General features: G+C 46.8%; 3 protein-coding genes across 5 annotated transcripts; all 3 read left to right on the top strand.

Annotated features, from left to right (window-relative positions):
- The first annotated feature begins 5,920 nt into the window (after positions 1–5,920).
- Positions 5,921–13,976, top strand: LOC120053643 (leucine-rich repeat-containing protein 15-like). Its single transcript, XM_039000801.1, has 2 exons — positions 5,921–6,179; positions 11,768–13,976. Exon 2 carries the CDS (start codon positions 11,776–11,778, stop codon positions 13,489–13,491), a length of 1,716 nt encoding a protein of 571 aa, XP_038856729.1. The 5' UTR covers positions 5,921–6,179; positions 11,768–11,775; the 3' UTR covers positions 13,492–13,976.
- A 2,600-nt stretch (positions 13,977–16,576) lies between these two features.
- LOC120053642 (carboxypeptidase N subunit 2) lies at positions 16,577–19,653 on the top strand. 2 transcript variants are annotated; one of them, XM_039000800.1, is made up of 2 exons: positions 16,577–16,670; positions 16,946–19,653. In XM_039000800.1, the coding sequence occupies exon 2, from the start codon at positions 16,952–16,954 to the stop codon at positions 19,514–19,516; it is 2,565 nt and encodes an 854-aa protein (XP_038856728.1). In that variant the 5' UTR covers positions 16,577–16,670; positions 16,946–16,951; the 3' UTR covers positions 19,517–19,653. The 2 variants fall into 2 exon arrangements, with proteins under 2 accessions (XP_038856728.1, XP_038856727.1); XM_039000799.1 differs by lacking the exon at positions 16,577–16,670 and adding an exon at positions 16,779–16,825.
- Positions 19,654–34,798: 15,145 nt separating this feature from the next.
- On the top strand, positions 34,799–36,838 carry LOC120053641 (leucine-rich repeat-containing protein 15-like). Of its 2 annotated transcripts, XM_039000797.1 has the most exons (3): positions 34,799–34,937; positions 35,049–35,092; positions 35,213–36,838. In XM_039000797.1, the coding sequence occupies exons 2-3, from the start codon at positions 35,084–35,086 to the stop codon at positions 36,629–36,631; spliced, it is 1,428 nt and encodes a 475-aa protein (XP_038856725.1). In that variant the 5' UTR covers positions 34,799–34,937; positions 35,049–35,083; the 3' UTR covers positions 36,632–36,838. The 2 variants fall into 2 exon arrangements, with proteins under 2 accessions (XP_038856725.1, XP_038856726.1); XM_039000798.1 differs by lacking the exon at positions 35,049–35,092.
- The last annotated feature ends 19,406 nt before the right edge of the window (positions 36,839–56,244 follow it).

Raw genomic sequence — 56,244 nt, 5'->3', positions numbered from 1 at the left:
GACAGGATCAGCCAGAGCCTTCCGCCAGACATGACCAGCCAGAGCCGTCAGCGAGCCATGACCAGCCAGAGCCGTCAGCGAGCCATGACCAGCCAGAGCCGTCAGCGAGCCATGACCAGCCAGAGCCGTCAGCGAGCCATGACCAGCCAGAGCCGTCAGCGAGCCATGACCAGCCAGAGCCGTCAGCGAGCCATGACCAGCCAGAGCCGTCATCCAGCCATGACCAGCCAGAGCCGTCATCCAGCCATGACCAGCCAGAGCCGTCATCCAGCCATGACCAGCCAGAGCCGTCATCCAGCCATGACCAGCCAGAGCCGTCATCCAGCCATGACCAGCCAGAGCCGTCATCCAGCCAGGATCCGCCAGAGCCGTCATCCAGCCAGGATCCGCCGGAGCCAGCCAGCCAGGATCCGCCGGAGCCAGCCAGCCAGGATCCGCCGGAGCCAGCCAGCCAGCCAGGATCCGCCGGAGCCAGCCAGCCAGGATCCGCCATCCAGTCCGGAGCTGCCGTCCCTCAGTCCGGAGCTGCCGTCCCTCAGTCCGGAGCTGCCGTCCCTCAGTCCGGAGCTGCCGTCCCTCAGTCCGGAGCTGCCGTCCCTCAGTCCGGAGCTGCCCCTTATCCCGGTGCTGCTCCTTATCTTGGTGATGCCCCTTAGTCTGGTGATGCCCCTTAGTCCGGAGCTGCCCCTTATCACGGTGCTGCCCCTTATCACGGTGCTGCCCCTTATCCCGGTAATGCCCCTTAATTTAGGTGGGTTTATTTGGAGGGTGGTCATTGAGAGGGGGATACGAAAGTGGGGATTGACTATGGTGGGATGGGGACCACGCCCAGAGCCTGAGCCGCCACCGTGGACAGATGCCCACCCAGACCCTCCCCTAGACTTTTGGTGGTGCGTCCGGAGTTCGCACCTTGAGGGTCACGTTCTGTCACGTTCCTGACCTGTTTTCTGTTAATTTTGTATGTGTTTAGTTGGTCAGGGCGTGAGTTGGGGTGGGCATTCTATGTTTTGTGTTTCTATGTTTAGGTCAGGTGTAATTAGCCTTATATGGTTCTCAATCAGGGACAGGTGTTTGACGTTTCCTCTGATTGAGAACCATATAAAGGTAGGCTGTTCACACTGTTTGTTTGTGGGTGATTGTCTTCCGTGTCTGTGTCTGTGCACCACACGGGACTGTTTCGTTTGTTCGTTCGTTTGTGTAGTCTGTACCTGTTCATGCGTTCTTCGTGTATATGTAAGTTCTCTCGTTCAGGTCTGTCTACATCGTTCATTTGTTTTGGAGTTTGTTTAAGTATTTTCGTTCGTTTCGTTTCGTTTTTACTTTAATAAATTTCATTATGTCATATCACAACGCTGCGCTTTGGTCCAATCCCTACTCCTCCTCTTCGGACGAAGAGGAGGAGGACAACCGTTACAAAATCACCCACCAAACAAGGATCAAGCAGCGTGAGAGGAACCAGCAACAGCGGCCAAAAAAACAGGACTCGTGGACTTGGGAGGAGATATTGGACGGAAAGGGACCCTGGGCTCAACCAGGAGAATATCGCCGCCCCAAAGAAGAGCTGTAGGCAGCTAAAGCTGAGAGGCGGCGATATGAGGAGGCAGCACGGAAACAAGGCTGGAAGCCCGTAAGTCAAACCCAAAAATGTCTTGGGGGGGGGGGGCTCTCGGGGAATGTAGTTGGGTCAGTCAGGAGACTTGAGCCAACTCCTCCTGCTTTACATAAGGAGCCGGTGAGGTCGGATTTGGAGGTGAGTGACGCAGAGACAGTAGAGGAGTTAATGGAGAAATTGGAGGAGAAAGCTTTGAGGGATGTACTGGTTTGGTGCATGAGGCACGGCATCCGTCCGAATGAACGTGTTGGTGAGTTAATGTCACTGGGAACAGCTCTCCATACTCGTCCTGAGGTGCGTGCTAGCCGTCTGGTTAAGACAGTGCCTACACCACGCACTAAGCCTCCTGTGCGTCTCCAGAGTCCTGTGCGTCCTGTTACTGCTCCCCGCACTAGCCCTGAGATACGTGTCTCCAGCCCAGTACCACCAGTGCTGGCATCACGCACCAAGCCTCCTGTGCGTCACCAGAGCCCTGTACGCACTGATCATTCTCCCCGCACTCGCCCTGAGGTGCGTGCCCTCAGCCCGGTACCACCAGTCCCGGTACCACGCACCAGTTCTATAGTGCGCCTCGAGAACTCAGTGTGCCCTGTTCCTGCTCCCCGCACTAGCATTGAGGTGCGTGTCTCCAGTCCGGTACCACCAGTTCCGGCACCACGCACCAAGCCTCATGTGCGTCTCCAGAGCCCTGTACGCACTGTTCCTTCTCCCCGTACTCGCCCTGATGTGCGTGCCCTCAGCCCGGTAACACCAGTGCCGGTACCACGCACCAGGCCTATAGTACGCCTTGAGAGTCCAGTGTGCCCTGTTGTTGTTCCCCGCACTAGCCTGAAGGTGCGTGTCCTTAGCCCAGTACCTCCAGTTCCGGTACCACGCACCAGGCCTACAGTGCGTCTCAGCCGGCCAGAGTCTGCCGTCTGCCAAGCGGCGCCTGAACTGCCCGTCTGCCCAACGGCGCCTGAACTGCCCGTCTGCCCAACGGCGCCTGAACTGCCCGTCTGCCCAACGGCGCCTGAACTGCCCGTCTGCCCAACGCCGTCTGAACTGTCCGTCTGCTAAGCGCCGCATGATCTGCCCGTCGGTACTGAGCCTTCAAAGCCGCCCGTCTGCCATGAGCCTGCAAAGCCGCCCGTCTGCCATGAGCCTTCAGAGCCGTCCGCCAGACAGGAGCCGCTAGAGCCTTCCGCCAGACAGGAGCCGCCAGAGCCTTCCGCCAGACAGGAGCAGCCAAAGCCTTCCGCCAGACAGGATCAGCCAGAGCCTTCTGCCAGACAGGATCAGCCAGAGCCTTCTGCCAGACAGGATCAGCCAGAGCCTTCCGCCAGACAGGATCAGCCAGAGCCTTCCGCCAGACAGGATCAGCCAGAGCCTTCCGCCAGACATGACCAGCCAGAGCCGTCAGCGAGCCATGACCAGCCAGAGCCGTCAGCGAGCCATGACCAGCCAGAGCCGTCAGCAAGCCATGACCAGCCAGAGCCGTCATCCAGCCATGACCAGCCAGAGCCGTCATCCAGCCATGACCAGCCAGAGCCGTCATCCAGCCATGACCAGCCAGAGCCGTCATCCAGCCATGACCAGCCAGAGCCGTCATCCAGCCATGACCAGCCAGAGCCGTCATCCAGCCAGGATCCGCCAGAGCCGTCATCCAGCCAGGATCCGCCAGAGCCAGCCAGCCAGGATCCGCCGGAGCCAGCCAGCCAGGATCCGCCGGAGCCAGCCAGCCAGGATCCGCCGGAGCCAGCCAGCCAGGATCCGCCGGAGCCAGCCAGCCAGGATCCGCCGGAGCCAGCCAGCCAGGATCCGCCATCCAGTCCGGAGCTGCCGTCCCTCAGTCCGGAGCTGCCGTCCCTCAGTCCGGAGCTGCCGTCCCTCAGTCCGGAGCTGCCGTCCCTCAGTCCGGAGCTGCCCCTTATCCCGGTGCTGCTCCTTATCTTGGTGATGCCCCTTAGTCTGGTGATGCCCCTTAGTCCGGAGCTGCCCCTTATCACGGTGCTGCCCCTTATCCCGGTAATGCCCCTTAATTTAGGTGGGTTTATTTGGAGGGTGGTCATTGAGAGGGTGATACGAAAGCGGGGATTGACTATGGTGGGATGGGGACCACGCCCAGAGCCTGAGCCGCCACCGTGGACAGATGCCCACCCAGACCCTCCGCTAGACTTTTGGTGGTGCGTCCGGAGTTCGCACCTTGAGGGGGGGGGTTCTGTCACGTTCCTGACCTGTTTTCTGTTAATTTTGTATGTGTTTAGTTGGTCAGGGCGTGAGTTGGGGTGGGCATTCTATGTTTTGTGTTTCTATGTTTAGGTCAGGTGTAATTAGCCTTATATGGTTCTCAATCAGGGACAGGTGTTTGACGTTTCCTCTGATTGAGAACCATATAAAGGTAGGCTGTTCACACTGTTTGTTTGTGGGTGATTGTCTTCCGTGTCTGTCTGTGCACCACACGGGACTGTTTCGTTTGTTCGTTCGTTTGTGTAGTCTGTACCTGTTCATGCGTTCTTCTTGTATATGTAAGTTCTCTCGTTCAGGTCTGTCTACATCGTTCATTTGTTTTGGAGTTTGTTTAAGTATTTTCGTGTTTCGTTTTTACTTTAATAAATTTCATTATGTCATATCACAACGCTGCGCTTTGGTCCAATCCCTACTCCTCCTCTTCGGACGAAGAGGAGGAGGACAACCGTTACAATTATTTACAAAAGATACATTTGTGTTTAATGAGTCCGCCAGACCATAGACAGTAGGGATGACCGTGTATTCTCTTTATAAGTGCATAAATTTCTAAATGTTCCTGTTTTGCTAAGCATTCAAAATGTAACAAGTACTTTGGGTTGTCAGGGAAAATGTATGGTTCTATGTCTTTGTTGTAAATGTTTTGCAGCCAAACTGGTGGCAGTTGGTAAAAAGACAATAGTTGGAAGAGTTGCGGAGTTCATTGAAAATAATGCCATTGTTGATTAGATGCTTTTTTTTCATTAATCAGGCTATTTTCTCTTGAACCACATGGTTTATCCACTAAAAACGTATGGACAATATGGACACAGACATAAGACATTTATTCTATAGTTTATATGATAAGTTATTGGAGTATATATCACCAAAATTACCACAGATTGCCATAGATTAGCTGTTAATTACCTACATTTCTGAAGATTCGCAACCCTAAACTGCACCGGAAAATAAAACACCCAAAGCATTTGCAAAGGGTTAGTTAAGTGTTCCTTAGTGGTAATCACTTACATCTGTATTTTGACAATGCTGGTCACGTAAAGTAGGCTAAATGTCTTGGGTGCTGCTGGGACACTCTGAGATATATGTTAACTCCACCCTTGCTATCTTGTTTCAGGGGGAAGTGGGGGTATCCGTGCCCTTGCTCTGCGTCTGTGTCGTAAAACAAATGGATTTCCCTTTTACAGCAACAGTCAGCGGAATGTTAACGAGAATAGTATGTGAATATAAACCCACCTTTCTCTACAGTGCCTTCAGAATGTTGTTTTTACCATCTACAGTACACACAAAAAGTGAAAACATGTTTTTAAACATTTTTGCAAATTTATTAAAAATGAAATACTGGAACATCTCATTTACATAAGTAAAAAGTAAACCCCTGAGTCAGTACTTTGTAGAAACACCTTTGGTGGCGAGTAAAGCTTTGTTTTGTCTTGGGTATGTCTGTATCAGCGTGCACATCTGGATTTTTATCCCATTCTTCCTTACAGATTTCCTCAAGCTCTGTTAAGTTAGATGGTTGAGCGGTGGTGAACAGCAATCTTCAAGTCTTTCCACAGATTTTCAATGGGATTCAAGTCTGGGCTTTGGCTGGGCCACTCAAGGACTATGACATTTTTGTTCTAAAGTCATTCCAGTTACAGTGGTTATCTGTTGGGATTGATCACTAGGCTAGTATTTCTGTATGCCTCTGAGCTATGCATGAGAAGAACCCCTGGGCCCGCCCCTCTTATGTGGGGAACATGATCAGGCTTTTGGTCATCAGTAAATTGGGCAGCCCCTCCAACCCATTCCGAAAGCTCAATGTCAGTGTCTAACACACATGCAAACTTATGCTTGTGCAGACACACAACAATAAAGTCCCATACACACACACATCCCCCTTCCCTACATTCTTAACAGTCCTGAATTATACTGTATATACATTCATATTGCATGCAACAATTCCACACTTGTAGACACACAAACACGCTCCATGGAACACACATTCATGCAAATAATCCCAAGCACACACTCAGACAAATACAAACCCAGCCCTTTTACAGAAAGGGTGGGGCTTTCCCCTCCACCACACTTCCCAAAAATGTGTGAGAGAGGGTATGACAGAGAGAGAGAGCACAGGGCGTTGCAAGCAAGGGGGGAAATATTGATGAGGATGATGGACCTGATGACGAAGAGTAGAACAATGTGATGATGTGTGGTTCTGGACGAGACTGGAATCTCTAATTAAATCATATCAGACAGTCGGAAGAGAAGAGGCATAGTGACGAGAGAGTATAAAAGATAACAGACGGCCCCCACCAACTAATTTCCCAGTTCACTCCACTGCCAAGTACTGTACAAGGTAAGCTCTCCTTTACCACGTAGACTACAGCATCTTGTTTTACAATAGTTAGCAGGACACTACTTAATACTCGTCAAGTGTTTTCTAAACTTTATTGTGAAGTTTTAATTGTCCAAGCAAAACCAAAGCTATCATTGTGATTATAAAGTAGACGACTGTTAAGTCTGGTTTTCTGTAACCATCAATAAATCATTGGGCTGCGACCCAACTTGAATAACTTAAAATGAGCTCCCAAGTGGCGCAGCGGTCTAAGGCACTGCATCTCAGAGCAAGAGGCTTCACTACAGTCCCAGTTTCGTATCCAGGCTGTATCACATCCGGCCGTGATTGGGAGTCTCACAGGGCGGCGCACAATTGGCCCAGCGTTGTCCGGGGTAGGCCGTCATTGTAAATAACAAACTTGCCTAGTTGAATAAAAAAACGCTACTATTTTGGGGTCTTACTGTTTGCAAATGATGTGGGAATCTGAATAGAAATGTGTTTTTGAAGAGAACTGAAACTCCACTTTCAGCACATAACAGATTTTGTTCACGAACTTTTGTAAAAAAATCATCATTCATGTCACTCTCTATTACCTTTGTGATATTGTTAGTCTGTGTAACTTTCCACATATGCTCACCCTCCTGTTTGCTGGACGGATCTTTCGTGACAGGCAAATTGATGATAATTCAGTCCTGGAAATCGGGGGGAAAAAATCTCAGCAATTAATGGTGAACTGGAAATGTTTTAGCCATTATACTGTAGAAAGTTCCAGCCCACTCCAGACTGTGGTTTGTTGAAACTGGGACAGATTATATCAGAGAGGAGTCATGGTTTTAAATGTCAGCGCTCTTTCAAATAGGGACCTTAAGAATTGAATATTGCTGAGGAGTCAGAAGAGGCATACAAAATAGACACCATTTTCAGATTATTCTGTGTGTTACTGCAATATGGCAGTGATTGTACCTTATTTATGGCATACTATCGAATGGCAAAATAGTGCTTGTGTTGCGATTCATAACCTCAGAATGACCTCTGCTGGCCAATGGTGCTGTTAAATCATGTCTGTCATGTCTTTCCTCCCGACACTTAAAGGGGAACTGCGATAGGATAATGTTCAACTACAGTTTCTTCAGATGAAACATCTGCCTAAGAGTCAGAGATAAAGCCAGGGAACGATTATGTCATTATACCACTGCTATAGTCAATACTGACCAAGTTCCAGTGGTTGTCATTATGTCCCATGGGGAGCAGCATGTTACATACACACCCACACAGGCTGCTATGTTTTTGATGAGGACAAAAGTTATCAAAATCTAGTCGCAGTCATATGATATGACACCGATATTTTGATAATAAACTATAACTATGTTATTATAGTCTAAGCAAATAGGCTACATACTAACTGAACTGAAAATGTATTGAAATGGGTAACATCTGGGGAAACACCAGGAACGATTTTATGTTCTTTATTTAAAAATAATAATACATGGCCTGAATAAAAACAATTCCTCTGTGGCTGTGTTCAATGGAAGGACAAACATGCTGCCTTGGAAATACATTTCCTCGGAAAGACTCTGTTTGCATCTTAAAAAGGAGCAGCCCCTTTTTTTCAATTCTTGCCTAAAATGACATACCCAAATCTAACTGCCTGTAGCTCAGGACCTGAAGCAAGAATATGCATATTCTTGATACCATTTGAAAGGAAACACTTTGAAGTTTGTGGAAATGTGAAATGAATGTAGGAGAATATAACACATTAGATCTGGTAAAAGATAATACAAAGAAAAAAACATGTTTTTTTTGTTTTGTTTTTTACCATCTTCTATGAAACACAATGTATTATTCCAGACGCAATTTAGATTTTGGCCACTAGATGGCAGCAGTGTATGTGCAACGTTTTAGACTGATCCAATGAACCATTGCATTCAATGACCCATTGTATTTCTGTTCAACTGTCCAAATGTGCCTAATTGGTTTATTAATAACTTTTCAAGTTCATAACTGTGCACTCTCCTCAAACAATAGCATGGTATTATTTCACTGTAATAGCTACTGTAAATTGGATTAACAAGAATTTAAGCTTTCTGCCAATATCGGATATGTCTATGTCCTGGGAAATGTTCTTGTTACTAATCGCATTAGCCAACATTAGCTGGGGGACACACCGATCCTGTAGAGGTTTTAATACATCCTAGCCACACAGAAAATAGCATTCTGCTGCCATTTGACTTTAATAACGAACCAGGGTCCTTATGGAGAGAGCCCGAAACCAAACGGACTATAATATTGGTAGAGCTTTTCCACTGGGCACACACTGGTTGAATCAACATTGTTTCTATGTAATGGCAAAGAAATTACGTTGAACCAACGTGGAATAGACGTTGAATTGACGTCTGTGTGCAGTGGGTTGTAAAAGCTGCCTCCTCTGTCATTATAAACAATTGAAACAGTCCACAGCCCCAGACAGCTGCAGTCAACCAGTCTGCTAAGGCTTTGGCGTGGCCATCCTCCAACTACAGCACTTGGTGGTGAACTAAGTCACACTTAAATGTTTTATATTTTTTGTTGAATTTTGCAATTCTTTTACTGGTACTTTGCAACTTTTCACCTTTCATTCAATTACTAACATGTTAGTAGTGCACTTATTTTTGACGTTTTTCCTAACAATATTTGCTGTGGTTTCATTTTCCTTACTTGAAGCACTTACTCGAATGGCTCTAGATATGAGTGTCTGCTAACTAGGGTTGCAAAGCTACCGGTGATTTATCAAAGTTACCGGAATCTTCTGTAATTTTGATAATTAACAGGCAATTTATGGTAATTTAGCTAATTCATACTTGAAAAACGTTTAAAAAATGTATTCGTACAAAGTATTATTTTTTTAATTTTTATATCTGTGTCTATATTATCCATGAGTTTCTAGTAGATAGACCATATGGTTCAAGAGGAAATAGCCTGATTAATGAAAAAAAAGCATCTAATCAACAATGGCATTATTTTCAATGAACTCTTCCAACTATTGTCTTTTCCCCAACTGCCACCAGTTTGGCTGCAAAACATATACAACAAAAACCTATTGACATAGTAAAACATATAAAAAAATATAGAAAGGATATTTCATGCTGAAAACTTCATATTAAATACCAACCACATAGATCAACACTACATATTCCCTTTTTTCCCTGGAAACAACAGCCATTTTGGATCCAATCAAAGATAGAGAAACATGAAAACCAAAACATCCCATTCTTATGTAGCCTATCTCACACAGTTTCTTGTAAACTATGAATGTATGGTCGTACTTTTGGTTTACCCTCGTTTGAATAGAAAGGTGTGATACTTATATTAGGTCCAACGATGAAGTACTATTAAATGGGGACTAAGCAGTTGAAACAATAACCAAGCGGATCCCCTCCCCTGTTTCGATAAAATGCTGAGGAGCGGGGCTGGAGAAATTTAACCACTCTCAAATTAATGGACAGATGCAAGGATTGATCATCTATGATATCAACATTATAGTTTTATTCATTTTTTGAGACTATTATTTGTTTACATTTACTTTGTTTACAAACATTGGAGTAAAAAAAGCTTATATTTTGTGACAAAGTTGATCTAAGCTCATGAGGCATTTATAAGTTATATTCTTCAAGAATCAATGGTTACATACAATATTGTAACGACCCGGTATTGTGTTCTGTGTTTGTGGGTGTGTTATGGTTCTCATGGCTACTAGCAGGGGTTAAATATGTCAGGACAGATGGAAAGGTTGGGGGGGTATGATGGGTAATCCCGCGGGGTTTGGAAATGCATAAATAGGGATTACTGTCTCATCTCTCTCTCTTCTGTTCGGGGCCTTGATCTGTTCCTATGAGAGTGACCCTTAACTCGACATGGTATAATTGTGTACGTTCGGCATTTGGCGGCGTGGGCTGTGGCCTGAACAATAGCCCAGTTTAGGAATAAACCTGTGTTCTGACCTGCACACCTAGAGTCCGTCTCTTTTCTCTTTATGACCCAGCCGGGTCATTACAATATATATACAAAAGTATGTGGACACCCCTTCACATCAGTGGATTCGGCTATTTCAGACACACCCGTTGCTTGTAGGTGTATATAATCGAGCACACAGCCATGCGATCTCGATAGACAGACATTGGCAGTAGAATGGCCTTACTGAAGAGCTAAGTGATTTTCAATGTGGCACCGTCATAGGATGTCACCTTTTCAACAAGTTAATTAGTCAAATTTCTGCCCATCTAGAGCTTCCATGGTCAACTGTAAGTGCTGTTGTTGTGAAGTGGAAACGTCTAGGAGCAACAACAGCTCAGCCGGGAAGTGGTAAGCCACACAAGCTCACAGAACGGGACTGCCGAGTGCTGAAGCGCGTGGCGCATAATAATTGTCTGTCTTCGGTTGCAACACTCACTGAGTTCCAAACTGCCTCTGTAAGCAACATCAGCACAATAAGTGTTCTTCAGGAGTTTCATGAAATGGGTTTCCATGGCCGAGCAGCAGCACACAAGCCTAAGATCACAATGTGCAATGCCAACCGTTGGTTGGAGAGGTGTTAAGCTCGCCGCCATTGGACTCTGCAAGAGGTGGAACCGCGTTCTCTGGAGTGATGAATCATGCTTCACCATCTGCTAGTCTGACGGACGAATCTGGGTTTGGTGGATGCCAGGAGAACGCAGCCTACCCCAATGCATAGTGACAACTGTAAAGTTTGGTGGAGGAGGAATAATGGTCTGGGGCTGTTTGTCATGGAATGGGGTAGGCCCCTTAGTTCCAGTGAGGGAAAATCTTAACACTACAGTATACAATGACATTCTAGATGATTATGTGCCACCAACTTTGTGGGAACAGTTTGGGGAAGGCCCTTTCTTGATTCAGCAGGACAATTCCCCCGTGCACAAAGTGAGGTCCATACAGAAATGGTCTGTCGAGATTGATGTGGAAGAACTTGACTGCACAGAGCCCTGACCTCAACCCCATCGAATGCCTTTTGGATGAATTGGAACGCTGACTGCGAGGCATGCCTAATCGCCCAACATCAGTGCCCGACCTCACTAATGGTCTTGTGGCTGAATGGAAGCAAGTCCCCGCAGCAATGTTCCAACATCTAGTGGAAAGCCTTCTCAGAACAGTGGAGGCTGTTATAGCAGCAATGGGGGGAACAACCCCATATTAACGCCCATGATTTTGGAATGAGATGTTCGATGAGCAGGTGTCCACATACTTTTGGTTATGTAGTGTATCATCAATTAATAAGTACAAAAAATGGATATAGCAACTGCCGATTGCCCCTAAGTCAACAGAGATTTAAGATTCTAGTACTAGACGATAGGGTAGTCTCTTTGGCCTGCACCCTCCCATGGTCTTATATCCACATAAAACCAATTTTACAAAACACTATTTCAAGAAATTATGATGCAGATTTATTTGTCTGGCGCATTTTTCACTTCACTCATTTTATTTATTACATCGTATTTTACTTTGTGTATTTTTTGTTTAGTGTCACGTGCAAACACATACTGCTTCATAAACTTGACATTTTGTTTGTGTGTGCATGACATCAAACAAAGCTAACCCCTCTTCCTCTTTTCTAGGAGCATCAATGGACCTGTCAATCAACCTCCACCCCTTTCTCCTCCTCTTTTCCATCAGTGGAGTTCTTGGAGTGTGCCCAGATGGATGCCAGTGCAGAGACAGCAAAATCCTCTGCCAAGGCAGGTCAATCACAGAGTTCCCGTCCTCAGTGCCTGGCTCTACCACCACCTTCTACATCTCCAACACCAACATTACCGCTCTCAAACCCCATGACTTGGCTGCTTTTGCCGAGGCCCTTGGCATCTTTGTGGTCAAAGACACTGGGATCAGAGAGGTGTTCCCTGGCACCTTTGACCTCAGTCATAACCTGGGTGCCCTGGGCTTCACCGGCACTGAGCTGAATGACCTACCTGAGGCCCTGTTTCTAAACCTGGTGAAGCTGGAATCTCTGACTCTGAGCGGCAACAAGCTCCTGGTGCTCCGCCCTGCCTGGCTCAACTCCCTCACTGCTCTTAGGACCCTGGACATAGGCAAGAACCTCATCACGTCTGTACCTGAGGAGGCCTTTCGCTCCGTCACTGAGCTGCAGCATCTCTCCCTAGCCAGGAATAACATCAGTCAGTTCTCAAGGGACACCTTCAGGGGCCTGAGAAATCTCAAATCCCTGCGTCTGAACCGTAACGCTCTCAGGGAGATCCCTGCCGGAGCGTTGGATGACCTGGTGAGCCTGGAGGAGATTTCTCTGCAGGATAATGCCATCACTCATCTCCCCGCTAACCTGTTCTCCCAGCTGCAGAGCCTGCAGAAGCTTTATCTCTCCAGCAACCGTCTGACTTCCCTCCCACAGGGGATTTTCCTCAACCTCCCAAACTTGGCCCAGATTTCCCTGTATGAGAATGAGCTCCAGAGTCTGTCCCCAGGGGTTTTTGGGCCCATGGCCCTGAAGGAGCTGTGGCTGTATGACAACCGGCTGACACGCCTGGAGGGCAAAACTTTCAGCAACCTGACCCAGCTACGTCTGCTGGTGCTGAGCCGGAACCAGATCAGCTCTGTGTCCCCCAGGGCCTTCAGTGGGCTGGCCGAGCTGGGGGAAGTGTCCCTGCACACCAACCTCCTCACCAGCCTGCGGGAAGCGACCTTCCAGGGGCTGCCCAAGCTGGTCAACATCTCCCTCAAGCACAATTACATCAGCTCCCTCCCCGCAGGGCTTCTCCAGGGCCAGACCCAACTTGGCCAGCTGGTCCTCCACAACAACTCCCTACCCAACCTGCCCTCAGAGCTCCTCAGCACCCTAACGGTGGCCAAGGAGGTGTTGCTGGCTGACAACCCCTGGAGGTGCGACCAGGACATTGTGCCACTGCGAGACTGGCTGACACGGCACCCCACCAAGACCAACCTCAGTGCTGTGGTGTGCCTCACGCCCTCTGCCCTGAGCGGTTACAGCATAGCCAACCTGACCAACGACGAGCTGATGCAGGATACTACGTCAGCCGTCCCTGATATCGCCCCCACAGAGAAGAGGAGGAAACCCCACACCCCCCCTCCCAAGACGAGCACCCCCTCTCCTGCTGCAGAGGCCACACCCACCCAGGAGCAGGGGGAGGACACCGGCAGTAGGCGGGGGAACGGAGAGGGCGTGTCCAGGAACACGCAGATCATTATCACCGCGGTGGTCTGCACCGCCATCATCATCAGTCTCATCGTCTGCTGCGTCTGTTGGAGGAGGAACAAGAGAGGCAGCCGCAACCTTGGCCGCAGGAACAAAAACAACTCAGTCATCTAGACTGGCCCAGAGGCCTGAGCACCACATAGGAGGTGTACTGTACAGTAATGCTGAACACGCCAGAGCAAACAACCTTCTGATGTGGTTTTTCCGAAACATGTTAGCACAGGAACCCATCATGTCGCTATTAAGAACCCTTGACCAAGGACAGACGAGCTTGGCCCCGACTTTTGGGAAACTCCACTCTGATGGAATAAGTGGCTCTGATTGGGATTCCATAATATGATTACTAAGTCCCTCTTGAAGCTCTTTAGCAAGCTTGCTGTGGTCTGATGTTTTGCACAACAAAAAATAAAGATACCATAAACTGTAACAATAATCACATGAAAATGGCATGGATGGTATGCACAAAATGCCATGCATGTTTTTCTTTTCAATACTGGACAAATACTTCATACTGAACAAATCTAATGTTCAACATATATCTAATCACATAGCTGTTGATTTCCAAGTAAAGCTTTCTTTCTATGATTTACTAACTGAAACTAGGCTCGTTATTGTGTCATTTTTATATCAAGACTTATTGCAGTAATTAATAGATATACAGTGCATTCGGAAAATATTCAGACCCCTTCACGTTCTCCACATTGTGTTACGTTACAACCTTGTTCTAAAATTGATTAAATTGTTGTTGTTTTTTCTCACCAATCTACACACAATACCCTATAATGACAAAGCAAAAACAGGTTTTTAGAAAATGTCTTAAATATCACATGTATGTAAGTAGCTCTCCGAATGCACTGTAGGCTGGTTTCATCTCATTGCAAATGGTTATGCTTCACACACACACATCAAGTCAAATGACTGTTATATTTAATAAATACGCTACATATTAGTGATATTATGAAATGCTTAAGTGACAAGGGTTCATTGTGTGGCACAGTGTGTTAAAAATTACATTTTAACAACAACAATGTGTTCAATTGATGTGAGGGCATTCAACTTCTCTTCTTCAGTACTTGATCAAGTTGCACATCACAAACACTTGTTCTTCAGGAAAAGTGAAGCCTGGCTATTGGAGTGAGAAGTCAACACACAAATCAAATTTGGATTGCATTCTGAGTAGGCTACAACAGAGATTCATGATCAGATGGGTTTATGCCAAGGTTTCATGTTGAGGTTGGCTGGGGTTCACATTAAGAGCTCTGCAATGACCTTGGAACCCACTGATTGTGTGTGGGTGAGATTCTGACTTTATCCTTGTACATTCCATGTGTCTAATGCTCGCTGATGGTATTTAGCAACGGAATGTAAACCTTATCTCAACTGTATGCTGCAGTGGGTCACAAATCAACCAATGGTTTTACACTTCATTAGAGTAGACTATAAAACACTCCCATCTAGTAGACATATAATAAGTAATATATATGATTTGTCATGCTCAACAAAATTTCACAAACCATAAAATCCAGAGGCTAAAGCAAGGTTAGTTGACTAGCTAACTAGGCTAAAATAGTAGGATTAAATAGCATTAGGCTAGTTATTTGTCACACAGCTACTGTACCTAGAAAATAAACACATTACGATGAGAAAACACACATTAACTTAGACAATAGCTATACTTATCAGGAAAAACGGAGTATTAGCTGACTAGCTAGTCAGACTGACCAAATGTAGCTAGCTAGCTAGGTAGCTGAACAGAAAAAAGTTAACCTCAAACTCTCATAAAGAATAGGCCTTAATCACTTGTGTTCATTATGGAAAAAGATATTAGGCCTTGTCCCGGTCATTTCATTTCTGACAGCATTGGCCTCTTGAAGACAATTTCTCTTCAAAATAACTGATGAATTGAACAATAACAATATAATATTGTATATAAGTCACAATGCATTTGAATATTGAATATAGTGATTCGCATTGTATTAGCAGTAATATTTTACAATATATTTCCGTTGCATAAGCATCAATCCCTCTCCTCTGGGGAAAACTGTGAAACTGCCTGTTTGACACAAGGCCAGCGTTATGGGCAGGCCAGGCCCCTCTAAGGCCCTCCCGTAATGCCGGTCCTGTGTTAAATAGTGGCCCTGTGTCAAACATGCAGTGTCACAGTGTCTACCATACCTCCTTGCTCAGCCAAATAAAATATTGGGATGGGCAATATTTGACCGTGACGTGCGCCGACACAAAGTTGCATCAATTTCAGATAAGGCATCCGAGCGAGCGAAACAGCACCCCTCTGTCTCAGTATGTGTAGCCCATGTATCTGATGCTGTCTGGACAGAAATATGATGGCATGTCATACTCTTTTTGGCCAGAAAGCATCGAATACATGGGCAACATGAGAGGGGCGCTGTTTTGCTTGCTCTGACGCTTTCTCCGGTGAGATATTTTCGCCACTTTCGGATTGGCGGGTGCACAATGCACTGTTCAGATGCTGGAATTGTTTGGATGAATGTGAGAAGGTAACTGGGATTGTCAAACCAATCAGATGAAAACATAATGTCTGGTTGTGGTCATGCCACATTAACCCATAACAGTCTAAAGGGGGGGTTGAATTATCGCAAAAAAAATACTATTCTAAATGTTTTACTATTTTCTACATTGTAGAATAATAGTGAAGACATCAACACTATGAAATGAAACATATGGAATCATGTAGCAACCAAAAAAGTGATACAAATAAAAATATATTTTAGATTTTAGATTCTTCAAAGTAGCCGCCCTTTGCTTTGATGACAGCTTTGCACACTCTTGGCATTCATTTAGGTGGCAATGTCTTCATTTACCTGCCGAAAGTTGGCGGAAAGCCTACATGCTGCATTATTCAAGATAGCCTATGAAGCCCTAAACCAGCTCTCTTGCAGTTGTGTATAATTGTGTGTTTAGTTGTTTACTTCTTGTTTCCTGTCTGTTTTAATTTAGCCTCATGTGTCCTCCACCACATTCATTTCCTAAATGAATGACAGAAACTCTTCTACCTACTACTTTATGAACCTGCTAGTTTATGAATACGTACATTCACCTCCCCAATGTGTGTTCTATGGGCTCAGGCCTCTGTTCCTTCTTGTCTCTGGAAGCAGAGGGTTCTCTATTCACGCCCCATGATAGCACACTAGAAGCCTGCTGTGGGACTTAGATAAGCTGATTAACAGGAGTAAACTGTGTTTGCCTGACTCTCTCTATAACTGTCTTACTCGCCTCTGTCCATTATAAGCCTCAAGACGAGAGGAAATCATCAGGTATGGCTGTTTCCTTTTGTGTCAGACGTCACTTAGCATTACATGAATTATTTGACTAGCATGTACAGTATACCGTCATTGCTCTGCTTAGCATTTATCGTTTTGTTGCAGGTATCACTTCAGGGCTTTATAGGCTATCTTGAATAATGCAGCATGTAAGCTTTCTGTTAACTTTGAAACTATTCTCTTTGAATCAGTACTATAAAGGTGAATATATCAAGTTAATTGCAATATCAAAACAAAATCTTTACATGAAAAGTTTGATATATTTTCAGGAAAAAATGACTAGAGGACACACCTTCATCTGTCTTCTGCCTTTACTGATTGGGTATTCATCTCAGTCCTGTGAGAAGGAGACCGACTGCCCCAAAGACAACCAGGATGTTTACGGCAAGGAAGTGACACAGATCCCAGTAAGTCTGAAAGCAGGTGTCACAGAGGTCTTCTTTGTGGAAAGTAACATCAGTGTCATCCCAAAGGGGGCCTTCGCCACCAACCCGAGTCTGGAAAAGGTAGAGTTCATCACCACCCCCACCGTGTCCATAGAGAACGGTGCTTTCGAGGGATTGGTCGACCTCAAGCATATTGAGATCTCCAGTACCCCACTAACATCCTTGTCTGTAGACGTCTTCCAAGACCTGCACAACCTGGAAAAACTTCTGCTGAAACTCAACAAGATCCATAGTCTGGAGAAAGGATTGTTTGATGGCCTTAAGAAACTGAGAGAACTCCAATTACACATAAACAAGATTGACACCATCGAGGAGGGGACATTTGATGACCTAGAAAACCTTCGGACCCTCCATCTGGCCAAAAACCACCTCAGTTCTGTGTCCTCCGCCCTGTTCTCAAAGCTGCACAAACTGGAGGTACTGAGGCTCTATGAGAACCAACTTACCGCCATTCCTGACGATATATTAGAAAATCTTTCCAATTTAAAGGAGATCGCTCTACAGGGTAACAAAATCACTTCAATATCAGCCAATTTGTTCCCACATAAAGACAAATTAAACAAGATACTTTTGGACAATAACATGTTGACTGAATTGCCTCCAGAAATATTTGTGGGCTTTCCTCTGCTTAAAACATTGACACTAAATGGAAATAAACTTGCAAGTCTACCCCCTGTCCTCTTTGGAGAGATGCCCAAACTGACTGAGTTGAGTCTCAGTCGAAACATGATTACCAGCCTTCCTCAGGGAGTATTTAGTCCTCTAAAGAAACTCAGGAAGTTGGATCTGTCTAACAACCAATTGTTCACCGTGTCTGAAGAGTCTTTTGAGGGCCTTGAGAAGCTAACAGAACTCAATCTTCAATACAACCACATCAAATCATTGAAAGCAAACACCTTTGAAAAGCTGACATCACTAACCACCCTTAGACTGGCTCATAATAGCCTGTGGAGACTTCCAGAGGATATATTTGACCCCTTACCAAAACTCAGCAAAGTCTATTTAAACAACAACACTTGGGATTGTGACTGCAGGATGGTCCCCCTCTTCAATTGGATGAAGGCAAACCCTGGCAAGATCAAGTCTATGTCTCCTGAGATCTGTAACCAGCCGGAGGAGTTAAAGGGACAAGAAATCATGTCTCTCAAAGAGGACCAGCTCATATGTCCTATAACTCCTCTGACCACCATCCCTTCACTCACCACAACCACCACCACCACCACAACCCAAACAAACACACCACTTGTAACCACCATGCCCACTACTAGAGTTACAACTACATTGACAACCCCTCAGCCACCTACAACCACTCAGCCAACTACTCTACCCACTACGACACCAACAACCACAGAACCTACGACTACTCAGCCACCTACAACTACTCTGCCAACTACAACAACTTTGCCAACCACAATGGCCACCACAACTGAAGCCACCACCCCAACTACAACCACCATTGTGACCACCTCACTAATAACCACAACTCTGATACCCACCACGAAAGGGACAACCACAGCACTGACTACAACCACATTACCCACATCTGCAAAAATCACCACTTTAGCCCCTTCAACAACCACCACTTTAGCCCCTACCACAACCACCACCTTGGCCCCCACCACAACCACAGCTCCTACAACAACCACCACCTTCGCTCCTACTACAACCACAGCTCCTACCACAACCACCACTTTAGCCCCTACCACAACCACCACTTTAGCCCCTACCACAACCACCACCTTGGCCCCCACCACAACCACAGCTCCTACAACAACCACCACCTTCGCTCCTACTACAACCACAGCTCCTACCACAACTACCACTTTAGCCCCTTCCACAACCACAGCACCTACCACAACCACCACCTTAGCCCCTAACACAACCACAGTTCCTACCACAACCACCACCTTAGCCCCTAACACAACCACAGCTCCTACCACAACCACAACCACCTTAGCCACAACCACAACCACTGTCACAACCTCAATACCCACCACCACACTTTTTACCACTTTCCCAACAACCACCATCACAAGAACCACCCGGAGAACCACCATCACAAGAACCACCTGGAGAGACTCAACACAGCCACTGACCACGTCAAGGATCTTCAGCTGTCCCAACATAGCACCTTCTCGTCACCCGTCCCCCTCCTACTACACCCGTCAGGCCTGGAGCAAGACCTCGCAGTGCAGGGCCCAGATGATATCCTACACAGCCATGCTGGTGGTGGAGATAGGCTGCACCCTGGTGCTGGCTAAGTTCACCCTGTCTCTGTACAGCTTGCTCCAGTGCAGGGAGAGGCTGTACACCCGGGTCAACCTGACTCACTTTTCCTACAGAAAGGAGGTCACGCTGAGGCCAGTCAAGGTGACAGAGACTGTGGGTCTGTGATCAGGGGGGGGGGGGGGGGCACATGATTGTGCAAATCACAAGGCCCTAGTGATGCGGTAAGGCAGAAGAAAATAGGGAATGTTTGTCATCTTTTCTGAAAAATAAATAAACACAAACATATGAATCATTCAAACATATTAATGAATCTCTTTATACATCAGCCGATGTCTTTGGGGTGCCACAGCCCAGGAGTAGTTCAATACAGTAACACTGCCACAGCCCAGGAGTAGTTCAATACAGTAACACTGCCACGGCCCAGGAGTAGTTCAATACAGTAACACTGCCACGGCCCAGGAGTAGTTCAATACAGTAACACTGCCACGGCCCAGGAGTAGTTCAATACAGTAACACTGCCACGGCCCAGGAGTAGTTCAATACAGTAACACTGCCACGGCCCAGGAGTAGTTCAATACAGTAACACTGCCACAGCCCAGGAGTAGTTCAATACAGTAACACTGCCACGGCCCAGGAGTAGTTCAATACAGTAACACTGCCACGGCCCAGGAGTAGTTCAATACAGTAACACTGCCACAGCCCAGGAGTAGTTCAATACAGTAACACTGCCACAGCCCAGGAGTAGTTCAATACAGTAACACGTTATGTAAGTCATAAAGATATTGTCCGTGTCGGGTAATTGTTGCTCATAGTGAATAGGCCTACTTAGTTCATACTTATCTAATAGTTGAATGCCCATACAATATCTACTGTACACTGTGTATACCAAATATTAGAAACATCTTCCTAATATTGAGTTGCACCCCATTCCCCTTTTGCCCTCAGAACAGCCTGAATTCGTCAGGTCATGGACTCTACAAGGTGCCAAAAGCATTCCACAGTGATGCTGGTCCATGTTGACTCCAATGATTACCACAGTTGTGTCAAGTTGGCTGGATGTCCTTTGGATGGTGGACTGTTCTTGATACACACGGGAAATTGTTGATCGTGAGAAACCTAACAGCGTGGCAGTTCTTAACACAAACCGGTGTACCTGGTACCTACTACCATACGCCGTTCAAAGGCACTGAAATCTTTTGGCTTGCCCATTCACCTTCTGAATGGCACACAACCAATCCACGTCTCAATTGTCTCAAGACTTAAAAATCTTTCTTTAACCTGTCTCCTCCCCTTCATCTACACTGATTGAAGTGGATTTGACAAGTGACATCAATAAGGGATCATATCTTTCACCTGGATTCGCCTGGTCAGTCTGTCGTGGAAAGAGCAGGTGTTCATCATGTGTTGTACACTCAGTGTATATAATATATGTGTACATTTCTATTTATGCATGTATGTCTTTTTTATTGGACCATACAGCTCCATTGAATTGAAACTCCTGCCTCTGAAATGTCTCAGTCAAATAAAACCATATAGATGTTTATGTATGATACTGTAGATGATATTATGCTGGGGTATAGTTGTAGCCAGAGCCATCTAAATATATGCCTCTGGTTGTAACCATGGAGACATCCTTGCTTAGCAGTATACAGTCTGTACATGTATTTCCCCATTCCCAACATGAAATGGATAAAACGTTATAAGACGTTCAGCTACAGTTTTATGACGCAAATGGAAAACACAAGCAGAATGAGTCTGTGTCCCAATACTTGTATGAGGAACTGCTTTTGATGAGGCCCAAAGGAAAAATATAAAATAATTGCAAAGCTAACTTACACTCTCTAACTTGTTACTTGTGTATATTGAGGAGTAAAACTAATAATGAACTATCAAGCAAATAAAAAGACTTATCCAAAAATAGCTATTAGCTAAGTTAAAACTGACCACCTGAAGCAGAGGAAAGTCTCCTACTTTGTCGACTTCAAACTTCAAAGCTGTTTTCCATGAAACTTGAGCTTGCTGGGAGCTGGGTGAACTTCAATTTGGCGCCCAAATCTAATTAATTTGGCGCACGAGAGCAGGGATCTGTGAGTGGCGGAAATGTGGTATAGGTTTGTCTTTATCACCAGATACAAATAAATATTTGGTATGTCCAGCTGGCAATGAACGAATGAGAGTTTACAAAAACAATGGTAAGCTATAATTATGAATGTTTAATTACAGGTTACCTTCTCACGTTCGTCCAAAATAATTCTAGCATCCGAACAGGATTCACCAGTTATTTTGAAGGGAAATTGTCTTCAAGAGGCCAATGCTGTCAGAAATGACATGACCAGTAATATACCTACCTAGACTACATAAAATTGCTCATAAAGAATAGGCCTTAATCACTTGTGTTCATTATGGAAAAAGATAGTAGACCTTGTACCGGTCATTTCATTTCTGACAGCATTGGCCTCTTGAAGACAATTTCTCTTCAAAGTAACTGATGAATTGAACAATAACAGTATTATATTGTACATAAGTCACGATACATTTGAATATTGAATAGAATATAGTCATTCACATTGTAAAATGTGTAATGTATTGGCAGGAATATATGACAATACATTCTCGTTGCATAAGCATCAATCCCTCTCCTCGGGAGAAAACTGTGACACTGCATGTTTGACACAGGGCCAGCATTATGGGCGGGCCAGGCCCCTCTAAGGCCCTCACATAATGCCGGTCCTGTGTTAAATAGTGGCCCTGTGTCAAACATGCAGTGTCACAGTTTCTACCATACCTCCTTGCCCAGCCAAATAAAATATTGGGATGGACAATATTTGACCGAGACGCACGCCGACAAAAAGTTGCTTCAATTTCAGATAAAGCATCCGAGCGAACGAAACAGCACCTCTCTGTCTCAGTATGTGTCTCCCATGTATCTAATGTGTTAATGTCACATTAACACATTGTTACGCTCGTCGAAAGGAGTGGACCAAAGCGCAGCGTCGAAAGTGTTCATGATTTTTATTATCAAAAAACACTCAAACAAAATAACAAAGCGAAAACGAACAGTTCTGTCAGGTACAAAGACTAAACAGAAAACAAGACCCCACAAAACCCAAAAGGAAAATGACAACTTGTCACGTTCCTGACCTGTTTTCTGTTGTTTTGTATGTGTTTAGTTGGTCAGGACGTGAGCTGGGTGGGAATTCTATGTTGTGTGTCTAGTTTGTCTGTTTCTATGTCCAGCCTAATATGGTTCTCAATCAGAGGCAGATGGTAATCGTTGTCCCTGATTGAGAATCATATATAGGAGGCTTGTTTTGTGTTGGGATTTTGTGGGTGTTTGTTTCCTGTCTCTGTGATTGTCTGCACCAGATAGGTCTGTGTCGGTTTTTGCACATTTGTTATTTTGTATTGTTGTTTGTAGTGTTTCACTTGTTCTTTATTAAACATGTTTAACACTAGCCGCGCTGCACTTTGGTCCTCTCCTTCACCCCTGGAAGAAAACCGTTACAGAAACACCCACCAAACCCGGACCAAGCAGCGTGGCAACGGGCAGCAGCAACAGCAGCAGCGGTACAAGGAGGAATGGACATGGGAGGAGATTCTGGACGGAGAAGGACCCTGGGCAGAGCCAGAGGAGTGTCACCGTCCCAAAGCGGAGCTGGAGGCATCAAAAGCGGAGAGGCGGCATTATGAGGCGCTTGCAAGGCAGAGTGGCTGGAAACCCGAGAGGCTCACCCAAAAATTTCTTGGGGGGAGGCTAAAGGGGAGTGTGGCGAAGCCGGGTTGGATACCTGAGCCAACTCCCCGGGCTTACCGTGGAGTGAGTGGGCGTCGTACTGGTCAGACACCGTGTTATGCGGTAAAGCGCACGGTGTCCCCAGTACGCGTGCTTAGCCCAGTGCGGGCTATTCCACCTTGCCGCACTGGGAGGGCTAGGTTGGGCATCGAGCCGGATGTCATGAAGCCGGCCCAACGTATCTGGCCTCCAGTACGTCTCCTCGGGCCGGCGTACATGGCACCAGCCTTACAGGTGGTGTCCCCGGTTCGCCTGCATAGCCCAGTGCGGGCTATTCCACCTCGCCGCACTGGCAGGGCTACGGGGACCATTCAACCTGGTAAGGTTGGAGAGGCTCGGTGCTCAAGAGCGCGTGTCCTCCTTCACGGTCCGGTATATCCGGCGCCACCTTCCCGCCCCAGCCCAGTACCACCAGTGCCTACACCATGCACCAGGCTTCCAGTGCATCTCCAGAGCCCTGTTCCTCCTCCCCGCACTCGCCCTGAGGTGCGTGCCCTCAGCCCGGTACCTCCAGTTCCGGCACCACGCATCAGGCCTATAGTGCGTCTCAGCCGGCCAGAGTCTGCCGTCTGCCCAGCGGTGCCTGAACTGCCCGTCTGCCCAACGCCGCCTGCACTGCTCGTCTGCCCAACGCCGCCTGCACTGCTCGTCTGCCCAGCGCCGTCTGAGCCATCCGTCTGCCCAGCGCCGTCTGAGCCATCCGTCTGCCCAGCGCCGTCTGAGCCATCCGTCTGCCCAGCGCCATCTGAGCCATCCGTCTGCCCAGCGCCGTCTGAGCCATCCGTCTGCCCAGCGCCGTCTGAGCCATCCGTCTGCCCAGCGCCGTCTGAGCCATCTGTCTGCCTAGCGCCATCTGAGCCATCTGTCTGCCCAGCGCCATCTGAGTCATCTGTCTGCCACGAGCCATTAGAGCCGCCCGTCTGTCCCGAGCCATTAGAGCCGTCCGTCAGTCAGGAGCCGCTAGAGCCGTCCGTCAGTCAGGAGCTGCCAGAGACGCCAGCCAGTCAGGAGCTGCCAGAGACGCCAGCCAGTCAGGAGCTGCCAGAGACGCCAGCCAGTCAGGAGCTGCCAGAGACGCCAGCCAGTCAGGAGCTGCCAGAGACGCCAGCCAGTCAGGAGCTGCCAGAGACGCCAGCCAGTCAGGAGCTGCCAGAGACGCCAGCCAGTCAGGAGCTGCCAGAGACGCCAGACAGTCAGGAGCTGCCAGAGACGCCAGACAGTCATGAGCTGCCCTACAGTCATGAGCTGCCCTCCAGTCATGAGCTGCCCTCCAGTCATGAGCTGTCCTCCAGTCATGAGCTGTCCTCCAGTCATGAGCTGTCCTCCAGTCATGAGCTGTCCTCCAGTCATGAGCTGTCCTCCAGTCATGAGCTGCCCTCCAGTCATGAGCTGCCCTCCAGTCATGAGCTGCCCTCCAGTCATGAGCTGCCCTCCAGTCATGAGCTGCCCTCCAGTCATGAGCTGCCCCTCCTGTCCTGAGCTGCCCCTCCTGTCCTGAGCTGCCCCTCCTGTCCTGAGCTGCCCCTCTGTCCTGAGCTGCCCCTCTGTCCTGAGCTGCCCCTCTGTCCTGAGCTACCTCTCTGTCCTGAGCTACCTCTCTGTCCTGAGCTACCTCTCTGTCCTGAGCTACCTCCTAAATCATGTGGGGGCCTTGGGGAGGATTCTTAGGCCAAGGTCGTGGGCGAGGGTCGCCACTCAAAGGACGCTAAGGAGGGGGACAAAGACAGTGGTGGAGTGGTGTCCTCGTCCTGCGCCGGAGCCGCCACCGCGGACAGATGCCCACCCAGACCCTCCCCTTGAGTTTTAGGGGTGCGCCCGGAGTTCGCACCTTGAGGGGGGGGTTCTGTCACGTTCCTGACCTGTTTTCTGTTGTTTTGTATGTGTTTAGTTGGTCAGGACGTGAGCTGGGTGGGAATTCTATGTTGTGTGTCTAGTTTGTCTGTTTCTATGTCCAGCCTAATATGGTTCTCAATCAGAGGCAGATGGTAATCGTTGTCCCTGATTGAGAATCATATATAGGAGGCTTGTTTTGTGTTGGGATTTTGTGGGTGTTTGTTTCCTGTCTCTGTGATTGTCTGCACCAGATAGGTCTGTGTCGGTTTTTGCACATTTGTTATTTTGTATTGTTGTTTGTAGTGTTTCACTTGTTCTTTATTAAACATGTTTAACACTAGCCGCGCTGCACTTTGGTCCTCTCCTTCACCCCTGGAAGAAAACCGTTACAGAAACACCCACCAAACCCGGACCAAGCAGCGTGGCAACGGGCAGCAGCAACAGCAGCAGCGGTACAAGGAGGAATGGACATGGGAGGAGATTCTGGACGGAGAAGGACCCTGGGCAGAGCCAGAGGAGTGTCACCGTCCCAAAGCGGAGCTGGAGGCATCAAAAGCGGAGAGGCGGCATTATGAGGCGCTTGCAAGGCAGAGTGGCTGGAAACCCGAGAGGCTCACCCAAAAATTTCTTGGGGGGAGGCTAAAGGGGAGTGTGGCGAAGCCGGGTTGGATACCTGAGCCAACTCCCCGGGCTTACCGTGGAGTGAGAGGGCGTCGTACTGGTCAGACACCGTGTTATGCGGTAAAGCGCACGGTGTCCCCAGTACGCGTGCTTAGCCCAGTGCGGGCTATTCCACCTTGCCGCACTGGGAGGGCTAGGTTGGGCATCGAGCCGGATGTCATGAAGCCGGCCCAACGTATCTGGCCTCCAGTACGTCTCCTCGGGCCGGCGTACATGGCACCAGCCTTACAGGTGGTGTCCCCGGTTCGCCTGCATAGCCCAGTGCGGGCTATTCCACCTCGCCGCACTGGCAGGGCTACGGGGACCATTCAACCTGGTAAGGTTGGAGAGGCTCGGTGCTCAAGAGCGCGTGTCCTCCTTCACGGTCCGGTATATCCGGCGCCACCTTCCCGCCCCAGCCCAGTACCACCAGTGCCTACACCATGCACCAGGCTTCCAGTGCATCTCCAGAGCCCTGTTCCTCCTCCCCGCACTCGCCCTGAGGTGCGTGCCCTCAGCCCGGTACCTCCAGTTCCGGCACCACGCATCAGGCCTATAGTGCGTCTCAGCCGGCCAGAGTCTGCCGTCTGCCCAGCGGTGCCTGAACTGCCCGTCTGCCCAACGCCGCCTGCACTGCTCGTCTGCCCAACGCCGCCTGCACTGCTCGTCTGCCCAGCGCCGTCTGAGCCATCCGTCTGCCCAGCGCCGTCTGAGCCATCCGTCTGCCCAGCGCCGTCTGAGCCATCCGTCTGCCCAGCGCCATCTGAGCCATCCATCTGCCCAGCGCCGTCTGAGCCATCCGTCTGCCCAGCGCCGTCTGAGCCATCCGTCTGCCCAGCGCCGTCTGAGCCATCTGTCTGCCTAGCGCCATCTGAGCCATCTGTCTGCCCAGCGCCATCTGAGTCATCTGTCTGCCACGAGCCATTAGAGCCGCCCGTCTGTCCCGAGCCATTAGAGCCGTCCGTCAGTCAGGAGCCGCTAGAGCCGTCCGTCAGTCAGGAGCTGCCAGAGACGCCAGCCAGTCAGGAGCTGCCAGAGACGCCAGCCAGTCAGGAGCTGCCAGAGACGCCAGCCAGTCAGGAGCTGCCAGAGACGCCAGCCAGTCAGGAGCTGCCAGAGACGCCAGCCAGTCAGGAGCTGCCAGAGACGCCAGACAGTCAGGAGCTGCCAGAGACGCCAGACAGTCATGAGCTGCCCTACAGTCATGAGCTGCCCTCCAGTCATGAGCTGCCCTCCAGTCATGAGCTGTCCTCCAGTCATGAGCTTTCCTCCAGTCATGAGCTGTCCTCCAGTCATGAGCTGTCCTCCAGTCATGAGCTGTCCTCCAGTCATGAGCTGCCCTCCAGTCATGAGCTGCCCTCCAGTCATGAGCTGCCCTCCAGTCATGAGCTGCCCTCCAGTCATGAGCTGCCCCTCCTGTCCTGAGCTGCCCCTCCTGTCCTGAGCTGCCCCTCCTGTCCTGAGCTGCCCCTCTGTCCTGAGCTGCCCCTCTGTCCTGAGCTGCCCCTCTGTCCTGAGCTACCTCTCTGTCCTGAGCTACCTCTCTGTCCTGAGCTACCTCTCTGTCCTGAGCTACCTCCTAAATCATGTGGGGGCCTTGGGGAGGATTCTTAGGCCAAGGTCGTGGGCGAGGGTCGCCACTCAAAGGACGCTAAGGAGGGGGACAAAGACAGTGGTGGAGTGGTGTCCTCGTCCTGCGCCGGAGCCGCCACCGCGGACAGATGCCCACCCAGACCCTCCCCTTGAGTTTTAGGGGTGCGCCCGGAGTTCGCACCTTGAGGGGGGGGTTCTGTCACGTTCCTGACCTGTTTTCTGTTGTTTTGTATGTGTTTAGTTGGTCAGGACGTGAGCTGGGTGGGAATTCTATGTTGTGTGTCTAGTTTGTCTGTTTCTATGTCCAGCCTAATATGGTTCTCAATCAGAGGCAGATGGTAATCGTTGTCCCTGATTGAGAATCATATATAGGAGGCTTGTTTTGTGTTGGGATTTTGTGGGTGTTTGTTTCCTGTCTCTGTGATTGTCTGCACCAGATAGGTCTGTGTCGGTTTTTGCACATTTGTTATTTTGTATTGTTGTTTGTAGTGTTTCACTTGTTCTTTATTAAACATGTTTAACACTAGCCGCGCTGCACTTTGGTCCTCTCCTTCACCCCTGGAAGAAAACCGTTACAGAAACACCCACCAAACCCGGACCAAGCAGCGTGGCAACGGGCAGCAGCAACAGCAGCAGCGGTACAAGGAGGAATGGACATGGGAGGAGATTCTGGACGGAGAAGGACCCTGGGCAGAGCCAGAGGAGTGTCACCGTCCCAAAGCGGAGCTGGAGGCATCAAAAGCGGAGAGGCGGCATTATGAGGCGCTTGCAAGGCAGAGTGGCTGGAAACCCGAGAGGCTCACCCAAAAATTTCTTGGGGGGAGGCTAAAGGGGAGTGTGGCGAAGCCGGGTTGGATACCTGAGCCAACTCCCCGGGCTTACCGTGGAGTGAGAGGGCGTCGTACTGGTCAGACACCGTGTTATGCGGTAAAGCGCACGGTGTCCCCAGTACGCGTGCTTAGCCCAGTGCGGGCTATTCCACCTTGCCGCACTGGGAGGGCTAGGTTGGGCATCGAGCCGGATGTCATGAAGCCGGCCCAACGTATCTGGCCTCCAGTACGTCTCCTCGGGCCGGCGTACATGGCACCAGCCTTACAGGTGGTGTCCCCGGTTCGCCTGCATAGCCCAGTGCGGGCTATTCCACCTCGCCGCACTGGCAGGGCTACGGGGACCATTCAACCTGGTAAGGTTGGAGAGGCTCGGTGCTCAAGAGCGCGTGTCCTCCTTCACGGTCCGGTATATCCGGCGCCACCTTCCCGCCCCAGCCCAGTACCACCAGTGCCTACACCATGCACCAGGCTTCCAGTGCATCTCCAGAGCCCTGTTCCTCCTCCCCGCACTCGCCCTGAGGTGCGTGCCCTCAGCCCGGTACCTCCAGTTCCGGCACCACGCATCAGGCCTATAGTGCGTCTCAGCCGGCCAGAGTCTGCCGTCTGCCCAGCGGTGCCTGAACTGCCCGTCTGCCCAACGCCGCCTGCACTGCTCGTCTGCCCAACGCCGCCTGCACTGCTCGTCTGCCCAGCGCCGTCTGAGCCATCCGTCTGCCCAGCGCCGTCTGAGCCATCCGTCTGCCCAGCGCCGTCTGAGCCATCCGTCTGCCCAGCGCCATCTGAGCCATCCGTCTGCCCAGCGCCGTCTGAGCCATCCGTCTGCCCAGCGCCGTCTGAGCCATCCGTCTGCCCAGCGCCGTCTGAGCCATCTGTCTGCCTAGCGCCATCTGAGCCATCTGTCTGCCCAGCGCCATCTGAGTCATCTGTCTGCCACGAGCCATTAGAGCCGCCCGTCTGTCCCGAGCCATTAGAGCCGTCCGTCAGTCAGGAGCCGCTAGAGCCGTCCGTCAGTCAGGAGCTGCCAGAGACGCCAGCCAGTCAGGAGCTGCCAGAGACGCCAGCCAGTCAGGAGCTGCCAGAGACGCCAGCCAGTCAGGAGCTGCCAGAGACGCCAGCCAGTCAGGAGCTGCCAGAGACGCCAGCCAGTCAGGAGCTGCCAGAGACGCCAGCCAGTCAGGAGCTGCCAGAGACGCCAGCCAGTCAGGAGCTGCCAGAGACGCCAGCCAGTCAGGAGCTGCCAGAGACGCCAGACAGTCAGGAGCTGCCAGAGACGCCCTCCAGTCATGAGCTGTCCTCCAGTCATGAGCTGTCCTCCAGTCATGAGCTGTCCTCCAGTCATGAGCTGTCCTCCAGTCATGAGCTGCCCTCCAGTCATGAGCTGCCCTCCAGTCATGAGCTGCCCTCCAGTCATGAGCTGCCCTCCAGTCATGAGCTGCCCCTCCTGTCCTGAGCTGCCCCTCCTGTCCTGAGCTGCCCCTCCTGTCCTGAGCTGCCCCTCTGTCCTGAGCTGCCCCTCTGTCCTGAGCTGCCCCTCTGTCCTGAGCTACCTCTCTGTCCTGAGCTACCTCTCTGTCCTGAGCTACCTCTCTGTCCTGAGCTACCTCTCTGTCCTGAGCTACCTCCTAAATCATGTGGGGGCCTTGGGGAGGATTCTTAGGCCAAGGTCGTGGGCGAGGGTCGCCACTCAAAGGACGCTAAGGAGGGGGACAAAGACAGTGGTGGAGTGGTGTCCTCGTCCTGCGCCGGAGCCGCCACCGCGGACAGATGCCCACCCAGACCCTCCCCTTGAGTTTTAGGGGTGCGCCCGGAGTTCGCACCTTGAGGGGGGGGTTCTGTCACGTTCCTGACCTGTTTTCTGTTGTTTTGTATGTGTTTAGTTGGTCAGGACGTGAGCTGGGTGGGAATTCTATGTTGTGTGTCTAGTTTGTCTGTTTCTATGTCCAGCCTAATATGGTTCTCAATCAGAGGCAGATGGTAATCGTTGTCCCTGATTGAGAATCATATATAGGAGGCTTGTTTTGTGTTGGGATTTTGTGGGTGTTTGTTTCCTGTCTCTGTGATTGTCTGCACCAGATAGGTCTGTGTCGGTTTTTGCACATTTGTTATTTTGTATTGTTGTTTGTAGTGTTTCACTTGTTCTTTATTAAACATGTTTAACACTAGCCGCGCTGCACTTTGGTCCTCTCCTTCACCCCTGGAAGAAAACCGTTACAGAAACACCCACCAAACCCGGACCAAGCAGCGTGGCAACGGGCAGCAGCATCAGCAGCAGCGGTACAAGGAGGAATGGACATGGGAGGAGATTCTGGACGGAGAAGGACCCTGGGCAGAGCCAGAGGAGTGTCACCGTCCCAAAGCGGAGCTGGAGGCATCAAAAGCGGAGAGGCGGCATTATGAGGCGCTTGCAAGGCAGAGTGGCTGGAAACCCGAGAGGCTCACCCAAAAATTTCTTGGGGGGAGGCTAAAGGGGAGTGTGGCGAAGCCGGGTTGGATACCTGAGCCAACTCCCCGGGCTTACCGTGGAGTGAGAGGGCGTCGTACTGGTCAGACACCGTGTTATGCGGTAAAGCGCACGGTGTCCCCAGTACGCGTGCTTAGCCCAGTGCGGGCTATTCCACCTTGCCGCACTGGGAGGGCTAGGTTGGGCATCGAGCCGGATGTCATGAAGCCGGCCCAACGTATCTGGCCTCCAGTACGTCTCCTCGGGCCGGCGTACATGGCACCAGCCTTACAGGTGGTGTCCCCGGTTCGCCTGCATAGCCCAGTGCGGGCTATTCCACCTCGCCGCACTGGCAGGGCTACGGGGACCATTCAACCTGGTAAGGTTGGAGAGGCTCGGTGCTCAAGAGCGCGTGTCCTCCTTCACGGTCCGGTATATCCGGCGCCACCTTCCCGCCCCAGCCCAGTACCACCAGTGCCTACACCATGCACCAGGCTTCCAGTGCATCTCCAGAGCCCCGTTCCTCCTCCCCGCACTCGCCCTGAGGTGCGTGCCCTCAGCCCGGTACCTCCAGTTCCGGCACCACGCATCAGGCCTATAGTGCGTCTCAGCCGGCCAGAGTCTGCCGTCTGCCCAGCGGTGCCTGAACTGCCCGTCTGCCCAACGCCGCCTGCACTGCTCGTCTGCCCAGCGCCGTCTGAGCCATCCGTCTGCCCAGCGCCGTCTGAGCCATCCGTCTGCCCAGCGCCATCTGAGCCATCCGTCTGCCCAGCGCCGTCTGAGCCATCCGTCTGCCCAGCGCCGTCTGAGCCATCCGTCTGCCCAGCGCCGTCTGAGCCATCCGTCTGCCCAGCGCCGTCTGAGCCATCCGTCTGCCCAGCGCCGTCTGAGCCATCCGTCTGCCCAGCGCCGTCTGAGCCATCTGTCTGCCTAGCGCCATCTGAGCCATCTGTCTGCCCAGCGCCATCTGAGTCATCTGTCTGCCACGAGCCATTAGAGCCGCCCGTCTGTCCCGAGCCATTAGAGCCGTCCGTCAGTCAGGAGCCGCTAGAGCCGTCCGTCAGTCAGGAGCTGCCAGAGACGCCAGCCAGTCAGGAGCTGCCAGAGACGCCAGCCAGTCAGGAGCTGCCAGAGACGCCAGCCAGTCAGGAGCTGCCAGAGACGCCAGCCAGTCAGGAGCTGCCAGAGACGCCAGCCAGTCAGGAGCTGCCAGAGACGCCAGCCAGTCAGGAGCTGCCAGAGACGCCAGCCAGTCAGGAGCTGCCAGAGACGCCAGACAGTCATGAGCTGCCCTACAGTCATGAGCTGCCCTCCAGTCATGAGCTGCCCTCCAGTCATGAGCTGTCCTCCAGTCATGAGCTGTCCTCCAGTCATGAGCTGTCCTCCAGTCATGAGCTGTCCTCCAGTCATGAGCTGTCCTCCAGTCATGAGCTGCCCCTCCTGTCCTGAGCTGCCCCTCCTGTCCTGAGCTGCCCCTCTGTCCTGAGCTGCCCCTCTGTCCTGAGCTGCCCCTCTGTCCTGAGCTACCTCTCTGTCCTGAGCTACCTCTCTGTCCTGAGCTACCTCTCTGTCCTGAGCTACCTCTCTGTCCTGAGCTACCTCTCTGTCCTGAGCTACCTCCTAAATCATGTGGGGGCCTTGGGGAGGATTCTTAGGCCAAGGTCGTGGGCGAGGGTCGCCACTCAAAGGACGCTAAGGAGGGGGACAAAGACAGTGGTGGAGTGGTGTCCTCGTCCTGCGCCGGAGCCGCCACCGCGGACAGATGCCCACCCAGACCCTCCCCTTGAGTTTTAGGGGTGCGCCCGGAGTTCGCACCTTGAGGGGGGGGGTTCTGTCACGTTCCTGACCTGTTTTCTGTTGTTTTGTATGTGTTTAGTTGGTCAGGACGTGAGCTGGGTGGGAATTCTATGTTGTGTGTCTAGTTTGTCTGTTTCTATGTCCAGCCTAATATGGTTCTCAATCAGAGGCAGATGGTAATCGTTGTCCCTGATTGAGAATCATATATAGGAGGCTTGTTTTGTGTTGGGATTTTGTGGGTGTTTGTTTCCTGTCTCTGTGATTGTCTGCACCAGATAGGTCTGTGTCGGTTTTTGCACATTTGTTATTTTGTATTGTTGTTTGTAGTGTTTCACTTGTTCTTTATTAAACATGTTTAACACTAGCCGCGCTGCACTTTGGTCCTCTCCTTCACCCCTGGAAGAAAACCGTTACACAACTTATATATGATCCCAAATCAGGGACAACGATAGACAGCTTCCCCTGATTGGGAATCAACCACACCAACATAGAAATAAGGAAACTAGAATGCCCATCTTAGTCACACCCTGACCTAACCAAAATAGAGAATAAAAACCTCTCTACGGCCAGGGCGTGACACACATAACATTGTGTGTGTGTGTGGGGGGGTCTACTAAGCCATATGGAATTGTTTAAAGAGGGTCATACCAAGGATAAGGATTATTATTATTTTTTATCATGATTTTAGATTTTGTGACCCCTTGAAGTATCAAAAAAATATACAGTACGAGTCAAAAGTTTGGATACACCTACTCATTCAAGGGATTTTCTTTATTTTTACTGTTTTCTACATTGCAGAATAATAGTGAAGACATCAAAACTATGAAATGACACTTATGGAATCATGTATTAACCAAAACAGTGCTAAACAAATCCAAATATATTTTAGATTTTAGATTCTTCAAAGTAGCCACCCTTTGCCTTGATGACAGCTTTGTACACTCTTGGCATTCTCTCAACTATTGGCTCAAATGCATTAAGAAGGAAAGAAATTCTGCAAATTAACTTTTAACAAAGGCACACCTGTTAATTGAAATGATTTCCAGGTGACTACCTCATGAAGCTGTTTGAGAGAATGCCAAGAGTGTGCAAAGCTGTCAAGGCAAAGGGTTGCTACTTTGAAGAATGTCATATATAAATTATGTTTTGATTTGTTTTACAATTTTTTGGTTGCTACATGATTCCATATGTGTTATTTCATAGTTTTGATGTCTTCACTATTATTGTACAATGTAGAAAATAGTAAAAATAAAGAAAAACCTTTGAATTAGTTTCTGTGTCCAAACATTTGACTGGAATCCTGTGTTTCAGACATAAGGAAGTGGATGGCATCAAATGTTTTACTTGTTCGTGAGAGTCTCACCTTATTAGTGTATAGCCAAAACTGTTCGGAGAACACAGAAAGAAGTTGACAGATCGGCTGTACCGACTTCAGACGAATCCCAAGACGCTTGCGAGTGTCGTAGAGCAAAACGGAGAACACCATCGTGTTCGGGAGAGTCTCATCTTTCCATAGAGGGGTTTGCTATGGACAATTCTGGGAGAAGACCGATTTTTGGGATGTCCCATGGTCTGACAAACACCACTCTAGCTCTGTCACCTTTCACCGCAGATGCGTAAGTCCGACATCGGCCGACGCGGTGGACTGAGACGCATCCAACAGATATCTCAAGCTTAAACTGACAGCTTTTTATGGGGATGTTTTATTATTAGGATAATTCGATTTCTGGGGGAGCGGAGATCGACTCTAGGAAGATAATACATTTTTACAGTTAAATTACGTCTTTACTATAAAACCCATTAAAACTCTGTGCGCAAGGCGGTCTCGTGAAAAAAACATGCCACCTATGGAAATCAAATGCTCTTCCAACTCATTCGTTCTAGTCCGGCCCTGGTTTGACAAAGGAACATTTGTAGGCTTTCCGCCAACTTTCGGCAGGTAAATGAAGACATTGCCACCTAAACTTTCCTAAATGAATGACAGAAACTCTTCTACCTACTACTTTATGAACCTGCTAGTTTATGAATATGTACATTCATCATTATTCATTCTCTGAACCAATCTGCTTAAAAAGGAATGATTTCCCCTGCTGCATGTGATGTGTGTCTGTGACTTCTGTAGCAGTACCATTAGATCAGACCAGTGAACTTTGACTCAGTGCCACTGTATCCTGTATCTCATAGTGTGTTCTGGAACTCACTGAATCACTTCAACATTTCAACTGAACTTTAACATGACAAAACAAAAACCATAGCTACTCTAATTGAATCTATATGGACACTGGCGTGTGTGTGTGATGATTAGAAACTAGGAAGAATATAGAATAAAGTACTAGAGCCTAGAGCACACAAATTGTGCACTAGCCCAAAACCATAAAACCAGTGCCATTTACTTCCTCATTTTACTATAGCCCCCCCCCCCATGTGTGTTCTATGGGCTCACGCCTCTGTTCCTTCTTGTCTCTGAAAGCAGAGGGTTCTCTATTCACGCCCCATGATAGCACACTGGAAGCCTGCTGTGGGACTTAGATAAGCTGATTAACAGGAGTAAACTATAAAATGGTGTTTGCCTGACTCTCTCTATAACTGTCTTACTCGCCTCTGTCGATTATAAGCCTCAAGACGAGAGGAAATCATCAGGTATGGCTGTTTCCTTTTGTGTCAGACGTCACTTAGCATTACATGAATTAGTTGACTAGCATGTACAGTATACCGTCATTGCTCTGCTTAGCATTTATCGTTTTGTTGCAGGTATCACTTCAGGGCTTCATAGGCTATCTTGAATAATGCAGCATGTAAGCTTTCTGTTAACTTTCAAACTATTCTCTTTGAATCAGTACTATAAAGGTGAATATATCAAGTTAATTGCAATATCAAAACAAAATCTTTACATGAAAAGTTGTATATATTTTCAGGAAAAAATGACTAGAGGACACACCTTCATCTGTCTTCTGCCTTTACTGATTGGGTATTCATCTCAGTCCTGTGAGAAGGAGACCGACTGCCCCAAAGACAACTGGGATGTTTACGGCAAGGAAGTGACACAGATCCCAGTAAGTCTGAAAGCAGGTGTCACAGAGGTCTTCTTTGTGGAAAGTAACATCATTGTCATCCCAAAGGGGGCCTTCGCCACCAACCCGAGTCTGGAAAAGGTAGAGTTCATCACCACCCCCATCGTGTCCATAGAGAACGGTGCTTTCGAGGGATTGGTCGACCTCAAGCATATTGAGATCTCCAGTACCCCGCTAACATCCTTGTCTGTAGACGTCTTCCAAGACCTGCACAACCTGGAAAAACTTCTGCTGAAACTCAACAGGATCCGTAGTCTGGAGAAAGGATTGTTTGATGGCCTTAAGAAACTGAGAGAACTCCAATTACACATAAACAAGATTGACACCATCGAGGAGGGGACATTTGATGACCTAGAAAACCTTCGGACCCTCCATCTGGCCAAAAACCACCTCAGTTCTGTGTCCTCCGCCCTGTTCTCAAAGCTGCACAAACTGGAGGTACTGAGGCTCTATGAGAACCAACTTACCGCCATTCCTGACGATATATTAGAAAATCTTTCCAATTTGAAGGAGATCGCTCTACAGGGTAACAAAATCACTTCAATATCAGCCAATTTGTTCCCACATAAAGACAAATTAAACAAGATACTTTTGGACAATAACATGTTGACTGAATTGCCTCCAGAAATATTTGTGGGCTTTCCTCTGCTTAAAACATTGACACTAAATGGAAATAAACTTGCAAGTCTACCTCCTGTCCTCTTTGGAGAGATGCCCAAACTGACTGAGTTGAGTCTCAGTCGAAACATGATTACCAGCCTTCCTCAGGGAGTATTTAGTCCTCTAAAGAAACTCAGGAAGTTGGATCTGTCTAACAACCAATTGTTCACCGTGTCTGAAGAGTCTTTTGAGGGCCTTGAGAAGCTAACAGAACTCAATCTTCAATACAACCACATCAAATCATTGAAAGCAAACACCTTTGAAAAGCTGACATCACTAACCACCCTTAGACTGGCTCATAATAGCCTGGGGACACTTCCAAAGGATATATTTGACCCCTTACCAAAACTCAGCAAAGTCTATTTAAACAACAACACTTGGGATTGTGACTGCAGGATGGTCCCCCTCTTCAATTGGATGAAGGCAAACCCTGGCAAGATCAAGTCTATGTCTCCTGAGATCTGTAACCAGCCGGAAGATTTAAAGGGACAAGAAATCATGTCTCTCAAAGAGGACCAGCTCATATGTCCTGTATCTCCTCTGACCACCATCGCTTCACTCACCACAACCACCACCACGACCACAGCAACCACGACAACCTAAACAACCACACCATTGTAACCACCATGCCCACTACTACAGTCACAACTACAGAGCCTACGACTACTCAGCCACCTACAACCACTTTGCCAACCACAATGGCCACCACAACTGAAGCCACCACCCGAACTACAACCACCATTGTGACCACCTCACTAATTACCACAACTCTGATACCCACCACCAGAGGGACAACCACAGCACTGACTACAATCACATTACCCAATCCCGAAAAAAATCACCACTTTAGCCCCTACCACAATCACCACCTTAGCTCCTACCACAACCACTGTCACAACCTCAATACCCACCACCACACTTTTTACCACTTTCCCAACAACCACCATCACAAGAACCACCCGGAGAACCACCATCACAAGAACCACCTGGAGAGACTCAACACAGCCACTGACCACGCCAAGGATTTTCAGCTGTCCCAACATAGCACTTTCTCGTCACCCGTCCCCCTCCTACTACACCCGCCAGGCCTGGAGCAAGGCCTCTCAGTGCAGGGCCCAGATGATATCCTACACAGCCATGCTGGTGGTGGAGATAGCCAGCACCAGGGTGCAGCCTAAGTTCACCCTGTCTCTGTACAGCTTGCTCCAGCGCAGGGAGAGGCTGTACACCCGGGTCAACCTGAATCACTTTTCCTACAGAAAGGAGGTCACGCTGAGGCCAGTCAAGGTGACAGAGACTGTGGGTCTGTGATCAGGGGGGGGGGGGGGGGCACATGATTGTGCAAATCACAAGGCCCTAGTGATGCGGTAAGGCGGAAGAAAATAGGGAATGTTAGTCATATTTTCTGAAAATTAAATGAACACAAACATATCAATCAAATGAATTTATGAATCCCTTTTTACATCAGCCGATGTCTTTGGGGTGCCACAGCCCAGGAGTAGTTCAATACAGTAACACTGCCACAGCCCAGGAGTAGTTCAATACAGTAACACTGCCACGGCCCAGGAGTAGTTCAATACAGTAACACTGCCACGGCCCAGGAGTAGTTCAATACAGTAACACTGCCACAGCCCAGGAGTAGTTCAATACAGTAACACGTTATGTAAGTCATAAAGATATTGTTCGTGTCGGGTAATTGTTGCTCATAGTGAATAGGCCTACTTAGTTCATACTTATCTAATAGTTGAATGCCCATACAATATCTACTGTACACTGTGTATACCAAATATTAGAAACATCTTCCTAATATTGAGTTGCACCCCATTCCCCTTTTGCCCTCAGAACAGCCTGAATTCGTCAGGTCATGGACTCTACAAGGTGCCAAAAGCATTCCACAGGGATGCTGGCCCATGTTGACTCTAATGCTTCCCACAGTTGTGTCAAGTTGGCTGGATGTCCTTTGGATGGTGGATCGTTCTTGATACACACGGGAAACTGTTGAGCGTGAAAAACCCAGCAGCGTGGAAGATCTTGACACAAACCGGTGCGCCTGTCACCTACTACCATACTCCGTTGAAAGGCACTGAAATCTTTTGTCTTGCCCATTCACCCTCTGAATGGCATACATACACAATCCATGTCTCAATTGTCTCAAGTCTTAAAAATCCTTCTTTAACCTGTCTCCTCCCCTTCATCATGTTGTGTATTGTATACTCAGTGTATATCACTCTTTACATCGTATGCAAACACCTTTGAAAAGCTGACATCACTAACCACCCTTAGACTAGCTCATAATAGCCTGGGGACACTTCCAGAGGATATATTTGATATGATAATAATAGTAGTTTCATTTGTACATAGTTGAATATCCTATTCTTTATTTTCAAAACAAAATAAATGTTGTTCCTGTAAGCAACAGTCATGGTAGAAAGCTCTCTCTGCATTGTCTACTGATGTAAAAAAATATATTTAAAAAAAATAAACTCCTAAAAAAAGAGACCTGCCTCTGGCTTTAAACCAAGTCTGTGTGTCAGTGTATGCCGATGATTCAAACACATGCTCATCAGCAACCACAGCTAATGAAGTCACTGAAACCCTTAACAAAGAGTTGCAGTCTGTTTTGGAATGGGTGGCCAGTAATAAACTGTTCCTGAACATCTCTAAAACTAAGAGCGTTGTATTTGGTACAAATCATTCTCTAAGTTCTAGACCTCAGCTGAATTGGGTAATGAATGGTGTGGCTGTTGAACAAGTTGAGGAGACTACATTTCTTGGTGTTACCTGAGATTGCAAACTGTCAAAACATATATATTCAATGGTTGTAAAGATGGGAAGAGGTCTATCTGTATAAAAGATAAAAGCGCTGCTTTTTTTTTTGACACAGTCCACAAAGCAAGTCCTGCAGGCTCTAGTTTTATCTTATCTTGATTTTTTTCAGTCATATTGTCAAGTGCTGCCAAGAAAGACCTAGTTAAGTGTCACGTTCGTCATAAGGAGTAGACCAAGATGCAGCATGGTATGTTTCCATCCTTTATTTTTTTAATAGAAAACTTCAAAGAACAAAAACAACAAAACGAACAAATGAAATGTGAAGCTATAATAATGCTCACAGGCAACTATACATAGACAAAATCCCACAAAGCACAATGGAAAAATGGCTACCTAAATATGATCCCCAATCAGAGACAACGATAAACAGCTGCCTCTGATTGGGAACCATACTAGGCCAACATAGAAATATAATTCACCTAGATGACCATCCCTTAATCACACCCCGACCTAACCAACATAGAGAATAAAAGTTCTCTATGGTCAGGGCGTGACATTAAGCTGCAGCTGGCCCAGAACAGAGCGGCACGTCTTGCTCTTCATTGTAATCATAGGGCTGATATAAATACAAATATGAATACTATGAATAATAATATTAATACAGTTTCTCTTGGCTAAGAGTTGAGGAAAGACTGACTGCGTCACTTCTTGTTTTTACAATAAATATTAATGTGTTGGAAATTCCTAATTGTTTACACACAACACTGACACACACACTTACCCCACCAGACATGCCACCAGGGGTCTTTTCACAGTCCCCAGGTCTAGAACAAATTCAAGGAAAAGTACAGTATTATACAGAGCCATGATTGCATGGACGTCCCTTCCATCTCATATAGCGCAAACCGGCACAACGCCTCTCGCCCATGTGACCTACTTGTTGTGTGTATGTACTGACATGTATGTGCAACTGATAGATGCACACACACACACTTCATGTCAATGTTTTTAAATGTATGTCAATTGTAAAGTGGTCTGTAATGTCCTTTCGTTATGTGTTGGACCACTGTAAGATTAGCTGTTGCCATTGGCGTCGGCTAATGGGGATCCTAATGAATGTAATCAAATCAAAAGGAACATTAGGTGGTCTATTCAATCACATCCGCTTTAGCCGATATCCGCGTAGCTCCACTTTCTCATTCTGAACTTCTAATGCGAGTGTGACAGTTGTGGCTTCGTGATCAATAGCTCCAGTAACACCTCCGGCACTGCAAAAAACATCAGCTATGCTGGTGTTGGCTGTCGCCGGTTAGCTCTGGATCTGATTAAATCTACGATGGAGTACTTGGACTGTTGCTTTATATACTGCATTTCCAAACTAACAAGCCTTTCACATAACAAATTAATCTGTATCGGCTTCCTGCTGATTCTAGAACTGGTCACAGGGGCACAGCTGCCATCCACATGGCACATCTGTAGCATTTTACTCACTACCTTCATCCTCTAGCTCAGCGGTTCCCAAACTCATTCCTGGGGGACCACAGGGGTGCACGGTTTTGTTTTTTGCCCCTAGCACTACACAGCTGATTCAAATAATCAACCAATCGTCAAACTTTGATTATTTGAATCAGCTGTGTAGTGCTAGGGATAAAACTAAAATGTGCCCCCAGGGGGGGCCCCAGGACTGAGTTTGGGAAACGCTGCTGTAGCTATAACCCTTCCCTAGGTAACACTGCCTAGGGCAGCTTTTCCCAACCTTCTCCTGTGGGTCCCCCGCAGACATTCCACATTTTTGTATTAACCCTAAACTGGCACACCTGATTCAATTAGTCAATGGCTTGATGATTAGTTGACTAATTAAATCAGGTGTGCCAGTTTTGGGTTAAAACTTGAGGGAGGCTTGAGGAGAGGGTTTTGCATGTCTGTAACAAATCTTCAGATAAATACACACAGGTAGTATCAATACAGAGGCTGTCCTAATATGGACACTGTACATCAGTATGTTAAGTGCACTGCCATTCCACACCAGCAGGTGGTGCTAGAGTTAAATGAAAGGTGGTTCATCATGAGACGACGAGTGGGAAAACACAGCATACTGTTACCACAGTACACTGGTACTTATGTAATCTGAAATAGACAAATAATTATTCTACTCATTACAATAATGTATATGGGGATGACTCAGAGAGGAATTCCTTCAAAGCACAGATGTTGTATGAAAAGACTGACTCTTCTTGTACCCAAGAAATTAGTATGGTTGTCTGGACTGACTGCGGAAAAAATTATGTTAGTGACCAGATGGAAGACTCCACATAAGCTCAGCATAAGAGTTCTCCATAGCTCGTGTGAACAGCGCCAAGGAAACAACATTAGATACATTCAATAGAGTAGTCGAAAAGGTCAAAAGCTTATTATGAGTTAATGTAATGTAATCATCTTTGAATTTATCAATTGTATTTTGAATATCTGTGTTGGATACTGATGTATGCAGGCTGATTCTATTCACATGTGTCTTGGTCACACAAACAATTTTACAATCATAAGATGAGTTACCCATGATGTTTTGTTTTATGCATAGATGTGTTCAAAACATGAATTTTCTACTGTTTTTTGTTTCTTTATATATTTTTATATATATTTTTTTATTTCACCTTTATTTAACCAGGTAGGCCAGTTGAGAACAAGTTCTCATTTACAACTGCGATATATACTATTGTTATATTATTGCCTGTCTGTGATCTGAAACCCTCACAAAAAAGTGGTCCAAAATAAATAATAAAAAGTTGGTAACAAAAAAATGGAATAAACTGGTTGAGTTATCACTTCACTGAGCACATTTAACAATATGGACAAAGTGGTGAAAAGCCAGTATAGCAATAACACATGACAATGTATGGAACCTCTCTATCTCACAGACTGGGGATCAGTCAACACAAAGGTAGTGGAGTGGAGCCCCTGAGAAGAGCTGTGTGTTTGGGGTGACCCAGGTCAGTGCCCGGGCATGGCCCTGGAGGGAAAATGCCTCAATTAAGCTCTTTATGAGGAGCTCAGCTAGCAGCTAGCACAGGTGCAGGGCAGGAAGCCAGCCTCATTACCAAGGAAGAAGAAGAGGAGGAGGAGGGGGGCACGGGCCAGCGGTGAACCCACTGTCATCACATGTTATTGGAGGGCTGAATGACGCCATTGTCGTCGCTCATAGAGAGGGAGAGAGCGAGAGGGGGGGGGGGAGAAATTGGAGGGGATGGAGAGTTGACCAGTTCTGACCTACTGCGTAGTAGAGCTGTGGCTCTCTCTCAAACTCTTCAAAGCTCTTCAAAGTGCCTGAGGCCATCAGCTGTGTGGCTGTGACAGGGCCCGGGTCATATGTCACTGGAGGCATGGTCTGCATCCCAAATAGCACCCTATTCCCTATTTAGTGCACTACTTTTGGCCAGGGCTTTGGTCAAAAGTAGTGCACTATATAGGGAATACGGTGCCATTTGAGGCGTGGCCAGGGAGATTGAATTGGAGCCAGCCTGTTCAATGCTCATTAGAGGCTGCATCCTGACTTCAAATGTAAAAAATACATCTTACAATACATTCATTATTTAAATCCAGATTTGCACGCATATAGATCCAGTTTCAGTCCAAGCACTGTGGTATATGGAGAACTACTCTCAGTACAGTATTAAATACCATTGACCAGGTCAAAGATTACTAGCAGAAGCATACAATTAGTATGGAATATCTCTTCATACTCTTGATTTGATGGAAAGGCTTTCTGACATTATAGTATAGAATAGCCATTAGATGGCAGGATTGTATCATATTGGCAGACTCAATATTAATGGTTTTGTACAACGTGTATAAGTACATATCTCTTAGGCCCTCTGAAAAACATTGTGTAATATTTCATATGAAGCATAATCATTATTGACACTGTATGTGTTGAGTTTAAGCTAAGTTTAGGAAAATATGCATCTAAATACTTATGTGTCCCCATTCAAATTCTCTCCACTAGGTGGTGCTGTCCTCCAGTGAGAACCAACAGATTTAAAGTTTCCCCTGTCGGTTTTTAGTCGGTTTTTAGTTACCACTGCTATGTCAAAGGTGCACTCCGCTCAATGAGAGGAACAACTATTACCAATAGACAGAACAACGATGACTCAGCTGTAGGAATCATCTGAGAACATCAATCTACCAGCAAACCATCATTAGAGAGAGGCTGGATGTAAATGGAGAATTAGTCTGTTTATAAAAGCCACTTACATTTCAGTAAACATCCTTTCCATTCCAATCACAGAGCATTTCTATACACTTTAATGTTCTTTGCAGCAAAACGACATGTATGGCGGAATGACGTGCGCTGATTCTGTATGGAAATGATTTCCAATGTATCCTAATGGGGACTGAGTGTTCGTTCCTCAATAAGATGACTAAGGTGATATATCACAGATTGAAAATGTAATGGGGTGTGTGTCTTAAATGGTATCCTATTCACTATAAAGTGCACAACATTTTACCAGGGCCTATAGGGAATAGGGTGCCACTTCGGGTGCAGCATGGCTGTGAGTCACTGCCATGTTCTCCATCTGTAAGGGTTTAGAACGAGGGGACTGTTCCCGTTGTTGATTTGTGCTACGATCTTACCAAATGAGGCCAACCACACAGACGTCAGAAGTATTCCCAAAGAGGACGCATCCCAGTTTCACAGTCAATGAGAGCATCCCTCGCACGTCAACAGTCAATGAGAGCCTCCCTCGCACGTCAACAGTCAAAACCAGCACATGCCAGGGATTCTTGGGTAACTCAATGCAGATTAGAAAGATGCACATGCACCGTCTCAAACACACTTTCCCGGATCAATTACACATTGACAACTGCATATTAACCACATCCACACACCTGGATGTGTGCAAGCAATCGCAGCCAACACTCACACACACTGTATCCACCATTAAAGAGCTCCACATAGTGGTCATGGTATTCTTGCTGCTCTTTTCTGATTAAAGTGAGGGGGCTGAAGGGGAGCTGAAACTGTGTGCTAGTGTAACGGATGTGAAATGGCTAGCTAGTTAGCGGTGGTGCGCGCTAATAGCCTTTCAATCGGTTACGTCACTTGCTCTGAGACCTTGAAGTAGTGGTTCCCCTTGTTCTGCAAGGGCCGCGGCCTTTGTGGAGCGATGGGTAACGACGCTTCGTGGGTGTCAGTTGTTGATGTGTGCAGAAGGACCCTGGTTTGCGCCCGGGTCGGGGCGCGAGGGGACGTACTAAAGTTACACTTACAAGTTAAACCCTAAACAAGTATGTGTCCTCAAAGAAGGCAGATTCCTTTTTTCCCCTCCCTCTCTTTAGGGTTGAGGAGTTGACGAAGGCAAACAAAACAGCCCACAGTAAGCAACTTCTCCACCGCAGCGACACTGGACACAGCAGGTATCCTGGAGAGAGGGAGTGGAGGGGGGGAAAGAGTCCATCATGGAAGAAGAGGCGGACAGAGATGGTAACACCTTGAATAGGTCGGAAAAAAACCCACAGTGTGGCTCGGGTCAGAGGTCACCAATGTTGACAAGCTCCACAAACCCTGAAGCCCATTGGAAGCCCTGATTAAAACAAGTGAGGTAATTGGACTGTTTTGTCCATGAAACAGACAAACAATAATCACTGGACTATAGTCAAAATTGATATGTAAATCCCGCCCAGTGGAAATCATTTCAACTTTGGTGGAATTTTTATGAGTTACTTAGATTTTTATAAGAAATTGGCGGAATTGGTTTACAGTTGATCTGGTTTACATGTGCTGCCCCAGGACGTATAACCACGGAAGGGTTGGGTCTTTGCTTCTTAGCCAAGTAGTTTTGCATTCAATCAAAGTTACCATCCACAGAATTGCCTGAACAACAGTTACATGCAAAGGTAGTAGAACTTACACTGCAGGGATTCATAACCTAATTATTTGACCTCCATGGACAATAAAAAGACATACTGATGAGATGCGTTTTCCCCTTGTCACTGTACACTGAGTGTACACAACATTAAGGACACCTTTCTAATGTTGAGTTGCACCCCTTCCCCCTTTTGCCCTCAGAACAGCCTTAATTTGTCAGGTCATGGACTCTACAAGGTATTGAAAGCATTCCACAGGGATGCTGGTCCATGTTGACTCCAATGTTTCCCACAGTTGTGTCAAGTTGGCTGGATGTCCTTTGGGTGATGGACCATTCTTGATACACTGCTGAGCGTGAACAACCCAGCATTGTTGCAGTTCTTGACACAAACCGGTGCGCCTGGCACCTACTACCATACACCTTTCAAATGCACTTCAACCATTTGTCTTTCCCATTCACCCTCTGAATGGCACACAATCCACGTCTCAACTGTCTCAAGGCATGAAAATCTTTCTTTAACCTGTCTCCTCCCCTTCATCTACACTGATTGAAGTGGATTTGACAAGTGACATCAATAAGGGATCATATCTTTCACCTGGATTCGCCTGGCCAGTCTGTCGTGGAAAGAGCAGGTGTTCATCATGTGTTGTACACTCAGTGTATATAATATATGTGTACATTTCTATTTATGCATGTATGTCTTTTTTATTGGACCATACAGCTCCATTGAATTGAAACTCCTGCCTCTGAAATGTCTCAGTCAAATAAAACCATATAGATGTTTATGTATGATACTGTAGATGATATTATGCTGGGGTATAGTTGTAGCCAGAGCCATCTAAATATATGCCTCTGGTTGTAACCATGGAGACATCCTTGCTTAGCAGTATACAGTCTGTACATGTATTTCCCCATTCCCAACATGAAATGGATAAAAATGTATAAGACGTTCAGCTACAGTTTTATGACGCAAATGGCAAACACAAGCAGAATGAGTCTGTGTCCCAAATGTCACCTATTACCTGTATAGGTTAGTACTTCGTGTTGGTCAGGTTGGTGATTGGTCCTGGTCAGACTACAGTGTCTTGGTCAGGTTGATGATTGGTCCTGGTCAGACTACAGTGTGCTGATCAGGTTGGTGATTGGTCCAGGTCAGACTACAGTGTATTGATCAGGTTGGTGATTGGTCCTGGTCAGACTACAGTGTTTTGATAAGGTTGGTGATTGGTCCAGGTCAGACTACAGTGTTTTGATCAGGTTGGTGATTGGTCCAGGTCAGACTACAGTGTGCTGATCAGGTTGGTGATTGGTCCTGGTCAGACTACAGTGTTTTGATCAGGTTGGTGATTGGTCCTGGTCAGACTACAGTGTTTTGATAAGGTTGGTGATTGGACCTGGTCAGACTACAGTGTTTTGATCAGGTTGGTGATTGGTCCTGGTCAGACTACAGTGTGCTGATCAGGTTGGTGATTGGTCCTGGTCAGACTACAGTGTATTGATCAGGTTGGTGATTGGACCTGGTCAGACTACAGTGTATTGATCAGGTTGGTGATTGGACCTGGTCAGACTACAGTGTTTTGATCAGCACACAGCACTCTGACCAGAAACATCTTCATAAAGTGTCCCAGAGTGGGACTGCTGATCTAGGATCAGGTCACCCCTGTCTACAGATGAAGGATCTTAATGTTCTAACTATTTTGTTACTGCAAAGCAGGAAATGCAAACTTGCAGTGTATGTGAGTTTTTAAAAGGCATCTAAAGTTATTAATTTCCACTTAATTTGCCCAAAGAAAAATATACAAAAGTGTTCATTAATTATAACACACATAATAATTCACATTTCCTGTTGCTGCAGGATTATTTTCCTGCTGTAGCAAACTGGCTCAAATTAAGACCCTACATCTGTACGTCATCTTATACATTTTGACCTAAAATAAAAAACTGATCCTAGATCAGCACTCCTACTCTGAGACACTTTATGAAAACAGACCTTGACCACAAGATATTCTCATCCAGACCGTCAGAGAGCCAACTTTAAATGAGAAATAGTCTAACCAACATTCTGAAAAAACTTTATCAGTTGCCAATGTAAATTAACATTCTGAAAGGAGTGTTTTAAAGTAGCCATGAAAAGGCTGTGATGGGACAAACAAGATGATGACTAGAAACAGAAGTCTCCAGATCCTTGCCATATCTTTTCCCATACACACTTAACACAAGCCGTTGGACAGGGAGAGAATCGATGAAGCCAGGGCCCAGCATGCTAATTAACCAATTACTAGCACTAATTGCCATCTCCTGAGGCGAGGTTAAGGAGTGGGATCAGGCCCTCCCTGGGTGTCGATGGATGGCTCTCTGCCACCGTGTCATCCATGCTGGGGCCAAATCTAGTTATTATATCAACAAATCTCTCATCAGGGGCCCAGCGCCTGACACTCCCAGAAAGACACCCAGAGGGGGACTACACATTTCCAGCAGCAGGACGCTGGAGCTGTCCTGCCAGTCTGGATGAATGGTACCTGCAGCTCCCGGTCAAGCTCCCGTTGGGAGGACACTCACGCTGGGCAGCACAGCCACCACTCTACCCCGCTATTCTGGAGGTTGCGAGCGTTATAGTTTAGGAGTGGAGGAATCAATAAGGAATACAAGGGGGACATTATTTAGCGGGACACACAATGGCTAGGGGGAGAACACAATGCGGTGAGTTTAGAGGGGGGAGTGCAGGGGGGACACCCCTGTGGCTGTGAGAGGCGACTGAGGGTCGGGGTTTTAGGTGGCCCCTGCCTGGGAGGAGGTTCATGTACTGTTAATCTGGGGTCAGGGACGCGCCCTCAGCCCCTCATACATCACTCACTGACAGCAGCACTCATTGTTAACCATACCTAGTCCTCTGTCATAAACTTTCAGACGCTACGTGAATTAAGTTATTTCATCTCTCTCTCACTTACCGATGCTACTTGATGGCTTTCTGTCTCAGAATAGAGTCTTTGACTGAGTCACTCTGGTTTCTAGCTGAGGTGAACAACAAAACTGCTGATTGATCAAAATGAAATACTTGTGGAATATATGGTAGTTGTGGGGTAAGACAAGGGCTTAATTAAAGCAAGTGAGTGTTAAAAATATCTTGACAAGGAGCGGGTCTGTGCAAGAAGAGCTAGATAGAGTTAAAACTCAATAAAATGACAAACCACTATGTTATTGTTAAATTGTTATGTATTTAAACAGATTTAACTAAACCAAACAAAACCAATGACAGTGTTAGATAGCACTGCAAGGCCATTAATCAAGGAATCCATAGTTGAGAACATGTTATCTACAGTACCAGTTAAACATTTGGACACACCTATTCATTGAATTATTATAATTTTTTAAACTATTTTCTACATTGTTGTAACGGTCGTCGAAGTCGTTCTCCTCCTCAGACGAGGAGGAGCATGGATCGGACCAACACGCAGCGAGGTATGTAGACATAATGATTTATTATAACAAGACGAAACACTATGAACACTTGAACAAACTACAAAACAATAAACGAAGTCAACAGACCTGAACAAACGAACTTACATAATAACACGAAGAACGCACGAACAGGAACAGACTACATACACGAACGAAAACGTCCCGTGTGGTGCGACATACATAGACACAGAAGACAATCACCCACAAACAAACAGTGAGAACAGCCTACCTTAAATATGGTTCTCAATCAGAGGAAACGTCAAACACCTGCCTCTAATTGAGAACCATATCAGGCAACACATTAAACCCAACATAGAAACACAACACATAGAATGCCCACCCAGCTCACGTCCTGACCAACAAAACAAAGGATTAACACAATAACTAGGGTCAGAACGTGACAATTGTAGAATAATAGTGAAGACATCAAAACTATGAAATAACACGTGGAATCACGTAGTAACCAACAAAGTGTTAAACAAATCTAAATATATTTTAGATTCTTCAAAGTAGCAACCCTATGCCTTGACGACAGCTTAGCACACTCTTGGCATTCTCTCAACCAGCTTAAACTGGAATGCTTCTCCAACAGTCTTGAAGGAGTTCCCACATATGATGAGCACTTGTTGGCTGCTTTTCCTTCACTGTGCGGTCAGACTCATCCCAAACCATCTCAATTTGGTTGAAGTCGGGTGATTGTGGAGGCCAGGTCATCTGATGCAGCACTCCATCACTTTCCTTATTGGTCAAATAGCCCTTACACAGCCTGGAGGTGTGTTGGGTCATTGTCCGTTGAAAAACAAGCGCAAACCAGATGGGATGGCGTATCGCTGCAGAATGCTGTGGTAGTCATGCTGGTTAAGTGTGCCTTGAATTCTAAATAAATCACAGACAGTGTCACCAGCAAAGCACCCCCATACCGTCACACCTCCTCCTCCATGCTTCACGGTGGGAACCACACATGCGGAGATCATCCGTTCACCTACTCTGCGTCTCACAAAGACACGGCGGTTGGAACCAAAAATCTCAAATTTGGACTCATCAGACCAAAGGACAGATTTCCACCGGTCTAATGTCCATTGCTCATGTTTCTTGGCCCAAGCAAGTATTCTTCTTATTGGTGTCTTTTAGTAGTTGTTTCTTCGCAGCAATTCAACCATTAAGGCCTGATTTCACACAGTCTCATCTGAACAGTAGATGTTGAGATGTGTCTGTTACTTGAACAATGTGAAGCATTTATTTGGGCTGCAATTTCTGAGGCTGGTAACTTTAACCTTTTCTCAATAGGGGGTGCTGTTTGCACTTTGTAATAATTTCGTTCCCAAATTAAACTGCCTCGTACTCAATTCTTGCTCGTACAATATGCATATTATTATTACTATTGGATAGAAAACACTCTCTAGTTTCTAAAACCGTTTGAATTATATCTGTGAGTAAAACAGAACTCGTGTTGGAGCAATTTTCCTATGAGGATGTGAGAATGCTGAATTCTGCAAGCTGTTCTGAGGTCGGTTTATTAATTTGCCTGTCTTCTATTGGTTGAGATGCACTGCATACGCCTTCCCCTGGATGTCAGCGAATAGTGAGAATTGAAATGGTGTCGCTAGGCAGATCTGAGAGCTTATAAATGGGCTGGCAACGTGGGGTCCTTCCTTCTTCTCTTCGCCATGACGCAAAAAGGACCTCTGGATGTCGTTCTAGAAAGCTCCCGTTATAGCCCTTAGATATATCCGGCTCTGTTTTTATTCGAGATAGGTGTTAAAGACATCATAATGTTGTTATTTTAAACCGAGTTATATCAGTTTATATCAGTATATTGCGATTTTCGGATATTTATTAGTGCTGCGTTATAGTGAGTTGGACACGTCTTTGCCACATGGCTAATGTTTACTGCTAATTCCAACGTTGAAGACTACATTCTACAACCGAGCAACGATTCTTTTGGACGAAGGACAACTTGCCCAAGATTCTGATGGAAGCTCATCAAAAAGTAAGAACTATTTATGATGTTAATTCGTTGTTCTGTTGAAAAATGTAAAACGCATATTCCGCCATTAATTTCGGTGCGGTCTCGCTTTAACTTCTTATGGCTGCAAGGGGCAGTATTGAGTAGCCAGTTAAATCGTGCCCATTTCAAACGGCCTCGTACTCAATTCTTGCTCGTACAATATGCATATTATTATTACTATTGGATAGAAAACACTCTCTAGTTTCTAAAACCGTTTGAATTATTTCTCTGAGTGAAACAGAACTCATTCTGCAGCACATTTCCTGACCAGGAAGTGGAATGTCAGAAATCGATGCTCTGTTCAACTTCCTGCCTATACATGGGCATGATACGTAAGAGTCTACGTACACTTCATACACCTTCCTCTGGTTGTCAAGAGGCGGTGAGAGAAGAAATTTCGTGTTTATCTTGGTCTGAGGTGGAATTAAAGCTCTTTGTATGACGTGACCGTCCATTTCCTGTTTCTGGAGCGCGCGAAAGGGGACATGGATTTGCCTTCTATTTAGCTGTCGTTATGGACGACTAACATCTCCGGTTTAGTTTTTATTTGATACATGTTACCATATCATCGTAAAGTATGTTTTTTCAATATAGTTTAATCAGATTATTGAAATTTTTTCGGGAGTTTTGCCGTGTTCCGTTCTCTGACTTTGTTGACGTTGGGGAGATCCGTGCCACTTGGCAAGTGTGCGTGCTAAATCGAGAGGGAAAATGAACGTTCTGAATCCAAACAACGACTGTTCTTGACAAAGGACACCTTGTCCAACATTCTGACGGAAGATCACCAAAAGTAAGAAACATTTTATGATGCTAATTCATATATCTGTCGTGCATGTGAATTAGTCGTGGGCGCCCAACTTTGGGGTACTCAGCTATACCGAAGCTGGATGTCGTAATGAAGTTATTTTTTAGAATTCTAACACTGCGATTTCATTAAGAACTAATGGATCTATCATTTCCTATACAACATGTATTTTTTACTTATGTTTATGAATAGCTATTTGGTCAGAATATGTGTGTCAGAAAACGTGTCAGAAAAATATCGTTGCTGTTTAGACGTTGTGGGAAAAAGATGCTACGTTAGCACAATGTGTAACCACTGATTTCAGCTCTAAATATGCACATTTTCGAACAAAACATAAGTGTATGTATAACCTGATGTTATAGGACTGTCATCTGATGAAGAAAATCAAGGTTAGTCAAAAATTATATATCTTTTGCTTGTTTGTTACGATCGCTAACTTTTGCTAATGGGAAATTGCTTGTGTTTTTGGCTATTGTGGTACGCTAATATAACGCTCTATTGTGTTTTCGCTGTAAAACACTTGATAAATCGGAAATATTGTCTGGAATCACAAGATGCCTGTCTTTCAATTGCTGTACACTATGTATTTTTCAGAAATGTTTTATGATGAGTAATTAGGTATTTGACGTTGGTGTCTGTAAATATTATGGCTGCTTTCGGTGCAATTTCTGATTGTAGCTGCAATGTAAACTATGATTTATACCTGAAATATGCACATTTTTCTAACAAAACATATGCTATACAATAAATATGTTATCAGACTGTCATCTGATGAAGTTGTTTCTTGGTTAGTGGCTATTTATATCTTTATTTGGTCGAATTTGTGATAGCTACTGATGGAGTAAAAAACTGATGGAGTAAGAAAAGTGGTGTCTTTTGCTAACGTGGTTAGCTAATAGATTTACATATTGTGTCTTCCCTGTAAAACATTTTAAAAATCGGACACGTTGGCTTGATTCACAAGATGTGTACCTTTCATATGCTGTATTGGACTTGTTAATGTGTGAAAGTTAAATATTTAAAAAAAAATATCTTTTGAATTTCGCGCCCTGCACTTTGAGCTGGCTGTTGTTATAAGTGTACCGACGTCGGGCTTGCACGCCAAACAGGTTAACGCACGCTGTATGTTGTAGTAACGTTAATTTTAAAAATCTAACACAGCGATTGCATTAAGAACTAATGTATCTTTCATTTGCTGTCCAATCTGTATTTTTTAGTCAAGTTTATGATTAGTTACTGATTAGAATAGGTGCCTCTCCCAAGATTTCTCCCGACATATTGTTGGCAGCTTGGCTACTATTCTCATTGTATAACCACGATTTGTGCCGCTAAATATGCACATTTTCGAACAAACTCTATATGTATTGTGTAATATGATGTTATAGGACTGTCATCTGAAGAAGTTTGAGAAGGTTAGTGAAAAAATTAATATCTTTTGCTGGTTTATACGTTATCGCTATTGTTGGCTTGAATCAATGCTGTTGTGTGGTTGGCTATTGTAGTAAGCTAATATAATGCTATATTGTGTTTTCGCTGTAAAACACTTAAAAAATCTGAAATATTGGCTGGATTCACAAGATCTTTGTCTTTCATTTGCTGTACGCTGTGTATTTTTCATAAATGTTTTATGATGAGTATATAGGTAATTCACGTTGGTCTCTGTAGTTATTCTAGCTGCTTTGGTGAGATTTTGTGATGGTGGCTGCAATGTAAAACTATGATTTATACCTGAAATATGCACATTTTTCTAACAAAACATATGCTATACAATAAATATGTTATCAGACTGTCATCTGATGAAGTTGTTTCTTGGTTAGTGGCTATTTATATCTTTATTTGGTCGAAATTGTGATAGCTACCTATGCAGGAAAAAAATGGTGGAGTAAAAAAAGTTGTGTCTTTTGCTATCGTGGTTAGCTAATAGATTTACATAGTGTCTTCCCTGTAAAACATTTAAAAAATCAGAAATGATGGCTGGATTCACAAGATGTGTATCTTTCATCTACGCTATGCTAGGCTATGCTAGTCAGCTTTTTTACTGATGGGGGTGCTCCCGGATCCGGGATTGTGATGAAGTAGAAGTTAATGAACTTATCCTCTGCAGCAGAAGTAACTCTGGCTTTTCCTTACCTGTGGTGGTCCTCATGAGAGACAGTTTCATCAAAGCGCTTGATGATATTTGCGACTGAACTTAAAGAAACTTTGAAAGTTCTTGAAATGTTCCACATTGACTGACCTTCATGTCATAAAGTTGTGATGGACTGTCGTTTCTCTTTGCTTATTTGAGCTGTTCTTGCCATAATATGGACTTGGTCTTTTACCAAATAAGGCTATATTCTGTATACCACCCCTACCTTGTCACAACACAACTGATTGACTCAAGTGCATGAACATTTAACAAGGCACACCTGTTAATTGAAATGCATTCCAGGTGACGACCTGCCAAGAATGTGTAAAGCTGTCATCTAGGCAAAGGGTGGCTACTTTGAAGAAAATAAAATATGGAATATATTTTGACTTGTTTAACACTTTTTTTACAACATGATTCCATGTGTTACTTCATAGTTTTGATGTCTTCACCATTATTCTACAATGTAGAACATTTTAAAAAGAAAGAAAAACCCTTGAATGAGGAGGTGTGTCCAAACTTTTGACTGGTACTGTAACTCTGAGAAGGAAAGGTTGTTCGGAGTAGCATCTGTGTGTGGTGAAGTGGACTCTGATTCCATATTTCTACACCATTTTACATATTTAAACCATATTCCATATTTCTAAACTCTGTGTGGTCAAAGAAAACGATGTGTTTGTGTTCCCCTTGCTGACGGTGCATGCAGGCATGACTCTGGAAATTCCCTGGAGGCACAGGAGTGTGATAAGGAGGAAGGGTTCTGGCTCAGCATATCCACATGTTTGACACGGTCTTCTACCACCCCATCCTCTTGACCCCCCCATCCCCCATCCCCCCTACACACACACACACACACACACACACACACACACACACACACACACACACACACACACACACACACACACACACACACACACACACACACACACACACACGCACACGCACACACGCACACGCACACGCACACGCACACCTATACGCACACCTATATCAACAATGGAACTAGTCCAGGTACCATCAGAGTTTTGATTTCAGCCAGAGATAGGTTTTTTATCCTGAGAAGGTATGGACTTGTACTGAGCTTATCCACAAGCCTCTGACCTCACCACTCACTACTGCCTCTTACGGACCCATTCATTTAATTACCTTTACATTGGAAAATAGAGACTGCACAGAATCAGCCTGTTCGCTCTGCTACCTCTTAATGTTAAGAGCCCCCTTTATGCCTTGTTGACTGCTCTCTATTCAGCCTCCCTCTCCCTGGGACTGTAGCGGAGGGCAGGGCAGGTACAGATGTTGGATCTTAATTTGATCACCCAGTTGCAGGAGAGCTGCAATGCAGGGAATGTAAAACTTGTAGTTTATTTGAGGTTTAAAAAGACATCTGAAGTTTGTAATTTCCACTTTGACATTTCATGGTTGCTGTATCAACCACAATAAAAATGTTCATTAATTATAATGCAGGGTTATTTTCATGCTGTTGTAAACTGGCTCAAAATAAGATCCTACATCTGTATGCAGCAGCCCAGTGGGGGTCTGACCCCTAGTCCTCACTCTGGAGAGGGACCCATCCAGCCATCACAGCCCTCCACAGCTGCCTGCTGATCCCTACAATGAGGCCCTTTGGCTGGGCCGCTATGGGCAGAAAGACCCCCTGGAGCTCCAGCCGCCATCCGGAGGTCTTTCACTGCTCTCCCTCTCTCGGCCAGGGCCAAGCGTCCAGTCTGAGGGGGGCCCCGATCCGAGAGAAAAAGAGCCTTTCTCTCTGGGCAGTAACTGAAAAGGCTACAGTGTTTTTGTTGTTTATGACAGGGGATTTGGTCAAGTCTTTTCAGTGGCAGTTGAACCGCACCGTGATGCTCCACGGAGAACTTTGTCTCACTCGAGAGCTGGGGCGAAAGATAGAGCGGAAGCTTTCTTCCCATGGCTCTCTCATTTCGGAGGGGTGAAACAGATTATTGTCATACACATCAAGTAAAAGGCATCAAAGTCCCCAGGGGAGTGTGGCATGATGGAAGGAGTGAGGGATGATGTGTGTGTTAGGGAGGTTGTGCAAGGATACACGGTAAGTGTGTTGAGTCCCAGCTAGCACATTTGGTTCCTTGGAAGTTGTGGGAGCATACATTTTTTGTTTCCCATTGGTTCTGGGAACGAACCCATACGTTTCCTGACCGGTAAAACAGAATGTTTTATAAACGTTCTGAAAACGGAACTGAAAATTTAACCTGTTCTGGGAACGTTGCAGGGAGGTTCTGAGAGCGTTTTACAATGGTTCCCTGAATGTTTTCCTGGTAGGTTTTATCTTCTCTGTATACATCAATGATGTCGCTCTTGCTGCTGGTGAGTCTCTGATCCACCTCTACACAGACGGCACCATTCTGTATACTTCTGGCCCTTCTTTGGACACTGTGTTAACAACCGTCCAGACGAGCTTCAATGCCATACAACTCTCCTTCCGTGGCCTCCAATTGCTCTTAAATACAAGTAAAACTAAATGCATGCTCTTCAACCGATCGCTGCCTGCACCTGCCCGCCTGTCCAAAATCACTACTCTGGACGGTTCTGACTTAGAATATGTGGACAACTACAAATACCTAGGTGTCTGGTTAGACTGTAAACTCTCCTTCCAGACTCACATCAAACATCTCCAATCCAAAGTTAAATCTAGAATTGGCTTCCTATTTCGCAACAAAGCATCCTTCACTCATGCTGCCAAACATACCCTTGTAAAACTGACCATCCTACCGATCCTCGACTTCGGCGATGTCATATACAAAATAGCCTCCAATACCCTACTCAATAAATTGGATGCAGTCTATCACAGTGCAATCCGTTTCGTCACCAAAGCCCCATATACTACCCACCACTGCGACCTGTACGCTCTCGTTGGCTGGCCCTCGCTTCATACTCGTCGCCAAACCCACTGGCTCCAGGTCATCTACAAGACCCTGCTAGGTAAAGTCCCCCCTTATCTCAGCTCGCTGGTCACCATAGCAGCACCCACCTGTAGCACGCGCTCCAGCAGGTATATCTCTCTGGTCACCCCCAAAACCAATTCTTCCTTTGGCCGCCTCTCCTTCCAGTTCTCTGCTGCCAATGACTGGAACGAACTACAAAAATCTCTTAAACTGGAAACACTTATCTCCCTCACTAGCTTTAAGCACCAGCTGTCAGAGCAGC

The sequence above is a fragment of the Salvelinus namaycush genome, chromosome 9 (genome assembly GCF_016432855.1).
Source record: "Salvelinus namaycush isolate Seneca chromosome 9, SaNama_1.0, whole genome shotgun sequence".
Taxonomy (NCBI): Eukaryota; Metazoa; Chordata; class Actinopteri; order Salmoniformes; family Salmonidae; genus Salvelinus; species Salvelinus namaycush.
This window is presented reverse-complemented; position numbering and strand designations above follow the sequence as displayed.

Coding starts and splice junctions, on each gene's coding strand:
- LOC120053643 (XM_039000801.1), top strand. CDS start 11,776: ATGGACCTGTCAATCAACCTCCACCCCTTTCTCCTCCTCTTTTCCATC.